The 69,786-nt window shown below is 50.7% G+C and overlaps 5 protein-coding genes and 1 pseudogene across 5 annotated transcripts; 2 read left to right on the top strand and 4 right to left on the bottom strand.

The window, feature by feature from the left end:
• The first annotated feature begins 14,106 nt into the window (after positions 1-14,106).
• LOC137847077 (olfactory receptor 14C36-like) lies at positions 14,107-15,462 on the top strand. The gene has a single exon (XM_068665332.1). The coding sequence runs from the start codon at positions 14,187-14,189 to the stop codon at positions 15,120-15,122; it is 936 nt and encodes a 311-aa protein (XP_068521433.1). The 5' UTR covers positions 14,107-14,186; the 3' UTR covers positions 15,123-15,462.
• Positions 15,463-18,734: 3,272 nt separating this feature from the next.
• On the bottom strand, positions 18,735-19,781 carry LOC137847450 (olfactory receptor 14J1-like). The gene has a single exon (XM_068665720.1). It carries the CDS (start codon positions 19,689-19,691, stop codon positions 18,735-18,737), a length of 957 nt encoding a protein of 318 aa, XP_068521821.1. The 5' UTR covers positions 19,692-19,781.
• A 15,029-nt stretch (positions 19,782-34,810) lies between these two features.
• LOC137847400 (olfactory receptor 14C36-like) lies at positions 34,811-35,862 on the top strand. The gene has a single exon (XM_068665676.1). It carries the CDS (start codon positions 34,811-34,813, stop codon positions 35,792-35,794), a length of 984 nt encoding a protein of 327 aa, XP_068521777.1. The 3' UTR covers positions 35,795-35,862.
• A 4,345-nt stretch (positions 35,863-40,207) lies between these two features.
• LOC137847073 (olfactory receptor 14A16-like) lies at positions 40,208-41,170 on the bottom strand. The gene has a single exon (XM_068665330.1). It carries the CDS (start codon positions 41,168-41,170, stop codon positions 40,208-40,210), a length of 963 nt encoding a protein of 320 aa, XP_068521431.1.
• A 6,239-nt stretch (positions 41,171-47,409) lies between these two features.
• LOC137847380 (olfactory receptor 14J1-like) lies at positions 47,410-48,411 on the bottom strand. The gene has a single exon (XM_068665660.1). The coding sequence runs from the start codon at positions 48,409-48,411 to the stop codon at positions 47,410-47,412; it is 1,002 nt and encodes a 333-aa protein (XP_068521761.1).
• A 13,795-nt stretch (positions 48,412-62,206) lies between these two features.
• Positions 62,207-63,137, bottom strand: LOC137847381 (olfactory receptor 14C36-like; annotated as a pseudogene).
• Positions 63,138-69,786: the final 6,649 nt, after the last annotated feature.

Consider the following 69,786-nt stretch of genomic DNA (forward strand, 5'->3'; position numbering starts at 1 on the left):
AACTCTACACAATTTCCTGACAGCCTTAAACAAAACCCTAAACCAAAATACTTGCCCATACCCAATAAAACACAGACCTGACACCACAAGCAGAACAACAAACCCTCCCACTAAACCTTTGCTTAATCTTTAACCCAGAAAGGTGAGCTCTAGTCCCTAATCCCATACATGAACACCTAGCACCCAAAGCCATCATTCCTGTGATTAACTTCCTCACCTTCAACCCCTCTCCCAATCCTTAACTTGAGGTGCCTGGCCCCTTGGGTCAGGGCAGGAACCGTGAGGTTGCTGTGCAGTCACATGGCATTCAAAGGTGAATGCCAGGGGCCATGGATCTGATCAGCTTGTGGGCCACAAGGAGGAGATGGGTGGGAATGCTCTGATCAGCTCAGCTCTGCCTCAGGATCTCCTGCCCCAGCAGGAGGAATGTGACTGTGGCAGTGACTGTGAGGTCACTTCTGTCCCTGCAGATGATAGGGCAGCAGCAGGAATGTGTCATGGAAAGAGACTCTGAGGTCACTTCTGCCTGAAGTAGCTGACATTTCACCCTTGACTTAGATCTGGGATTTGTACTTTTGGGCTGACATCTGCCAGTGCCCCTTCTAGGCCAGCAGAAGGCACCTGGTGGGCATGCTGACTGTGGGATCCCCTCTGCCTACATACCCAGGAGGACCCAGACAGAAAGAAGGCCCCAATATGGGTTGTCCTGTCCCTTCTGCTTGAGTCCATGACTGGACAGCAGGAGGCATAAGGCTTGGTTGTGTCTACACAAGAAGCTGCAAGGCCAGCAGCAGCTTCATTTCTTGGAAAATGCTTGGTGAGGTGACTTCTGTCTGGTTGGCTGACATGCTGAAAGGAGGTTGGTGGGTTGGGATACCTACTTTAGGAGGGGATTCCACCCTGATGAGGCTTCCTTTGGTAGTAGGAAAGAGCAGGAGAGAAAAAACTGCCACAAAGTGCACCTTGGAAGGTTGGCACTGGCTACGAGGAGGAAGAAATGTCCCGTAAAATGTCATGCTGTGGTGCCAGATGTCACCCAAAGAGTATCCATGATCAGATCATAGCTTTGTGTTTCAGGGAACAGCTGGTGAGGGTTGACGAGACATTGGTGAAATGATGTAAATGCCGCGATGAAATCAAGGTGGTGAACAGAGATGGGTATCTGCAGACTTCAAGGAAATATGACAAAGTGTGGAACAGCACAGAAAGGCCTGCACAGGAGAAGGTGGATGGTGGTGGCAAGAACTGAAGGCCCCGACATCCCTGACATTTTTGTCCTTTTGGCTAGAGCTTATGAGGTGTTATGTTATACTTGTTGTGATGGGGGCCCATTGCTTCCTTTCAACCCTGTGCAAAGGCTGGGAGGTGTCTTACCATTGTTCTTCTCATGGCATCACAGTACCCACCACATCCCACAGATCCCCAGGAAAAGCTCTGAGCCAGACATGGGGTACAGGATCTCCCCTTCAGTAGCTGGTGGCAGGCCTTGGCCCTTTTGCTTCATCAAAGCAAACCAAGACTTTTCTCAGCACAGTGCCTTTGCCTATCGGTAATCATGGCCTCCAGTTATCTGCTCTAACAAGTCCCTGGGGAGGCTGTCTTAGTAACAGCCCTCAATGGGGCCCATTAATACTCCAAATCACATCAACTTTTTCTTCTGACTATACTTTCTCAAGCAATTGCATCATTCTCTTCTGAGTACCTGAGCTTCATAGACTCAGCACCAAAATACACCAAGGAACTCATTAAAATGAAGAAACTCCTACCATGTTCTCTACAGTTTTGTTGAAGACTTCAAGACTTGTACAGCTAATTGGAGAGCTTTCCTGTTGTAGTAAGGAGGAAGATTTCAAAAAGCACCTAATAAATATTTCTCATCTTAAAGGATGTGTTTAGTTGAATTTTGCTGTGGAGCTTTATTCTCTAATTGATATTGATCCAGGGTGTCTCCTTCGGAGACTTGCATGGGGAGGAAAAGCAGACACTTGAGGTCTGACACAGCATAGACAACCTTGCTCCTCACCACCACAGTCTTGCCATTTCTCCCATTGGCCACTTCTCTTTTCCTTACATTAGTCTTTTGTACCAAAGTCTGCAGCTGGATGTTACGGCTCCTTTGCAACAGCTCCTACCTGCTTTACTAAGAGACTTGACTGCACACAGGTGCAGAAGGGTTTTCCTATATCCAGCCAAAGAACATGAAATCATGCATCAATTTTCCAAAAAAAAAAAATAAGCAGAGCAAGCTCCTCATCTTGTATGCCTCCTGTGAGGTTTACCTTCCCAAAAGAGTGACTGTACAAGAAGTATTTTACACTGATAGATAGTAAATTATAAATAATAGTGTTAGTATTAGCCCATATCATATGAATTCAATGAGAAATGATGAGATTCTTCCTAAGGAAACAATTAGACAAACTGCTGATACATGGGTGAGCTTGAACTCACTGAAACTCAAAGCAGCAACTATGTCTGTGAGAGCAGTCTGAAAGATCAAAGAGTAAAGGGAGGGCAAACCAGCAGAACCAAGGGAAGTGCATAGGTCCAGACAGGTAGCTTGAATGGGGACATTAAACAGCGTCTGTTTAATCAAGACATGGATGTACCTGAAAGATGAGAGAGCGTACTATAACAGACAAAGCGATGGCAAAGCAAGTACAGGTGACCTTCAGAATTTCTTCTCCTGCAATGAATATACGTCCTGAAAATTACATTTCTTCATAATAGTAATTGCACTTTGCGTGTGATGTTTTATGGAAAGGATTGAACCATTCGAAGTCATGAGTAGTTACTCTATTACTTAAGTATTAAAAAAAAATACTGGGTATTCAGGCAGAGCTTTGCATTCTGAACATAAGCAACCAGGACGTGCAAGACACCAGAGCCTTATGGAGGATTCAGATGGAGCCAGGTGCAGATACCAAGTCACCTCCACTGCCAGCAGTGGTCTTTGTCCCTGTAACTGCAGCCCAAGCCAGCACAGGAAACTCCTTCAGAAAGAACACCCCAGTCCACTGGGTTCTTGGGATTAACCCAAAGTGGAAATGGCCATTGGGAACTCAAGATACTCTCTTTTGTTCCTAGTAGACAGCTGAACATCCATTTACCATCCTGGGTCACCTGTGGCAAATTCAGGCTGCAAGACTCAAGAATAGGACACTTCAAATGGCTGAGACAGAATCCATCAGCTTGCCCCACTTTGGGTAATTGTCCCCTTCAAATTATGGGTATGAAAGAAAAAAATGTGAAATGACCCATCAGGTCAATGAACAGAGTATTGTGCATACGTATTGTGCTGTAGTGGCAGAAGGCAAAAAGCATTGCATTTTGCCTCACACTAATCAAGGACACCTAATCCATTTCAACTGTGAGATAAAGAAAACACTCTAAAAATAGCGAAGGACATTCAGTTGTGGCCTAACATGAAGAAGGATGTAGACCACTGGTGAAGGAACTGTCTTTTTGTGCCATCACCAATGTGGGTTTACAAACACTACAACACCTAAAGGCAGTATGTCCTATGGCTCAGTCATCACACAGGACAGGGGGAGGGAGCTGCCAGCCAAGGGACACATTTGGGTGTGGACGGTGGGGCCCAGCAGAGACAAGGAGGCAAGGCAGTGGGGTGGGGGAGGCCAGGAGAAGCAGCCCAAGGGGTGGTGCTGCTTGTGAGGACACGGTTGTGCCAGTAGGCTGAGTGTGCAGCAGCTGTGCGCAGGGGAGGAGGGGAGGCCAGGAAGCGCATGCCAAGAGCGCTCCTGCCAGCAGAGCCAAGGCCGGGGCCGAGGCCAAGGGCAGAAGCAGGCCCAGGGCAGGGGGCTGCAAGGGCCATGCTGAGCTCCCTGCCCCTGCAGCAAGCCGCACTGGCCCTCAGCAGATGTGCTGGCTGGCATGCACTGGGAGGTCCTGGACTGCATCAAAGAGCAGCAAGGAAGGCACTGGAGAGGGCCGGGGTGAGGTGGGTGGCAGAGCCCCATGCAGGGGCTGGCTGGGGGTCCCCTCTGCTGCAGTCAGTGCACGGAGCATGGCAGGAAGAGGGCAGGCAGGGCTCCTGGCCACAGTGCAGAGCCAGGCGCTGGATGCTCCATGACCGCCTTGCAGGTCCTGGTAGTCTGCGGTGAGGGACGAATGCCCTGGGCCCCCTTCCTGCTTTGCCCAGGCCAGCAAGGGCCCAGAGCAGCCTCCTCTCCCCTGCCCCTGCAGCTCTGGGCTCCAGTCGTGCAGCCCTGGCTCTGCAGCACCAAGCCCTGCTGGGAGCCCTCCCATGCATGCTCGCACCGCTCCCTGATGCTGCTGTTGCCCTCTGCCAAGCACTACCCAGTCCAGACCAGCCCCAGCACACCCCTCCCCAGCTCCCTGACCTCTCCCCAGCCCAGCCTGGCCCAGCAGCCCAGGGCAGTGCCCTCCGCAGGCTGCTGCAGGGCTCTGGGCACAGCCACTACAGCCGCAGCCCCTCGCAAGGCACCACAGCTGTTGGGACAAAGGTGGCTCTGGGCCTCCCCAGCAGCCCCCGGGCTGGGGCCAGCCAAGGCTCAGGAGATGGAGGTCCGTGAAGCTGCAGGAGCCCTGCTCTCTTGCCTGGGAGATCCCCAGCACAGAGTGCCTGTGCCCTGCAGGGTCAGCCACGCTCCCCAGGCCAGCACAAGAGGCCTGGCCCAGGCATAGTTCAGCCTGCCCCAAACAGGGCCTGCAGAAAAAGCTTTCTCCTTTATGCCTCTGGTTATGCCCAGAAATGTTGCGCTGCTCTTCCCCAGGGCTATCCCTGCTCCCTGAGAGCCTTGCCCAGGGCACTGTGTCCATGCTGACCTGGCCAGTCATGTCTGCTTCCCTCCCTGTGCACCCCACAGGGTCCCCAGCTGGCAGTGCTGCTCTGCAGAGTCGGGGGTGTGCTACCATGGAATACCCTGGTGGACTCCCCCCTGCCCTTGCTGCTCAGGGTGGGCAGCAGACCCAACTCCATGGGGATCTCTGCTGAGCCCCTTTCCATCTGCCCTGGTATCTCAGCAGCACAGGGCAGTACTTGCAGCATCATGGGTTTTCTCTAAGGTCACAAAGGGCAGGCAAGTGCTGCACCATACCTCACCCACAAAGCTTCAAAGGGACTATTCTCAATTACTCTGCAGTCTTATGGGACTTTACCTACTGACTCCTCACCACCTGTCCTGGCATTGCAGAACCCTCCTTAGCCCTTGGACTCCTCAGATTCAACTTTACCGGACTCTTCCTTCAGTGGTCATTCATTAGATGTAGTTCTAATCACTACCCGCAGAGCACGTTGTCCTTGGGTTCCCCTGAAATCTCCTGGAAGCTCCAGATTCCTCTCCAGGCAGGCATCATCCATCAGCCCCACTGCAGGGAGCACAGTGCCATGCAGGTGAGCTCAAGACCATTTGTTGTCTAATTGGGAAGTGCCACCATAAGGGGTCCAGCCATTGGTCCCTGCCAGACTTTCCTGGGACTGTAAGCCTGTGTCCTTCATTCCATGAACAAGCCCAGAAAACAAAGAACAGGGAGCAACCCCCTGGCTCTATTCCTGACAGTAGCGCAGGAAGAATTGTGCAGGCTTCTGGGTTTGCCCTCTGAAGCCCATTTTTTTACTGTCACGCTAGTAAGGAGGCCGGCTCTGACACAGGGCTGCACATTCCCTGCTGCAGCCTACGGCCACACGGGTGCCAATGTAGAGACAACAGGACTGTCACCAAGGTGCATGAGAACCAAGGGCTAACAGAAATGGCAAGGAACAAGTGAAGACTGCGGAAGTGAAATGAGAGCAGCAGTGAAAAGACCACATCCTGCTGCAGCCGTGGCTCTAGGGAAGCAGCAGACCCAACCTGAAGGCAGCAGAGAGGCAGAGCCCAGCGGACAGTGAGGGGCAGCCCCAAGGGAGGCTTCTCCTCCCTGTGGCAACTGGTCTCTTGGCTCTGAGTCCATCCTACATGCTGGGGCTGCTCCCCCAGCTCAAGAAGAGAGGGGTAAAGATGGCAGAGGAGACCAATGAAGTTCTCATGGCTTCTTTATTATCTATATCTGTACAAGAGACCCAGTCATAGGTCCCTAAAGTGATTGGCTCAAAGTAAAGAAAAAAAATAACACATAGGAGGCTAAGAATAAGATTACTTAAATTAAAAATAAATAAATAAATAAATAAAAATTAAGAAAATAGCAATAAGAAATAACAAAGGAGTAATAGAGAAAACAAAAGATTTTCCTCACAGTTTCTCATACAATGTAGGAAATTTAAGGTACATTATTGATTCTGAAGAAGCATGTATTCAAAGAATTTCCAGACTGCATCCTTGAGCACCTTGTTCCTCATGCTGTAGATGAGGGGGTTCACTGCTGGAGGCACCACTGAGTACAGAAAAGACACTACAAGATTTAGAGTTGGGGAGGAGAGTGAGAGAGGTTTCAGGTAGGCAAACGTGATGGTACTAAGAAACAGGGAGACCACAGTTAAGTGAGGGAGGCACATGGAAAAGGCTTTCTGCCGGCCGTGCTCAGAGGGCATCCTCAGCACAGCTCTGAAGATCTGCACATAGGAAAGCACAATGAAAACAAAACAAACAAATGCTAAAGAAATACTGAAGAGAAGTGCCCAGACTTCCCTGAGGTAGGCATCTGAGCAGGAAAGCTTGAGGATCTGGGGGATTTCACAGAAGAACTGGTCCATGGCATTGCCATGGCAGAGGGGCAGGGAAAATGTATTGGCAGTGTGCAGGACAGCATTGAGAACCCCACTGCCCCAGGCAGCTGCTGCCATCTGGGCACAAGCTCTGCTGCCCAGGAGGGTCCCGTAGTGCAGGGGCTTGCAGATGGCAACATAGCGGTCATAGGCCATGATGGTGAGAAGGGAATACTCTGCATCAAAAAAGAATAAGTAAAAGGAGACTTGAGCTGCACATCCTTCATAGGAGATGGATCTGAAGTCCCAGAGGGAATTGGCCATGGCTTTCGGGACAGTGGTGGAGATGGATCCAAGGTCGAGGAGGGCGAGGTTGAGGAGGAAGAAGTACATGGGGGTGTGGAGGCGGTGGTCGCAGGCTACAGCAGTGAGGATGAGGCCATTGCCCAAGAGGGCAGCCAGGTAGATGCCCAGGAAGAGCGCGAAGTGCAGGAGCTGCATCTCCCGCGTGTCTGCGAATGGCAGGAGGAGGAACTCGCTCACAGAGCTTATGTTGGGCATTCTCTGACCTGGGACATGGCTGTCTGTTGGAGAGGAGAAGGTAAAACAGTTAGAACAGATTTATCCTTGGAAAACATTTTGCAAGTCGTAGAGCACCCTCAAACAGTGTGTTTCTCTTGGAAGCTCTCTTGCTTGAGCTGCGGCAGGTGGTGGCTGAGAGTGGCACTGGGAGGAGGGGCTGCTGTGGGCTCCAGAGGAGTCCTTCGTGCTGTTTCAGGAGAGAAGCAAAAACATGGGGGAAACTCAAGTTCAGTCCACTTGTCAGATCCATGAGCTCTGCAGTGTTGTTGCAGACAACACATCTGAATAAGAGCAGAGCTGAAGGGATTTTGTTTGCTTGATTTTATCCCAGTTGCCTCTGTAACACTTAGCAGAGGTATTGGATGCTTGAACTCCCTGACTGTTCCTGTGCACTCTTGGTGAAATCCTGTGGGTACCGGGAGGCAAAGGGACTGTCCCTTGCTGAAGACTGAGCACAGAAGCTCTGCCTAGCAGTCCTGTTCTCAAATGACTTGTGTCACCCCTCTGAGCTGCAGGACCATCCCACTCAGGTCCTTCCCTTAGAATAAAAATGGAGCCATCTGAGGGTGGAGAAGCCCCAGTCCATGTGCAGCTGGAAAGCATCCTCACCTTGTCTCTGTGAAACTCCAAGACAGAAGGAGCTTGGGAGCTTCTCCTCACATGGGCTCTGCCTGCTGTGCTGGCCATGCCTGCCGCACAGCCCATGGGCTGCAGGGGGAGAGAAGGCCACGGAGGGGCTGCTCCAGGGGAAGACGTCTGCACTGCAGGGCATGGCCATGAGGTGCCTGAATCCCCCCTGCCATGGTGTTTCTGGCAACAGCTCCTTCTGGCCGCCTGCCCCTCTCTCTGCTGCCTGCAGCTGTCCCTGCTGGGAGCTGCTGCTCTGCACCCACCTCTTCTTTCCCCCTGCCTGTGCTCACAGACCCCATCCCATACGGCTGTGCTCAGCACTGCCCTGCAGCACCCTGCCACCAGCAGGGCACGGCCAAAGGGCACCTCCATGGCTGCAGGAGCTACAGGGCAGCTGACAGAGTGCCCGGCATGGCCAGACAGGGCAGGGTGTTCTGGGCTGACAGGGGGCACCTGGCTTAGGGCACTCCAACGGGCTCCTGCCAGACTTCCTCACCTCGCAGTGTAATCCAGCAGGACTCTCAAAGCCTACTGCATTGCCCACTGCCCTCCCAGAAATAAGACCCAGCAGGAGACCCTTCCAGGAGCTGCAGCTGCATGGCCCTGCAGCCAGAGACTTACCTTGTCAAGGGCTGTGCAGATTTCTCCTCCAGTCAGCTCTCAGCATCCTGCCACTCTCAACTGCCTCCAACCCCTCTCTCCTTCTCTCCTCTCTGCATGCCACCTGTGATTGGAGCCCCCAGCCCTGCTGCGCTGTGCAGAGGAGCTGTTCCTGGGCAGAGCTGTCTCTCTGCACCAGGGCCCTCTTGCCAGGAACTCCCATTGGGCCCAGGAGCCCGGCCCAGCTCAGCAGCAGAGGCCCAGCCCAAGCACTGTAATCACCCCTCTGGTGGCTTTGGTGATGAGCCCTCAAAATGCAGGCACTGAGAGCAAATTGAAGAAATCTCTCAAGAAGTCCAAATCAGATACAAGTTTCCTGGAGTGTCCCCCGAGGGCCAGCACTGACACAGCCTCTCTTGGAGCTCACTAGATCAGAACATTGGAGGCAGTGAGGACAAGGAGACAAAGGCAATGTGAAGGTGACACTGACGTGTAGACAAAGTGTATGTGTTTCACCAAGCACAAGGGCTGAGCCTTGAGATCCGGACCCTGGAATGGGCAATTCTTTCCCTTCACACATGGCTCAGGGCTCTTCCTGGGGTAGTAGGAGATGGGGATGTGCATTGCCAAGTGCAGGAGAATGGTATGACCTCTACCTGGTTCATGGGAGGGGCTGAGTAGACAATGAGGCCCTGGTGCTTTAACGATAAGCTGTCTCCTCATAGGCATCAGTGGCAGAGACAACAGCCAGAGCCATGGACATGAAGACCCCAGTCCTGCTGGGACTTTCAGCCTTGCCACAGCCCTTGCTCGTCTCCACACCTAGCTGTCCTAAGGACTCCCAGACCTGCACCTCTTTCCTTGCTGGCTGCAGACCCGTGTGCATGAGGTGTCACTCCGGATCTGAGCTGAGTGTGATAACTCAGACCACCCAGCCAGGATGATGACACCAATGAATTATTCTTTGAAGAGCTAAGAAATACCTCAAGATCAGTTGCCCTTGTCCTGATGGGGAATTCAACTTGCCAGCCGTCAACTGTGATTACCACACGGCCAACACAAGCAGGTCCAGGAGGTTCCTAAAGCACCTTGAAGATCACTTTTTGGTTCAGGTGCTAAGGGAGCCAACTAGGAAAGGTGCCCTCCTAGATCTGTTGCTGGAGAACAGAGTGGGTCTTGTGGGAGATGTGGCAATTGGCAGCCATCTTGGTCATAATGACCATGAAGTTGTTGAGTTTGAAATTTTTGGTGACAGGAGGAAAACTGCCACCAAAACTTCAGTCCTGGATATGGGGAGAGCAGACTTCAGGCTGCCTGGGGAACTAGTTAGCAAGGTCCCCTGGGAAACTGCTTTTGAAGGCATTGGCGTCCATCAGTGCTGGTCAGTCTTAAGCGCTGCCTCCTAAAAGCACAGGATCAGGCAATTCCAAAATATCAGCAATGAGACTGTGGTGCTCTAATGATGAGCTGTCTCCTCATAGGCCTCAGTGGCAGAGACAACAGCCATAGCCATAGGGATAAATATCTTAGTCTTGTTGGGACTTTCAGCCTTGCTAAGTCCTTGTTCCTTTCCAGACCAGGATATCCTAGGGACTCCCAGACATACACCTCTTTCCCTGCTGGCTGTAGACCCTTGTCCATGTCATGTCACACCGGATCTGAGCTGAGAAAGACGACTCAGATTTTCTTGGTGGCCGTGTTCCTTGTAAGGCAGTTCTGTAGGAAGCTGGCCTGGTTCCTGGTGAGCAGACACCACTGCTCGTATGGCATCCCTCACGGTGCCCAGGCCCTCTTCCTCCTGGGCACAGCTCACTCAGCAGGGTCCCATTCTGCCCCGATGTGTGGGGTTCTTCTGTTGCAGGACTAGGCTTTTCTCCTTCAAAATGTCAAGAGGTTTCTGTAGGCAAAATCCTGCTGTTTCTCAAGGTTCCCCTGGATAGATGCTCCACTGTGTCAGCTGTTAATGTCTATAGGCAGATGGCTCACCCTGATTGTGCTGTCTCTCACAAGATAGCAGCATTGGCAGTTGCAGGAGAGTTTGGACAATACAGGAGTAACTAGTTGAATGGAGTTGCAGCACAGACTCACAGAGGGCTCGAGCATGGAAGGCTGCCAGAGTCCACCTTTTCTGTGCTTCCTTCTCATGCCTTCTGTCATTTTGTTTGGAGCTTTGTCTTAAATCTTGGAAGGCTTTGCAAGGACAAAAATAGAAACTTCTTCACTCCTCTTTCTCCTTCTCCTCCCCTTTCTCTTCCAGGCTAGTTACAATAGCTTCAAAGCTTTCAGTATCCTGGGGATGGTCAAACTAGCCTGTTCCTATTGTGATTTCTCCTGAATGTGCTTCATCTTTTGTTTAAGGTTAAACAAGTACTTGAGAGTGCCATCCAGAAGTCTGCCCCAAGGCAGGAGATTTAGTAGAGGCTAGGTGTATGGGAGGATACTAGCAGGCACCTAGAGCAGTGGACACATCCAATGCTTTGGAACTTCACCCCTGAGCAAGTGCAGAATCCTAAAAAAAATGGTGAAATGCATGAAAAAGGGTTGTGAAAAGATACAAATTGCTGCAAAGAGCTGGGGTTTTTCCTATGTTTAGAAGACACAGTCAATGCTACTCCAAGTCCAGTGACAGGCCCTCCCACAAGTCCAGCCTGTGTGACAGCTCCTGCTGCCACTCCAATTCCTCTGAAAGGCCCTGCAGCCACAGCAAATCCTGCGATGGGCCATGCAGACACTCCAACCCCTGTGACAGGCCCTGCAGCCGCTCCAGCCCCTCTGATCCTCTGATGGGCCCCATAGCTGGGCCAGAGAACCAACCTGTGCCACTATTGGTTACACCTATATGCAAGAGAAAAAAATGGATGAAAAAAAAACTTTTTTTTTTTTTTTTTTTTTAGAAAGGAAACTCCTATGCAGACAAGAAAGGAGGAAGAAGACAAGGAATGCTTCGACAAAGTTGGGCCATCAAGGAAGAAGGAGGGCAAAGAGGAAGAGATCAGAACAGCATCAGTAACCTATCCCAGATTTGTGAAAAAATGTCAGTCATCATCTAGATGAGCACATTGTCACTTGGCTGCTCCAGTGCTGGGACAACAGGGCCAATAGCCTGGAATTAGAGGGCAGAGAAGCCAAGCAGCTGGGATCCCCCTCTAGGGAAGGGGTGATTAACAAAGCAATTGGCCCTACCATTTTCCATGGACTGACCCAGACAGCCCTGCAATGGGGGAAGCTCCTGAACACCTGCAATACCTTGGTGACATCATCATGTGGGGCAACAGAGCAGAAGTATTTGAGAAAGGGAAGGAAAGAATCCAAATCCTTCTGAAAGCTGGTTTTACCCTAAAACAAATGTCAAAGGACCACAACACTTGATCCCCATGCAAGCTGGCCAGGGTCAAGGGGACCACAGCTCAGGGATGGGATGATGGGCATCAGTCATTAGGTGGTGAGCAATTGCATTGTGCATCACTTGCTTTGTATACCTAACTATTATTGTTGTTATTGTTGCTGTTAATATTATTATTAATCTCTTCCTTTTCTGTCCTTTTAAACTGTCTTCATCTCAACCCATGAGCTTCATAGGTGTGGAGCTGCAGGGGCAGTGAGATAACAGCTGTGTGGTGCTGAGCTGCCGGCTGGGTTAAACCACAACGTCATGTTTGACAACTGCACATCAATAGCAAAAATCACACTTCTAAAATCAGTCTCTCCCATGTTCAGAGAGGAGCAGTTGCTGATGACTTCAGTCTGCTTCAAACACCACACCCCAGGAGAGACCCCGATGACTTCAGGAGCTGTCAGTCCTGAGGCCTTGGGGACACCTCGAGGGAGCCCAATGGCACAGAGCAAGTGATGCCATGGTCGTGTGTTGTGCTGCTGAGCTGGGCTGGGCTCCTGGGCCCAAGGGGAGCTCCTGGCAAGCGGGCAGCACTGCAGAGAGACAGCTCTGCCCAGGAGCAGCTCCTCTGCACAGCGCAGCAGGCCTGGGGGCACTGCCTGCAGAGACACAGTGCTTAAAGGCAGGCAGAAGTGGCAGCATGCCCAGAGCTCACTGGGGGAGAAGACTTCGCAGCCCTGCACCCGGTAAGTCTCTGGCTGGAGGACAATGCAGCCGCAGTTCGTGGAGGCAGGAGAAGCCGGGGGTGCAGGCAGGGGTGTCCAGGGCTGTGGTGCAGAGCAGGGTCCCTGCTGTGGCCCAGGGGCTGTGTGGCGGGGCAGGGCCTCTGCCGCCTGCCAGGCTCAGCACTCAGCCTGCCCGGGGAGCTGCCCAGGGCGCTGCGGGGAGAAGCTGCGGGTGGAAGGAGCCCCCCCGGCAGGGCAGAGTCCTGCTGCTGGTGGGAGGCTGCTGCCTGGGGCAGCCTGCTCACAGATCCACAGCACAACCAGGGTGTATCCAAGGGGGCTTTGCAACAGCCAGGATAAGGTAGGGGATTTCAGCTTCAGTCATGGCTTTCCTGAGCCTCCTGAAGTTTCAGTCTTCTCTACTTGCCTCAGTTGTAATAGAAATATTTGCCATTAATTTCAAATGCCTGAGACTCCATGATGGCTGAGAGGTTACAAGGATCTTTTCATTCCCCTCAGCCCATAGAAAGCTCCACCACCACTCGTGCAGTGTCAGCAGGGTCTGTGTGACCTGGGCTCTAGGACGTGCCCCCAGCGAGCTGCCCCTGGGCAGAGCCCTGCTGCCAGAAGGTGTCTGCAAGGCAGAGCAGAGCACCCAGCGGGTGGGATGGGGGCTGTGAGCTGCAGGCAGGAGGTGTGGGGACAGAGACCCAGCTGCAGGCAGGGGCAGCTGCAGGCAGCAGAGCCATGGGCAGGGAATGGCAGGACAGTGCTAACAGACTAGTCTGGCACCTCTCTGTCTGCCCTCTAGGCCAGAGGATTCAGGACATGACTCATAACCTCAGTAGCAGGACCTCACTCACAGCAGGCCCTTCTGAGTTCCTGTTGGTCCCTGGCCTTGCCTCCCCTGGCAGGAGCCCTGTGCTATTCCTCTCTCTTCTTAGACCTGCAGCTGCTGTTCTTGCTTTATGGCTCCCTGCAGATGGGGAGATGGGGCTTTCAGCTGCAGCCCATGCACTGACCCTCTGTATCCCACCACACAGATGTGTGCATAGAAGGAAGGTGCCCAGAGTTCACCTTCTAACCTGTGGGGCTCTCAGCATTGCAGTCTGTGGGGCAGGGACAAAGCTGTATCTCCTTCCAGGGACTTTCTGAGGCCACAATCATTGAGTAGCTCAATGTGGGTAACTCGACTGAGCCCTAGAGATCAGGGTCGATGGACAGACAGGCTATCCTCACTGCACTAAGGACAGTCACTTTGCCTTCCGGGACTCACAAGAGCTCACCTGGTATTTCTTACAACTGCCAGGGTTTCTACCCTCAAAAAATGCTCCTGAGTGTGATGCAGATAGAACAAAGTAAATCACAAGTACATCAGTAAAGAGTGTTGAGAGTGGTAAAGCTGTGAAGTCCAATGCATTAGAGGTAGATTTAATCAGCGATCACTCCTGGTTTCTTTTTATGTAGAGCTGTAGGACAGGTCTGAATCCTCCAGCACACACAGCAGAGACCGCTGCTCCCAGGGGCACATTCCTCCAGCACCAACCAGATCTCAGGCAAGGGAGCAACAGAAACGCCTCAGAAAGGGGAAAGTCACTGTAGGGGTGTTTGGACGGGAACAGCATTAGGTTTTATCTCTTAATAATCACTGTCTTTTCTTCCTTGGGTAGTCCCCCTGGTCCAGGAAGATCAGATGTCCAACAGCAGCTCCATCACAGAGTTCCTCCTCCTGGCATTCACAGACACACGGGAGCTGCAGCTCCTGCACTTCGCGCTCTTCCTGGGCATCTACCTGGCTGCCCTCCTGGGCAACAGCCTAATCCTCACCGCCGTAGCCTGCGACCACCGCCTCCACACCCCCATGTACTTCTTCCTCCTCAACCTCTCCGTGATTGACCTGGGCTCCATTTCTACCACTGTCCCCAAAGCCATGGCCAATTCCCTCTGGGATACCAGGGCCATTTCCTATGCAGGGTGTGCTGCTCAGGTCTTCTTTTTTGTTTTCTTGATTGGAGCAGAGTATTTCCTTCTCACCATCATGGCCTATGACCGCTACGTTGCCATCTGCAAGCCCCTGCACTACGGGAGCCTCCTGGGCAACAGAGCTTGTGCCCAGATGGCAGCAGCTGCCTGGGGCAGTGGGGTTCTCTATGCTCTGCTGCACACTGCCAATACATTTTCCCTGCCCCTCTGCCAAGGCAATGCTGTGAAACAGTTCTTCTGTGAAATCCCCCAGATCCTCAAGCTCTCCTGCTCACACTCCTACCTCAGGGAAATTGGGCTTCTCACAGTTAGTTGTTTTCTGTTCTGGGGGTGTTTTGCTTTCATTCTTTTCTCCTATGTACAGATTTTCATGGCTGTGCTGAGGATGCCCTCTGAGCAGGGACGGCACAAACTCTTCTCCACATGCCTCCCTCACCTGGCTGTGGTCTTTCTGTTTCTCAGCACTGGCATGTTTGCCTATCTGAAGCCCCCTTCCATCTCCTCCCCATCCCTGAACCTGGTGATGGCTTTCCTGTACTCGGTGATGCCCCCAGCAATGAACCCCCTCATCTACAGCATGAGGAACCAGGAGCTCAAGAATGTCATTAGGAAAGTGATGTCATGGATGTTTTTCAGGATATGCTGAGGAAACTCATTGTGCCTTTCCGCAGCTATAAACTGCTTCTTTCCTTCTTCAGATGAATTACTGTTTATGTAAAGACATGGAAAGCCTTTCTTAACTTCTGGAGGGATTTGTTTAGTTTTGTTTTTCTATTTCCCTGTGTTATAATGTTTTCCTCAAAGAAATGCTGTTTTTCATCCTGTTGTACTCAATTACCAACATATAAGAGACTCATGAAAAGGACCCTAAAGGTCATGTAATTTCAGCCCCTCTGTTCTGGGCAGGGTTGCCAAGCACTAAAGCAGGCTGCACGGAGCCGCATCCAGCCTGATGGATATCTTGTGTGACCCTGAGGCTTTGCATAAATAAGGAGCCAGAGTCTTTGTGTATTTAAACAAAATAAATGAAACCAAAACAACTTCTTTGTCTGAGACCCACTCTCAGCTGATCAGGAAGTAATGGGAATAGCAAACACCCTTCTGACTGCAGCAGCTCGGGTCAGGCTGCCCTGGCCCTGGGGCAGTAGGAGATGCTTGAGGACCTCCAGGGATGGCACGGAGGGGCGGCAAGCCTCTGAGGATCTTCTGCAGAAGAGAGCAGGGGGCACAGCAGGGGACACTGACCTCTGTATGCTTGTGCCATGGATGTCCGCATCTGTGGGGCTGAGCCCTCTGTGCCCCTAGGAGCTGCTGTGGCCTTCAGAGGGGCTGCGGTTGTGGTGGCAGTGCCAGAGCCGTGCAGCAACTTACAGTGGGCACTGCCATGGGGCTAGTGCCACTGGGCTGGGCAAAAGGCAGGGAGGTGAGCAGAGGGCAGGGAGGTGGGCAGGGGGCAGGGAGGTCAAGAGCTGGAACTCAGGACCCGTGTCAGGGGAATGGCCAATTGTGCCGGTCTTGGTCCTGGCCCAGAGCCCTGCAGACCTGGAGCTGGGCTGTCTGCAGATGCCCCCATGGGACGTGGCTGGGTCAGGGCAGAGCCGTGGGCTGGAGGAGGCTGCAAAGGAAGGAGGGCCATGGCAGGAGGGGACCCTGAGGATGCTATTAGGATTGTAATGCGGGGAGCTCGACCAAGCCCTGAATGTGCACTGCCACTGAATGTGGCTGTAGCAGAGGGGACCCCCAGCCAGCCCCTCGATGGGGCTCTGCCAGCCCCTCGCCCTCCCCTCTGCAGTGACGTCATTGCTGCCCAGGGGGCTCTCTGATGCGCGGGATGATGTCACAGTGCCTGCCGGCCAGCCCTTCTGAGGGCCAATCAGGCTGCTGCAGTGGCAGTGACCTCACTCCAGCCCCCTCCCCACGGCCTGCCTCTCCCCTTCCCTCTCCCCTGTCTGGACCCCACGGACAAAAGTCGGTGTTATGCAGCAGCTTTGCAGTGGTGGCCTCCGTGGTGGTTTTGCCAGGGAGGACATCTGCCCATGTGCCAAAAGGACCTACTACCACCAAGATGCATTTGGTGCTTTGAGCTGTCACTGGCAGAGGTCTTGCAAAGTCTTTCTGCAGTTGTGCCCAGGGACCTTCACTCCATTGTCCTGGGTTGGGGCTTTCACTTCAGCTGAACCTGTGTTGGTTGTGTTCATATTAATGCCTTCTAATTTCCCTAGTTGGAAGGGGACATATTCCCAGACTGGAGCAAGATGCTGGGATCTGCCACAGCCACTCAAAGTCACCTGCTCTAGAATCTTTCAGTCTGAGTTTGTCACACATGACCCAGCATGAGTTTCTCAGGGTCCCAACAGTCATTTTAATTGCGGGTGTTGTGGTTTGACCCGTCTGGCAGCTAAGCTCCACAGAACCATTCGCTCACTCACCCCCCGCTGTCTCTGGGATGGGGGAGAGAAGCAGAAAGAAATGAAAGCATGTGGGTTGAGATAAAGACAGTTTATTAGGACAGAAAATGGACCTATTCTAACAGATCCAAACCCTTCTTGTGCTGGGAGCTGCAGTCCTGGAAACAGCACACCAAGTTGGGCCTCACCTGGGCAGAGCAGAGCGGGGACCATCACTTCCCTTGACCTGCTGGCCACTCATCTGTTGATGCAGCCCAGGATGCAGTTGGCCTTCTGGGCTGCAAGAGCTCACTGCTAGCTCATGTTGGGCCTTGCATACACCCGAACCCCCAAGTCCCTCTCTGCAGGCCTGCTCTCAGTGAGTTCTTCTCCTAGTCTGTACTCACATCCAGGATTTCCTGGGCCCAGTTGCAGCACCTTGTTCTTGGACTCGTTGAACCTCATTAAGTTCATGTGGGCCTACTTCTCAAGCCTGTCCAGGTCCCTTTGGATGGTGTCTCTTCCTGCTATTGTATCAACCACACCACTCAGCTTAGTGTCATCAGCAAACTTGCTGAGGGTGCACTCAATCCCACTGTCTATGTTATTGATAAAGGTATTAAACAATATCAGTCCCAGGACAGACCCCTAAGGAATAACACTCATCACCAGCCTCTACTTGGACATACAGCCTTCAAGCACTACTCTCCCAGTGCGACCTCCAAGCCAACACCTTATCCACTGAATGGTCCAGCCATCAAATCCATACCTCTCCGACTTGGAGATCAGGATGTCATGTAGAACTGTTTTAAGAGCCTTAAAGAGGTCCAGGTAGATGACATTGGTCAGTCTTCCCTTGTCAACTGATACTGTCACTCCATTGTAGGCCACCAGATTGCTCAGGCACCATTTGCCCTTGGTGAAGCCATGCTGGCTGTCCCAGATCACCTCCTTGTCCTGCATGTGCCTTAACATTGCCTCCAAGAGGACCCATTGCATGATCTTGCCAGGCACAGAGGTGAGGCTTACCCTTCTGTAGTTCCCCCAGTCTTCCTTTCTAGCCTAATTAAGAGTGATGTTTCCCTCTTTCCTTTTCCCAGTCACCAGGGACTTTGCCTTACTGCCACGACTTTTCAAATATGATGGAGAGTGGCTTGGCAACTACATCAGCCAATTCCCTCAGGACCCTCAGATGCATGTCAGCAGGCCCTGTAGATTTGTACTTGTTTAGTTACATCAGGTGGTCTCAAACCTCCTCTTCACTTACAGTGTGTGCAACTTTGCTCCCCCGGCCTCCATCTAGAGGTTAAGAGAACAAAAGACTTTGAAAGCCTGACTGGCAGTGAAGACTGAGGCAAAGAAATTGTTGAGTACCTTAGCCTTCTCCATGTTTGTTATTAGCAGTTCACCATTCTCATCCATCAGAGGAGATACTCTCTCCTTGTCCTTTCTTTCCAGAGCAAAGTACCTATAGAAGCCCTTCTTGTTATTCTTTGCATCCCTCACCAAGCTCGGTTCCATCCGTGCTTTGGCTTTCCTTATGCCATCCCTGCACATCTGGACTGCATCCCTGTACTCTTCCCAGGCACTGGAATAGGCTGTCCAGGGAAATGGTTGAGTCACCATCCCTGGATGTATTTAAAAGATGTTTAGATGTAGAGCTTAGTGATATGGTTTAGTGGAAGATTTGTTAGTGTTAGGTCAGAGGTTGGACTCGATGATCTTGAGGTCTCTTCGAACCTAGAAATTCTGTGATTCTGTGATTCTGTGAAGTGAGAGAAATCCCAAAGTGTGCAGGAACAGAAAAACCATACTTACCTATAAAAATGAAAACAAGCAAAACACAGGTCTGACATCAGATATGCTGGGAGTCATTTATGGAAAGAGGCCATAATTTTATAACTATTGAAAAAACTCCAGGAAATCACTTTCTTCACAGAATTCAAGAGCTCCTCGTTCCTCAAGCTGTAGATGAGGGGGTTCAGCACTGGAGGTACCACCGAGTACAGAACAGCCACCACCAGGTCCAGGGATGGGAAGGAGATGGAGGGGAGCTTCAGGTAAGAAAAAGCTCCAGTGCTGACAAACAGGCAGACCACGGCCAGGTGAGGAAGGCATGTAGAAAAGGCTTTGTGCTGTCCCTGCTCAGAGGGCATCCTCAGCACGGCCCTGATGATCTGTACATAGGAGAGCACAATGAATACAAAACATCCAGAAGCAAAGCATGCACTAACCATGACAAGCCCAGCTTCCCTGAGGTAGGAGTGTGAGCAGGAGAGCTTAAGGATCTGGGGAATTTCACAGAAGAACTGGTCCACGGCATTGCCTTGGCAGAGGGGCAGGGAAAATGTGTTACCAGTTTGCAGCAGAGCATTGAGAATCCCACTGCCCCAGGCAGCTGCTGCCATCTGGGCACAAGCTCTGCTGCCTAGGAGGCTCCCGTAGTGCAAGGGCTTGCAGATGGCAACATAGCGGTCATAGGCCATGACAGTAAGAAGAGAATATTCTGCTGAAAACAAGAAGACAAACAGGAAGACCTGTGCAGCACATCCTGCATAGGAGATGGCCCTGGATCCCCAGAGGGCATTGGCCATGGCTTTGGGGACAGTGGTGGAGATGCAGCCCAGGTCGAGGAGGGCAAAGTTGAGGAGGAAGAAGTACATGGGAGTGTGGAGGCGTTGGTTGCAGGCTATGGCTGTAAGGATGAGGCCGTTGCCCAGGAGGGCAGCCAGGTAGATGCCCAGGAAGAGCGCGAAGTGCAGGAGCTGCAGCTCCCGTGTGTCTGTGAATGCCAGGAGGAACTCGGTGATGGAGCTACTGTTGGACATTTGATTCCCCTGGGAATGGGGACCTGTTGAAGAAGGAAAATGCAGTGACAGTTTTGGACAGACGTCTTTGAGTGAAACCTACTCAGTTTGTTGCAGAAACCTCTGAAACTTAGTGATACACTGTCTGCATTCCTTGTCACATCAGATGCACATTCATTAAAAGAGGGTGTTGTGGTTTAACCCTGCTGGCCACACAGCCATTTGCTCACCCTCCCCCTTCCCTCTCTGGGATGGGGTAGAGAATTAGAAAGAAATGAAAGCCTGTGAGTTGAGATAAAGGCAGTTTATTAGGACAGAAAAGAAAAGAAAATAATAATTATAGTGATTCTAGTACTACTACTGTTAATGTTTAGAAAACAAGTGATGCACAATGCAATTACTCACCACCTGCTGACTGATGCCCAGCCTATCCCCCAGCAGCCAGTCCCCCTACCCAGCCAGCCCCCCTATATTAATTGTTCAGCATGATGGTATGGAATACCCCTGTGGCCGGTTTGGGTCAGCTGTCCTGATTTTGTCCCCTCCCTGCTCCCGCTGCACTCCCAGACTGCCTGCTTGCAGGACAGCATGAGAAGCTGAAAAGTCCTTGGCTTAGTGGAAGAACTGCTCTGCAACAATTAAAAATTCAGTGTGATATCAACATTATTCTCATCCTAAATCCCAAACACAGCACCCTACCAGCTACTAGGAGGAAAATTAACTCTATCCTAGCTGAAACCACGACAGAGGGGAAATCCAAAGCACTTGGATTTCTTTCAACCTGAACACTAGCGAGTCCTGAGAGTCAGAAGTGTACCCTGGGCCTTAGTGCAGCATCAGAAGGTCTGGTCTCTCCATTGGTCTTCTTCCTACCTTTGCCCCATCCTTCCTCTCTAAGTGCTAGGATGACCACACTCAGAAGTTTCTCTGAAAAGGAACAGAACATAGCAGGGGGGGTCCAGATCCAAAGTGCAGCTCTCCAATCTCCTCTCTCTCTCCTTCTCAGCCCAGATGTGCAGAGACTAATGGGAGATGGCTCCTCACTCAGACAGCCAGACCAAGTTGCGCCCTTGTGGAGAATAGCTTGACTTGACACGATAAGGAGGCTGATGAGTTTCCTAAGGTGGAGAGCCTGCTTATTTCCCATGCCCTGTCAACTGCACTGCCCAGGTGACACAGATTAGAAAACAGGGAAATGGCAGAAGATGAGGTCTTCTGAAGAGATCGTTGGCATATTACCCACCGTCTTGCACTGCATTGTCTGTGGTCCCAGAAGTCAGATGGGTGATGGAACACCTCATTGCTATGCAGACACATCTGTGGCAGGATGTTCAGGGTCATTTTTGGAACTGCACCTGAAACCCCATCCCTAGAGAGCCTGAACACAATAGCAGGAGCAGCATGAACAGGTGGAGAAAATGTGGGGAAATATCACAGTGCTCACTCAGTGGAAGACAAAGAGGCAGAGAACCCCCCCAGAAAGCCTCACCCAGTTGTGAACAGACCCCAGGGATGCTGAGCAGTCACTGGCAACTCCTCTGTCATGCAATAGGAAAGGGGAGCATGCCCACCGAGAGGCACCTCTCCTCTTCTGGGGCTCTGGTTGCAGACATGGCAGCTCATGCCCTGGACACCATGATCAGCCCCACATGATCCAGCAGTGATTGCCTGCAGCCCAGAAGGCTAACTCCATCCTGGGCTGCATCAACAGAGGAGTGGCCAACAGGTCGAGGGAGGTGATGGTCCCCCTCTGCTCTGCCCAGGTGAGGCCCAACTTGGAGTACTGTCTCCAGGTCTGCAGTTCCCAGCACAAGAAGAATGTGGAGCTGTTAGAGTGGGTCCAGAGGAGGGCCACAAAGATGATCAAGGGGCTGGAGCACCTCTCCTATGAAGAAAGGCTGAGAGTGCTGGGGATGTTTGGCCTGAAGAAGAGAAGGCTTCGGAGTGACCTCATTGCCACCTTTCAGTATTTGAAGGGGACGTATAAAAAAGATGGAGAAGGACTCTTTACTTGGGTAGATAATGATAGGACGAGGGGGAGTGGTTTTAAACTAAAAGAGGGCAGATTCAGATTAGAGATTAGGAGGCAATTCTTCACTCAGAGTGTGGTGAGGCACTGGAACAGGTTGCCAGGAGAAGTTGTGGGTGCCCCAACCCTGGAAGTTTACAAGGCCAGGTTTTGAGCAGCCTGGTCTAGTGGAAAGTGCCCTTGCCTATGGCAGGGGATTGGGAACTCAATGATCTTTAAAGTAACTTCCTACACAAACCGTTCTATGATAGGATTCATTCTATGATCTTCATGGCAGAAGTAGTTTTGGCTGGGAGAGGGGACGAGGGAACTTACATAGAAGAAGGTATCTGCATTGCAGCAACTGAGAGAAGGATGCCCAAATCTACCCTGTACAGCACCTCCCTCCTTCCCTGACATATCTTCAGTGCCTGGAGCTGTTTAATCCTGCAGCTGTTTCTCAGACTTCTCCCATCTGTGTATCTCTGAGCACTCAGATCTGCCCTGCAGAAACCTCTGAGCAGCATGGCACGTGATGGGACAATAAACAGTTGATAGTCCAGAAAAGCAGATCAGAAGAAAAGATTCAGTGGCCAGAAACATGATGGTGGTGCAGACTTAGCCTACAGAGATGATGACAAGCCATTATCAGGTTTCTGTCTGAACTGGGAAAGAGCTGTCAGCCTCTTGCCCAAACTGAACTTTTTCTCTTCCCTTAATGTATCCTCCCAGCTTCCTCAGCAAATGGAAACAGAAAAGAGAGAGTCAAGAAAGCTCTATGTCTTTAAAATATTTGTTGCCTTGACAATGCTAATGAAAAACCTGTGGGAAATACCCTGTAGATGTGCTGTGTTGCTGTGAGCAGGCTGCCCCAGGCAGCAGCCTCTCGCCAGCAGCAGGACCCTGCCCTGCCAGGGGGGCTCCTTCAACCCACAGCTTCACCCCGCAGCGCCCTGGGCAGCTCCCCGGGCAGGCTGAGTGCTGAGCCTGGCAGGCGGCAGAGGCCCTGCCCCGGCACACAGCCCCTGGGGCACAGCAGGGACCCTGCTCTGCACCACAGCCCTGGACACCCCTGCCTGCAGCCCTGGCTTCACAGCCTGCAGCCATCCTGAGACAAGGGAACCCTCCGGACCTGGACACTGACCCTGCAGTAGGGAACCCCTGGGCTGGAGCCTGTGCTTATCCACACTAAAGAAATACCAAGTGCATCTGGTCTGATCTTCTAAGGGAAGTTCTCAGTCTTGAAACCTTCCCCGACATTCCTGTGCAATACACTGCAGAAAGACACTTACCGTGTTATATGCTAGGAAGATTTCTCCTCCACTGAGCTCTTAGTATTCTCATATTCCAAACAGCCCGTAACCTCTCTTTCCCTTCTCCCCCCTCCCAGTGCCAGCTGCAGGCAGTGCCCCAGCCCTGCTGCGCTGTGCAGAGGAGCTGCTCCTGGGCAGAGCTGTCTCTGTGCAGCGCTGCCTGCTTGCCAGGAGCTCCCCTTGGGCCCAGGAGCCCGGCCCAGCTCAGCAGCAGAGGCCCAGCCCAAGGCCTCCCTTGCTCTGCCCCCCACCAGGCTCCCTGCACATGGCCCTGGGGCTGCAGGGGAACCTGCTGGGAAACAGCCTGAAGGAATCCCTGCGCTTCCCTTCCTCCCCTGGGCAGACACACTTCTTGACAGCAGGATCATTTCTCCTAGCAGAAAACCAATTAAGTGTAACAATCACATCTTCTTGTCCCAGTATCAGTGTGGACATGATAGCATGGTGTCCTGGTTTCAGTTAGCACAGAATTAATTTTCTTCCTAGTAGCTGGTGGAATGCTGTGTTTTGGCTTAGGATGAGAAGAGTGCTGATAACACCCCGATGCTTTAATTGTTGCAGAGCAGTGCTTATACTAAGCCAAGGACATCTCAGCCTTTTGCTCTGTCCTGCCAACGGGCAGGCTGGGGGTGCAGTAAGAGCTGGGAGGGGACAGACCCAGGACAGGTGACCCAAACTAGCCAAAGGGGTATTCCATACCATCTGACGTCATGCTAAACAATATATAGGGGTGGCTAGCCGGGGGGAGGGGGCCGGACTGCTCGGGGTTAGGCTGGGCATTGGTCAGCGGGTGGTGAGCAATTGCATTGTGCATCACTTGTTTGTACATACTATTATTACTTTCGTATTATCACCATTGTATCATTATTATTATTATTGTTATTATTATTTTTGTTATTATTATTTTCCTGTCTTATTAAACTGTCTTTATCTCAACTCACGGGCTTCACTTTCCATTTCTCTCCCCTGTCCCAGAGAGGGAGGGGGGAGGGTGAGCGAACGGCTGCGTGGTGTTTAGCTGCCGGCCGGGTTAAACCACGACAGTCTTTTTGGCGCCCAACGTGGGGCCCGAAAGGTTGAGATAACGGCAGATCTGATCAGAGTGTGTTAAACTAAAATTGGTGTAAGGATTAGACCTGCTTAATAGTCACTTGTCATGATGCTGATTGCTTTAATCTCAACTCTGCTGCGCCTGTTTTCCAAATTGAGTATTATAGTACATTATTTTCCGTATTTGCTCTCTGTCGTGTTGTTTATCCTCTCCGGGCCCTGGTTTCAGATCATTATGGTACTGAGTGTTGTAGCAATGGCTTATGAGACGATGAAATATGTGGTCATGACTCTAACTTGTTATTTGTATTCAGTAACATCGTCGACTCTGTACTTTGGAAACTGTATCTTGGAAACTATTAGCAATTATACCTATTGTTTTTTTCCATTAGGGAGTCAATCTGTGGAGGGGAAAGGGGAGGATATTTTTCCTTACTTGCTTACTCTCCCTTTCTCCTTCACCACCCCTGTATCCTCCTGGGTCACTCTGCCTTCCTCCTTCACCACCCTCTTATCCCCTGAGCTTGTCACAATAGCTCTCCAAGATATTGAATATTTCTGGAATACTCAGAATACCATAGTCTTGTTGTTCTGCCTCATGAATGCACTTCAGATTCTGCTTATAGTTAAACAACTACTTATGAAGCTCATCCGGAGATCTGCCCGGAGGCAGGATAGTTGTGGGTGGCAGGGAGTATGGGTGGATATGGGCAGGCATCTAGAGCAGTTGGCACCCCCAGTGTGTTGGAAATTCACCCCTGAGCAATGGCAAAATCCTCAAAAACTGGCAGAATGCTTGAAAAAAAGGTGTCATGATTCTGGCAGTTCTAAAGTAACACAAATCATTGTAACGTGCTGGGGCCTGGCTCATGCCTATCGAGCTGCCATTGATACTGCTATCAACTTAGTGACAGACCCTGAGGCCACTCCAAGCCCTGTGACAGATCCAACGGCCACTGTGACCCCTACGGTGGACTCGGCAGCCGCTCCAGATCCGGTTCCTGCAGCCGCTCCAGATCCGGTTCCTGCAGCCGCTCCAGTCCCAGCTCCTGCAGCCGCTCCAGTCCCAGCTCCTGCAGCCGCTCCAGTCCCAGCTCCTGCAGCCGCTCCAGCTCCAGCTCCTGCAGCCGCTCCAGTCCCAGCTCCTGCAGCCGCTCCAGTCCCAGCTCCTGCAGCCGCTCCAGTTACAGCTCCTGCAGCCGCTCCAGCTCCAGCTCCTGCAGCCGCTCCAGTCCCAGCTCCTGCAGCCTCTCCAGTTACAGCTCCTGCAGCCGCTCCAGCTCCAGCTCCTGCAGCCGCTCCAGTCCCAGTTCCTGCAGTCGCTCCAGTTCCAGCTCCGGCCGCTACTTCAGTCCCAGTTCCTGCAACTGCTCCAGTCCCAGCTCCTGAAGCTGCTCCAGCTCCAGCTCCTGAAGCCGCTCCAGCTCCAGCTCCTACTGCTGCTCCAGTCCCAGCTCCTGCAACTGCTCCAGCTCCTGCAGCCGCTCCAGCTCCTGTGGCCGTGTCAGAGAAACGAGCTGTAGCAGTGCAAGTTGACCCTGCAGAGGGTATTCCAATCCCTGTAACGGGGTCAGAGAAACGAGCTGTAGCAGTGCAAGTTGACCCTGCAGAGGGCATTCCAACCCCTGTGGCAGACCCTGTAACAAAGTCAGAGAAACGAGCAGTAGCAGTGCAAGCTGCCCCTGTAGAGAAGGTGAAAATATGGTATAGAAATTCAAGTCGTTTAGAACGCAGAGAGTCTTCTGCCAATCCAGGTAAGGCTTCTGCCAAAACTAAGTATAGAGATGACGAAGATGATGACGACGCTGGGCCATCAAGGATTCAGGAGGAGGAAGATGAGGATGCCGAAAAAGCAACAGTAACTACCCGAAGCCTAAACGAGCGCGAGCTACGAGATGTGCGAAAAGATTTTGGTCGCTGTATAGGTGAGCAGCTTGTCACCTGGCTGCTCCGGTGCTGGGACTCTGGAGCCAATTGTGTGGAATTAGACGGCAGGGAAGCCAGACGGTTGGGATCCCTTGCTCGAGACGCCGGCATTGACAAAGCAATTGCAGATGGAGCACAATCTAACAGCCTCTGGAGGCGTCTCCTCTCAGCTGTGAGGGAAAGGTATCCCTTCAAGGAAGATATTTTATGTCTACCAGGCAAGTGGACCACTATGGAGAAGGGAATCCAGTACCTGAGGGAATTAGCCGTACGGGAAGTGATTTATGAGGATCCAGACCTCAGACAAACATCCAAAGATCCAGATGAAGTCAAGTGTACACGACCCATGTGGCGGAAGTTTGTACGGAGTGCACCATCATCATATGCCAGCTCATTGGCAATAATGGCCTGGAAAGAGGATGAGGAACCCACAGTGGATGAAGCGGCTAAACAACTCCGGCAGTACGAAGAAAGTCTCTCCTCTTCCTTACAGGCCTGCGTCTCAGCTGTGGAGAAACTTTCTGAAAAGGTTCACCAACTTGAAGAGAATCTATTGTCCTCCCCACCTGAACCAACCAGTGCCCACCGACCAAAAGAGTACACTTGGGAGAAACTTTCTGAAAAGGTTCACCAACTTGAAGAGAGATTATTCTCCTCCGCACCTGTACAAAGCAGTGTCTCAGCTGTCAGGGGTAGGCGTTCACCCACACAAGGAAGACGATATGGTGGGTACTCACCCCGTGCCACCCTGTGGTTTTACTTACGAGACCATGGAGAGGACATGAGAAAATGGGATGGAAAATCTACCGCGACCCTAGAGGCACGGGTACGTGAGTTGCAAAAGAAAACAATCAGGAAAAAAGGATTCTCCGAAAAGTTTGCTGCTCCAACTTCCAGCAGACAATCCTTCAAACACAGAAACGAAGAAGATTCTGACCAGGATTAGGGGGGCCCTGCCTCCAGCCAGGGGGAGGAAAGGGACAATCGAGTTTATTGGACTGTGTGGATTCGATCGCCTGGCACATCACGCGCACAGAAGTATAAGGCTTTAGTAGACACCGGTGCACAATGTACTATAATGCCATCGAGCTATAAAGGACCAGAGCCCATCTATATTTGTGGAGTGACAGGAGGATCTCAGCAGTTGACTGTATTGGAGGCTGAAGTGAGTCTGACTGGGAATGAGTGGGAAAAGCACCGTATTGTGACTGGCCCGGATGCTCCATGTATCCTTGGCATAGACTATCTTAGAAGAGGATATTGCAAGGACCCAAAAGGGTTCCGGTGGGCTTTTGGTATAGCTGCCTTAGAGACAGAGGGCATTAAACAATTATCTACCTTGCCTGGTCTCTCAGAGGACCCCTCTGTTGTGGGGTTGCTGAGGGTCGAAGAACAGCAAGTGCCAATCGCCACCACAACTGTGCACCGGCGGCAATATCGCACTAACCGAGACTCCCTGATTCCCATCCATAAGCTAATTCGTCAATTGGAGAGCCAAGGAGTGATCAGCAAGACCCATTCACCTTTCAATAGCCCCATATGGCCAGTGCGAAAGTCTAATGGCGAGTGGAGACTAACAGTGGACTATCGTGGCCTGAACGAAGTCACGCCACCACTGAGTGCTGCAGTGCCGGACATGCTGGAACTTCAGTATGAACTTGAATCGAGGGCAGCCAAGTGATACGCCACAATTGATATCGCTAATGCATTTTTCTCCATCCCTCTAGCAGCAGCATGCAGGCCGCAGTTTGCTTTCACTTGGAGGGGCATCCAATACACCTGGAATCGGCTGCCCCAGGGGTGGAAACACAGCCCTACCATTTGCCATGGGCTGATCCAGTCTGCGCTAGAGCAGGGGGAAGCTCCTGAACACCTGCAGTACATCGATGACATTATTGTGTGGGGTGACACAGCAGAGGAAGTTTTCGAGAAAGGGAAGAAAATAGTCCAAATCCTTCTGAAAGCCGGTTTTGCCATAAAACAGAATAAAGTCAAAGGACCTGCACGAGAGATCCAGTTTTTAGGAATAAAATGGCAAGATGGACGTCGTCAAATCCCAATGGATGTGATCAACAAAATAACAGCTATGTCTCCACCAACTAACAAAAAAGAAACACAGACTTTCCTAGGTGTTGTGGGGTTTTGGAGAATGCACATCCCAAATTACAGTCTGATTGTAAACCCGCTCTACCAAGTAACCCATAAGAAGAATGAGTTTGAATGGGGCTCTGAACAACGACAAGCCTTTGAACAAATCAAGCAGGAAATAGTCCATGCAGTAGCCCTTGGGCCAGTTCGAACAGGACCAGATGTAAAGAATGTGCTCTACACTGCAGCCGGGGAGAACGGCCCCACCTGGAGCCTCTGGCAGAAAGAACCTGGGGAAACTCGAGGTCGGCCCCTGGGGTTTTGGAGTCGGGGATACAGAGGATCTGAGGCCCGCTATACTCCAACTGAAAAGGAGATATTGGCAGCATATGAAGGAGTTCGATCTGCTTCGGAGGTGGTCGGTACTGAAACGCAGCTCCTCCTAGCACCCCGATTGCCAGTACTAGGCTGGATGTTCAAGGGAAGGGTCCCCTCTACGCATCATGCAACTAATGCTACATGGAGCAAGTGGGTTGCACTGATTACTCAGCGGGCTCGAATAGGAAACCCCAGTCGCCCAGGAATATTGGAAGTGATCATGGACTGGCCAGAAGGCAAATACTTTGGGATATCATCAGAGGAGGAGGTGGGTCGTGCTGAAGAAGCCCCACTGTACAACCAGTTGCCAGAGAATGAAAAGAAATATGCCCTGTTCACTGATGGGTCCTGTCGTATTGTGGGGAAGCATCGGAGATGGAAGGCTGCTGTCTGGAGTCCTACGTGACGAGTTGCAGAAGCTGCTGAGGGAGAAGGTGAATCGAGTCAGTTTGCAGAAGTGAAAGCCATTCAGCTGGCTTTAGACATTGCTGAACGAGAAAAATGGCCAGTTCTCTATCTCTACACCGATTCATGGATGGTAGCAAATGCTCTGTGGGGATGGTTACAGCAATGGAAGCAAAACAACTGGCAGCGTAGGGGCAAACCCATCTGGGCTGCTGCATTGTGGCAAGATATTGCTGCTCGGGTAGAGAACCTGGCTGTGAAAGTACTCCACGTAGATGCTCATGTGCCCAAGAATCGGGCTACTGAAGAACATCAAAACAACCAGCAGGTGGATCAGGCTGCTAAGATTGAAGTAGCTCAGGTGGACTTGGATTGGCAGCATAAAGGTGAATTATTTATAGCCCGATGGGCCCATGACACCTCAGGCCATCAAGGTAGAGACGCAACATACAGATGGGCTCGTGATCGAGGGGTGGACTTGACCATGGACGCTATAGCACAGGTTATTCATGACTGTGAAACATGTGCTGCAATCAAGCAAGCCAAACGGTCAAAGCCTCTTTGGTATGGAGGACGATGGCTGAAATATAAATATGGAGAGGCCTGGCAGATTGATTACATCACACTCCCTCAAACTCGCAATGGCAAGCGCCACGTACTTACAATGGTGGAAGCAACCACCGGATGGCTGGAAACATATCCTGTGCCTCATGCCACCGCCCGGAACACCATCCTGGGCCTTGAAAAGCAAGTCCTATGGCGACATGGCACCCCAGAAAGAATAGAATCAGACAATGGGACTCACTTCCGAAACAACCTTATAGACACTTGGGCCAAAGAACATGGTATTGAATGGGTGTATCACATCCCCTATCATGCACCAGCCTCCGGGAAAGTTGAACGATACAATGGCCTGTTAAAGACTACCTTGAAAGCAATGGGCGCTGGGACGTTCAAAAACTGGGATACGCATTTGGCAAAGGCCACCTGGTTAGTCAATACTAGGGGATCTACCAACCGAGCTGGACCTGCCCAATCAAACCTGTTACGTACTGTAGATGGGGATAAAGTTCCTGTAGTGCATGTAAAAAATATGCTGGGTAAAACAGTCTGGGCTACTCCTGCCTCAGGAAAAGGCAAACCTATTCGTGGAATTGTTTTCGCTCAGGGACCTGGATACACTTGGTGGGTGATGCAAAAGAACGGAGAGGTCCGGTGTGTACCTCAAGGAGATTTAATACTGGGTGAGAATAGCCCATGAACTGAATTGTACCATATTAAATAGTATATTATACTGTATGTTATCACTACCATGATTACGATAGGTGACTAATTAGAATGTATGGAAAAGAGTGTAACCTGAGCATGACATAAATGGTATGGAATAAGGGGTGGATAGATGTCCTGGTTTCAGTTAGCACAGAATTAATTTTCTTCCTAGTAGCTGGTGGAATGCTGTGTTTTGGCTTAGGATGAGAAGAGTGCTGATAACACCCCGATGCTTTAATTGTTGCAGAGCAGTGCTTATGCTAAGCCAAGGACATCTCAGCCTTTTGCTCTGTCCTGCCAACGGGCAGGCTGGGGGTGCAGTAAGAGCTGGGAGGGGACAGACCCAGGACAGGTGACCCAAACTAGCCAAAGGGGTATTCCATACCATCTGACGTCATGCTAAATAATATATAGGGGTGGCTAGCCGGGGGGAGGGGGCCGGACTGCTCGGGGTTAGGCTGGGCATCGGTGAGCGAGTGGTGAGCAATTGCATTGTGCATCACTTGTTTGTACATACTATTATTACTTTCCTATTATCATCATTGTATTATTATTGTTATTGTTTTATTATTATTTTGTTATTATTATTTTCCTGTCTTATTAAACTGTCTTTATCTCAACTCACGGGCTTCACTTTCCATTTCTCTCCCCCGTCCCAGAGAGGGAGGGGGGAGAGTGAGCGAACGGCTGCGTGGTGTTTAGCTGCCAGCCGGGTTAAACCACGACACTCCTACTCCTAGAGGGAAGGAGGAAGAAGATGAGGCAGGCTCCTCCCAAGTAAAGCCATGAGAGAAATGTGTGGACGAAGACAGAGATAACATAAAAGCAGCAGTAAGCATCTGATCACTATTCCTTGGGGAGCTGTGAGATGTGTGATTAGATTTCAGCCATCATCTAGGCCAGCACATTGTCACCTGGCTGCTCTGATACGTGGATAACAGGGCCGGTAGCCTGGACTTAGAGGGCAGGGAAGCCAAGCAGCTGGGATCCCTCTCCAGGGAAGGGGGCATTGACAAACAAATTGCAAAGGGGGCATAAATCCTCCCTCTCTTGAGGTAACTCCTGTCAGGTGTAAAGGAAAGGTATCCCTTCAAGGAAGATGTTGTATGTCACCCAGGCAAATGGACAACCAGGGAGAGAGGCAGCCCGTATCTGATGGAATTGGCCATGCTGGAGGTGATTTATGGTGATTTATGCACATTCAACAGTTTTCTACCTTGCCCGGTGCCTCACAGGATCCTTCAGTTGTGGGGTTGCTGAGGGTCGACGTGCCAGTAGCTACCCAAATGATGCACCAGTGGCATTATGGCACCACCCAAGATTCCCTGATTCCCATATATATGCAGATTCATCAATAGCAGAGCCAAGGACTGATCAGCAAAATTTGTTCACCTTTAATAATCCCATAGCATCAGTGCAAACATGTGATGGAGATCTGAGACTAACGGTGGAGTATTGTGTCTAGAATGAAGTCACACCAAATTCAACAGATCATCTATAGTCTTCTCTCCTTATAGTCTTAGCTCTAAGAGCATTTAAATGATCTCTTACAGCACCTGGATGCTGCTGTCTGATCCCTTCCTGGGATCATGAGCTAGTACCTCCAGGCCAGAACACTCTCCCTGTACCCTTGGATGCAGGCCCCTAGGTCCCATGGACTGTTAAGGGTGTAGTTTGCAAAGTAACCACGGATTTTATCCCCACCCACCACCTGTTGTACCCCTGCAGAGTCCTGCCTCCAGGCACGAAGGGCAGGGAGACCTGGCTGGTGAGAGCTGAGGCCCTGTGGAGATGACCGAGACACAACAGCCATTACAGCCAAGGGTCACGTAGAAGAGAAAGGAAAAAAGAGAACATTTAAAAGAGAACAGAATAGGTTTAGCTCTGCCTGTGACACATGACTCCTTTTGCTCTGCTGACAGCCTCTGCATGCTGCCCTGAACATAAGGAGTAGGGACAGGTTCAGTTGTCCTACATGTGGCATCTTCTGCCATTTCAGCTGGCCCAAGGAATGTCCCATCAGACCAAAGGATCAACCTCAAATTTCAGCAGGTATTTCCATCTGAACAGCTCCTGCCTGTCCTCCATCTCCACTAAGGAGCAATTGTGGCCCAGTAATTCACATTAAGTTGCCTATGTTGTGGATACCTGAACTGAGGCCTGAGGAATCCCAGCTCCTGTGGGTCTGTGGCAGGCATGGGAGGGAGCTGAGATCCCTTTCCAGCCCCAGGAATAGCAACCAGCATGAGATGCCTTGACTGACTGCTGAATTATTTCCTGAAGTGGGGATGAAGGAGATCAGTCCCTGACCATGACTTCATGTCCACACTGATACTGGGACAAGAAGATGTGATTGTCACACTTAATTGGTGTTCTCTAAGGAGAAATGACACTGGTGTGAAGAAGTGTATGTGCCATGTGAGGAAGGGAACCCAAGGGATCCCTTCAGGCTGTTTCCCAGCAGGTTTCCCTGCAGCCCCAGGGCCATGTGCAGGGCGCCTGGTGGGGGGCAGAGCAAGGGAGGCCTTGGGCTGGGCCTCTGCTGCTGAGCTGGGCCGGGCTCCTGGGCCCAAGGGGAGCTCCTGGCAAGCGGGCAGCGCTGCAGAGAGACAGCTCTGCCCAGGAGCAGCTCCTCTGCACAGCGCAGCAGGGCTGGGGGCACTGCCTGCAGAGACACAGTGCTTAAAGGCAGGCAGAAGTGGCAGCATGCCCAGAGCTCCCTGCGGGAGAAGACTTCCCAGCCCTGCACCCGGTAAGTCTCTGGCTGGAGGGCAATGCAGCCGCAGTTCGTGGAGGCAGGAGAAGCCGGGGGTGCAGGCAGGGGTGTCCAGGGCTGTGGTGCAGAGCAGGGTCCCTGCTGTGCCCCAGGGGCTGTGTGCCGGGGCAGGGCCTCTGCCGCCTGCCAGGCTCAGCACTCAGCCTGCCCGGGGAGCTGCCCAGGGCGCTGTGGGGAGAAGCTGCAGGTGGAAGGAGCCCTTCCACTAGGGCAGGGTCCTGCTGCTGGTGGGAGGCTGCTGCCTGGGGTGGACTACTCTCAGACACACAGCACACCCAAAGGGTATTTCCCCTTTTATTTATTTATTTATTCCATGAGGACAGTCAAGTCAGGAATTTTCTGCTTCTTTTTCCCTTTCCAGCACTTGCAGGATTGGGTGAGGTTGCAGAAAGAAATGGAAAAGGAACTGTCAAGTTCCAACACATCTCTAAGATTCCTGAACTGTTCCTTTGATGATCAGTGGGCTTGTAGAAGGCTTATAAATTGCCTACAGCCTCTCCTTTGTTTATGGCCAGCTTCATTGGCAACTTTGCTGTACCTGTCAGGGCTTTCTGACAGGCTGTTTTCTATCTGCAAAGATGGATATGCACCTAGGCAGTGCTCTGGGAACTGCTGGTTTCTGAAGGGCAAAGAGGTTGGCAGGAGGGCTCTGAACACAGATGGGAAAAGACCATGGGACATGGAAACATCCCCCAGTTATAAAATCTTCAGGCAGAAGAAATATGATTAGGGAATGAGAAGAAAGAAAAACCGGATTTGTAGTCAGAGGGAGAACTTCTCAGAAAAGTCTGTATTATTCCCTACATTGCAGCCCCCTTCCTCTGAGCAAGCCCTCTTGCCTCCTGTCCCACACTGGAAAGCCCCTGCAGTCACTGCTGTGTGTCCAGGGCATGAAGCACGTCCTCTGCAGCCACAGTTCCAGCAGAGCAGAGGTGCATCTCTCCAGCCACGTGCCCATTTCCCTCTGTGGTGCAGGGGGGCTGAGAACAGCAGCCTTGGGCTGTGGGCAGTGCATTCTGTGAGGCTGGGGAATGAGCTGACTTTCCCTTAATGAGACACCATCATTAGGACACTTGTCTGTCTCCCTGGGATGTCCTTCCAAGGTGTGTGCTGCCCTGCAGGATAGAAATCTTTTCTGTAGTATCTCTGTTATGTGAATGCACCAGGAAGAAGCAAAGAGATACTGCATGCAAGGACGTGCTGCTGGACTGGTGAAATGACTGATAGGTGTCCTTGGCAAGATGTGTGGTGCCAAGACCTTGCTTAGGTACCTTGAGAAAGGCTGCACATGGAGGGATTGGCAGTGAGCGCCTCTACTCTCAGCAGTCTGCCCTCTTTTCAGGGTGCCATAACTGTGATTGCCCTCCATTAACAAAAGCTGGAAGATCAGGGCCGTTGGGCACAAGCCCAGCCATCTCCCCTCACCCTGCTTTCAGCCAGAGTGAATCCCTTTAGCTCTCAGCTCTCGTAGCTATTCACTGTGAGTGCAGCAGAAATCCTCAGGACTTCTGACTTCAGAGGACATTCCTTGGGCATGATGAGGTTGTGTAGGAAAAAACAAAAAATCCTAGAAGTCCTTTCATCCCTCCACATTCTTTAGGCCTGTTAGGACACCAGCCCATATGCCCTTCTGCATTGATTTCATCTGACAAATTCTAAAAATATAACTTGGAGCCCCTGCCATGTTCTGATGTACCCACTGCAGAAGGACAAGGCTGCTTCTTCCTGAGCCAATAGGCGGAGGTCCCTGATCCTTAAGTATCATATTGAACATCATTAAATATCACTCATGTAGCTGAATGAAAAGTGAGGGAGTGTGGCAGGGAGAGGGTCAAGGAGAAATGAAGTAGATTTCAGACTGGGGAGCCAGTATTAACATGTCATTGTTTTTTCCATCTTGAAAGCTCCCCAGGCTCAGAGGCCTGAGATGTCCAACAGCAGCTCCATCACCAAGTTCCTCCTCCTGGCATTCGCAGACACACGGGAGCTGCAGCTCCTGCACTTCGTGCTCTTCCTGGGCATCTACCTGGCTGCCCTCCTGGGCAACGGCCTCATCCTCACCGCCATAGCCTGTGACCACCGCCTCCACACCCCCATGTACTTCTTCCTCCTCAACCTCGCCCTCGTTGACCTGGGCTGCATATCCACCACTGTCCCCAAAGCCATGGCCAATTCCCTTCATGATACCAGGGCAATTTCCTATGCAGGATGCGCTGCCCAAGTCTTCCTTTTCCCCTTTCTTATGTCAGCAGAGTATTTTCTTCTCACTGTCATGGCCTATGACCGCTACATTGCCATCTGCAAGCCCCTGCACTACGGAAGCCTCCTGGGCAGCAGAGCTTGTGCCCAGATGGCAGCAGCTGCCTGGGGCAGTGGCTTTCTCAATGCTGTCCTGCAAACTTCCAATACATTTTCATTGCCACTCTGCCAAGGCAATGCTGTGGACCAGTTCTTCTGTGAAATCCCCTCGATTCTCAAGCTCTCCTGCACAGAATCCTACATCAGGGAAATTGTACTTGTCATTGTTAGTGCCTTTTTTGGGTTTGGGTGTTTTGTTTTTATTGTACTGTCCTATGTGCAGATCTTCAGGGTCGTGCTGAGGATCCCCTCTGTGCAGGGACGGCACAAATCCTTTTCCACGTGCCTCCCTCACTTGGCCGTGGTCTCTCTTTTTCTCAGCACAGCCATGTTTTCCTACCTGAAGCCCCCCTCCATCTCCTCCCCATTCTTGAATGTGGTAGTGGCAGTTCTGTACTCAGTGATGCCCCCTGCACTGAACCCCCTCATCTACAGCATGAGGAACAAGGAGCTCAAGGGAGCTGTTATAAAAGTGATTTCATATATTGTTCATATCTGTACATGTTCCCAATTATGCTATCAGGAAAGTGTTATTCTGGATTGTTTTCAATAGTCGTAACGTTCCTCCTTCTCTCCCCAGTATTTGCCATTTGGTCCTTGAGTTTTTGTTGTTGTGTTTTTTTTTTTTTTTTTTCTCCCCTCATTATTAGTATATTTCTATTAATTGATTATTAATTAATAATTATCAATTATTAGTAGTATTTTTTTTCTTTATGCTTCTTCTGCTCCTACACCAGTATCTGTATTCCTTCCACTGCTACCAAGGAATGAACCTGTATTTTCTCACTTGAAGCCTATCAGTGTGTACTCTCCCATTGCATTTCTGTAAAAAAACAGATTTCCCCAGTTCACTGCCTGAAGGTTTGCCTCTTATTCGAAAGTGAGAGCAAGGAATTGCTCCCCAGAAGGGACTGTTTCTCTTTGCATTCATAAGCAAATAGTTCATGGTCATGTTTAATGGTCACAGTATTACATACTGAGGATTGTCATACATATGACATGCAGATGAGGAGAAGAACCTGTATCTGCCAGGAGAGCCCAGGAAAACCTCCACGGACAGTGTGAGCCTGTGGTGACCAGATTCCAGCAAAGTGAGAGATCAGACAAGGTAGTGGCAAAAAAGAAAGCACTGAATCCATGCATCTGTGTGGATAAAGTGAGTTCTAACCTGAAGTATTCCCAGGTAAACAAGGACTATGCAGCCCTAGAGGAGAGGGTGGGAGCACAGCAGGCACAGGGAAGGGAAACTGGCAGTGACTCATGTCATTGTTAGTGAAGTACCACCAGCGGTCACATCTAGAGTCACTGGCATTGCACCATCATCCCTTCAGTCTCCTGCCATATCCATAGGCCTTGGGGAGAGGGATTAACAGGTGGAACCTCCACTTGGCTGGCTTTGCTTCCCACCCAGACCAGCACTGCCATGCGGGATCACCCCATGGGCACCACAGCCCACTTTCAGGCTTTCCTGTTCAGGTGAAATTACCGATGTTTCATTTGGTACCCATTGCCTCATGTCCTGTCACTGAGCACCACAAAAAAGACTCGGGCTGCCTTATCTGATATCCTTTCATCAGGTCTTCACATAACATGGACAAGAACCCCCCAGACATTCTCCAGGCTGAACACTCCCAGCTCTCCCAGCCTCTCCTCATCTGACGATGCTTCAGTCTCTCAAGCATCTTTTTGGCATTTACTGGAAACATTGCACTACATCCAGGTCTTTCTTGCACAGGGCAGACCAGATCTGCACACTGCACCCTGGGTGTGGCCTCAGCAGGGCTGAGTAGAGAGGTAGGACCAATTCCCTCAATGTGCTGGCAAGGCTCATAATAATGAAGCCCAGGGTGCTGGAGGCCTTCTTTGATGTAATGACACATGGCTGGCTCCTGTTTATGTTGTTGACCACCAGAAAACCCAGGTCCTTCACTACCAAGCTGATTTCTAGCTGGTTGGCCCCAAGAATTGTCTTGGTGCTGGGTGTCCTTCCTGCTGGAACATTTCACTTCCTGCTGGAACATTTCACTGAATTTCACGTGGTTCCTCTCTGCCAGGTTCTCCAGCCTGCCACGGTTCCTCTAAAGAACAGCACAACCATCTTGTGTGTCAGCCGCTGCTCTCAGATCCATATTATTTGCAAATTTCCTGAGGGTGCACACTGTCCCATTGTACAGATGGTTAATGAAGGCACTAAACAAAGTTGGCCAAGTATTGCATCCTTGTAGGCTGCAGTCATGAGTGACCTCCAGCTGAATTGTTTCTATCTGGTCACAACCCTCTGAAACCAGACATTGAGCAAAGGTCCAGTCCACCTCATTTTCCATTTGTCCAGTCCATACCTCATCATCTTCTCTAGGAGGGTGTTAGGGGAGAGTGTCAGAAGCCTTACACAAGTTTAGACAACTTCTACTGCTTCCACAACTTCTACTGTGCCCTTAAACCACAAAATTCCATGATCTGAGGACATCTTTTAGTGGAAGTCTGCAGGTGGGTTAAACATGGTTTCCACTTCATAAATTCTCACTGACTCCACCCAGTCACATTCTTTGGAATTTGCCCAAGGATTCCCTAACAAGATCCTCCACAACTCAAAGTCAGGCTTCCTTGCTGCAGTCTTTTTTTGTTCTGATCTCAACGACTTGACATTCTAGAAGGAAGGGTTGGAAAAAGTGTGGCAAAAGGGGCACTGTGTGCCTCATCCGTCTAGATGTCCTCTGCTTCCAGGGCCCTACCTTCATTTAGCAGTGTGCCTGCATTTTCTCCAGCCTTCCTTTCACTGCTGATCTCCTTGTAGATGTCTTTCTTGTTGTTCTTCATGTCCTTAGCCAGATTCAATTCCTGGAGGGCTTTGGCTGTCCTAACATTATCTCTGTATGCTCATAAATTCAGCATTGATGCTCTCCAGAAACACATTTGTTGTGGTTTAACGTTGCCAGCAGCTAAACACCACACAGCCGTTCGCTCACCCTCCCCCCTCCCGCTCTGGGATGGGAGAGAGAAATGGGAAAGTGAAGCCTGTGAGTTGAGATAAAGACAGTTTATTAAGACAGGAAAATAATAATTACAATTGTAATAATAACAATAATAATAATAACAATAATGATGATTATACTAATAATAATAATAATGTGTACCAAACAAGTGATGCACAATGCAATTGCTCACCACTCGCTCACCGATGCCCAGCCTAACCCCGAGCAGTCCCGGCCTCCCCACCCCGGCTGGACACCCCTACATATTGTTTAGCATGATGTCAGATGGTATGGAATACTGGAATACCCCTTTGGCCAGTTTGGGTCACCTGTCCTGGGTCTGTCCCCTCCCAGCTGCACCCACAGCCTGCCCGCTGGCAGGACAGAGCAAGAAGCTGAAAAGTCCTTGGCTTAGTATAAGCACTGATCTGCAACAATTAAAACATCGTGTTATCAGCACTCTTCTCATCCTAAGCCAAAACATAGCACCCTACCAGCTACTAGGAGGAAAATTAACTCTTTCCTAACTGAAACCAGGACACCATTAAATGGCTTGTGCTCTGTTGTGTGGGTATTCTAGCAGAATTGGTGTCTTTCAGTTTCCCTCGTGAGGACCTTTGCCTGTAAACATGAGGCATTTTCCAGTTGTCTGAGGAAGGTCATGCCTTCTGCTGCTTTTTTTATTAGAGGACGTCTCTAGGTGACACCAACTACAAGGTCATGTGTATTGGTCTGCCTGCTAAATCCACACCCCTGAGCTCTCATCACCAACACCAGGGCAGAGCTCCTTGCATTGCTGCTGCTCTCACACAGTAATGTCTGCTCCCCCTCCATGCCTTACAAGCTTGTCCAACCCTGGCTGCACTCCTGTTGCTGGCTGCCACTCTGCTATCCAAGATGAGATCTCTGTAACCACACACAGACCTCTGGTTCCTTCTTCTCTTCTACATCCTGTACACATCAGTGCGCTGGCACTTCAGAGAGATGCCCAGGAATTCTGATTTCCCAAAAAGGATCACAAAATTATAGAATAATTGAGGTCTGAAAGGACAGGTTTGGAGACAGTATTGATCCATACAGTGACAGACCTCCAAATAGACTGTGAACCACAAGACTGTGAGCCCAGCTGTCTGGGCATGTTCCATTCCACCTCACTGGCTCCTCATTCTGCCCAGGCTTCATCAGCATCTCTGTCAGAATCTTATGGGAGATAAGTGGAAAGTGGAGAGTAATTTCTTTCCTCTGCACTTCCACCCAGCCTTTACTTGTTTTGTTTTCTTTTCCCTTTTCCCTTTTCCCCTCCCTTTTCTCCTTCCCCTTTTTTCCCTTTAGTTAAATTGTTAAATTAATTATAATCTTTCCTTAATAATTACTTTTCCCTTTAATTAAATTATCCATATCTCAACCTGTGAGTTGTTCTTTGCTTTACTTCTTTCCCTCCTCTTCTAAGGAGGGGGAGTGAGAGAGCGGGTGTGGTGGAGTTCAGCCACCCAGCATGGTAAAACCACCACACCCAGATGGATGGGAATGAGTGCTGCCAAAACTCCTTCCCCAGGGGTCTTTAGATATGCAGGATGCTTGGAAGGATTATGGAGCATTTCCAAAGGCACTAGGTATGTTCAGATATGCATGAGGATGATCGGAATCCCCCGTCGGTCTCCCTTGCCTGTGCCTGCTGCATCCCCATTGCCTCCACAGAGACTGCAGACACCTCCTTTACCTCAGATGCAGAGATATCACAAAGAGGCTATGAGAGAGTCAGCTCACACCCAGATACATACTTTATGTGGGCTCCAGGAGACAGAGAGCAGGTTGATGCCTCAGCAGAAGTGGAAGGAAACCAAACAGTTGTGAAGGAACAGGGTAACCACTTAAAACAAAAGCAACAGAAAAGAATGTATTAATGTATATTAATAAATCATACATATTATATGCATAAAAAAACAGTAACAGCAACTACAAACAAACAGGTCTGTCATGGGACAGACTGTGAGTCATTTGTGGAGAGAGAGAAAAAGTTTATCACTTCTGAAAAATGTCCATGAAATCACTTTCCTCAGGGCATCCTTCAGCTCCTGGTTCCTCATGCTGTAGATGAGGGGGTTCACTGCTGGAGGCATCACCAAGTACAGAACTGCCACCACTACATTCAAGGATGGGGAGGACAGGGAGGGCGGCTTCAGGTACGAAAAAATTCCTGTGCTAATAAACAGGGAGACCACGGCCAGGTGAGGGAGACATGTGGAAAAGGCTTTGTGCCTTCCGAGCTGAGATGGGATTCTTAGCACAGCCCTGAAGATCTGCACATAGGACATAACAATGAAAACAAAACACCCCAAAAAGAGAAAACCACTCAATATGAGGAGTGCAACTTCCCTGAGGTAGGAATTTGAGCAGGAGAGCTTGGAAATCTGGGGGATTTCACAGAAGAACTGGTCCAAAGCATTGCCTTGGCAAAGGGGAAGTGAAAATGTATTGGTAGTGTGCAACAGAGCATTGAGAACCCCACTGCCCCAGGCAGCTGCTGCCATCTGGGCACAAGCTCTGCTACTCAGGAGGGTCCCGTAGTCCAGGGGCTTGCAGATGGCAACGTAGCGGTCATAGGACATGACAGTGAGAAGAAAATATTCTGCTGACATGAGAAAGGGGAAAAGAAAGACCTGGGCAGCACATCCCGAGTAGGAAATGGTCCTGGTGTCCCAGAGGGAATTGGCCATGGCTTTGGGGACAGTGGTGGAGATACAGCCCAGGTCGAGGAGGGCGAGGTTGAGGAGGAAGAAGTACATGGGGGTGTGGAGGCGGTGGTCGCAGGCTACGGTGGTGAGGATGAGGCCGTTGCCCAGGAGGGCAGCCAGGTAGATGCCCAGGAAGAGTGCGAAGTGCAGGAGCTGCAGCTCCCGCGTGTCTGCGAATGGCAGCAGGAGGAGGAACTCGGTGATGGAGCTGCTGTTGGACATCTGGTGGTTCAGGGAATGGTGACCTGTCCAAGAAGAAAACAGAAGGAGATATTAAGGCAGACTTCAGAGGACTCATTCATGTTCACACTGGACTCATGGGGCTTCCTATATGTGAAGGGAGACGTTTTCAGTGGTTGGGTCCCTGAATAGCATGAGTGGCATTTGGTCCAGTGAGGGTTTTCCCTATTTAGCACCATGAGAGATGATGGCATATTGGCCATCAGCCTGTATATGGGAAGAAAGACAGATTCATCTCATCCTAGTTTACCCTCCTTCACAGATGATATCAGAACCAAAAGCAGGCTCATGAAGGCACAACTGGCCTAGTCATTTGCATACCTCTTTGTTTTGATAAGTTAGACTGTCTTCACATCAATTTCCCTTTATCACACCTTTTACCCAGGTACTGTATGTGTAATGGTATTTTAAAAGCTTGGAAGTACCCTTTCTGCCTTAGATGAAAGTAAAACTTCACTCTCTGCTCTCCAGAAGAGAAAGTGCAACAAAAGTGTCTTCTTCTGTACCTCTTTAGGATTTAGATTCCCCCGTAACATCAGAGAAATGGTAGAAATGCTCGGAGGCAAAATGTTCTGGTGTGGGGTGACTGCCCCCAGAGGTTGCTCTGAAAAAGAGCCCGGACTGTGCTGAGTGTGAATGCACAACTCCTCTCTTTCCCTGCCCAGCTATGGGGAGAGGGACAGGATGAGGCTCCTAATTCATGTGGCTGAAATAAGGGCTCTGAGAAATGCAAAAGGGCACAAAGAAACAGTGTCTTTCTTGGGGCCTGTTGTAGCTTTCCAGGGATTACCTCAAGCTGACATCTCCTCAGGAGAGTGACCTCATTGCCCAAACTGAAAGGACTGCATTGCACAGAACTTGAAAATTTCAAAGGGGACTTGGGCACCTGTGTCCAAGTAAAACACTTCCGGGGCAGGGGCAGTGCCATAACAGGAGCTTAACATCCCCCATCAGCACTGTTATTGCCAGAAAGTGCCACAGCGAGAACAGGAGCAGTGCACACAAATGGAGAAAGAAGGAAATGTACCGTCTTCCTCCTGCTGAGAGGAGACAGCCAGACACTCAAGAAAGCCTTCTCTTTCTGCAGCTGTTCACGCCACCCCCAGATAGCAAAGTCACAGGGTTGTAACTCCCAGACTCCCCACGGCCTTGAAGGCAGAGGCTCTGCTGGGGGGAGAGGAGAACGAGGTGGCTTACTCAGAGGACAGCATCTGCATGGGAGGGACAGACAGGGAGCAGCCACAGCCCACCCACCAAAGCATTTCTGTCACAAGATCCCTCTCCTTCTCTGCCAGTGTCTTTGCTGCCCGCAGCTGTCCCTTCCAGTAGCTGCTTCCCGCATCTCCTTCTTGTCATCACTCACAGACCCCAGCCCAGCCCCTGTTCGCACAGTTTTGCCCTGCAGATACCCCCTGGCAGCAGGGGAGTGATCAAAAGCATCTCCCTGCTTGCAGGTGCACAAGAGCAGCTCAGACAAACCCAGATGTGTCCAGCAAAGGTGATGCTGGTGCGGTCTTTAGGCAGCACAGTGCGTAATAGACCATTATGAGGTACCTGGCAAATCTACTGATTTCTCCTGATGAGGATCTTAGTGCTGTATTTACACCTGACAGTGCCAGCAGGGACCCTGCTCTGCACCACAGCCCTGGACACCCCTGCCTGCACCCCCAGCTTCACAGCCTGCAGCCAGCCCATGACGAGGGACCCCTTATGGCCTTCACGCTGACCCTGCAGCTAAGAAACACCTGCTCTGGAGCTTGTGCTTCTCCACATTGAAGAACCACCAAGTGCATCCTGCCTGAACTTCTATCGGAAGTTCTGGGTCTGGGAAATCTCCATGATACCTCTGTGCATTGCACGGTAGAAAGAGACTTACCCTGCTATGTGCCAGGAAGATTTCTCCTCTGAGCTCTCAACATTCTCATATTCCACACAGCCAGTAACCTCTATCTCCCTTCTCTCCCCTCAAAGTGCCAGCTGCAGGCAGTGCCCCCAGCCCTGCTGCGCTGTGCAGAGGAGCTGCTCCTGGGCAGAGCTGTCTCTCTGCAGCGCTGCCCGCTTGCCAGGAGCTCCCCTTGGGCCCAGGAGCCCGGCCCAGCTCAGCAGCAGAGGCCCAGCCCAAGGCCTCCCTTGCTCTGCCCCCCACCAGGCTCCCTGCACATGGCCCTGGGGCTGCAGGGCTCATGGCTCCTGGAAGGCAGCAGGGTCTCTCCTGGGGAACACACTTGGAAGCAGACAAAGCAAACACTGACTGACCCTCTCTAAACACTGTGATGACTGATTCCTGCAGCAGGAATTGCCCTACCTCTGTGCAGGGCTACAGGACATGCCAAAGTTCCTCTCTGTTCAACTTATTCATCAGTGGACGATGTAACTGAGTGCACCTTCAGGAACTTTGCTGAAGACATAAAGCTGGGAGGAGTGGCTGATACCCCAGAGGGCTGTGCTGTCATTCAGAGGCACCGTGACAGGCTAGAAAGATAAGCTGAGAGAAACCCCATGAAGTTCAACAAGGGCAAGTGCAGGGTCCTGTCTCCTTCCTAGGGAGGAATAACCCCCAGCACCAGTACAGGCTGGGAACGACCTGCTGGAGAGCAGTTTTGCAGAGAAGGACCTGTGATTCCTGGGAGACAGCAGGCTGCGCACAAGTCAGCAGTGTGCCCTTGTGGCCAAAAAAGGCCAACGGGATCCAGGGTGCATTCAGAAGAGCATTGCCAGCAGGCCAAGGGAGGTGATCCTCCCCCTCTACTCAGCCTGTACTGGTACTTGGCATTATTCCTCGCTAGGAAGGAGACACCACCTTTTCTTTGTGGTGTCAAATGCATGAGAATCCTGACAGGGTCAGAAAAGTGGCCATATATTTGCAGAGTAAGTAATAGGGCTGAGTTCTCCTGAAATGCTGCTTCTTACTTGACAGAGTGGCACACTGCCATAGTAACGGTGACAGCCTGGCAGCTTTGTGCCTTGGTATTACTGTGAGATCAGCCAAATGGGATGAAGGTTTTCTTTCTTGTCCTTTCCGTTGAGAGAGGGGTTTTGCCTCTCAGCAGAAGCTATCACTGCCACATGTCACCTGGGCAACCTCTGTGAGTGGCATGCAGCCTTGGGGCCCAAACTTGTGCAAAGACTTGTAAACAGCAGCAATGCATTGATGACATCATCATGTGGGGCAACAGAGCAGAAGTTATTTTTGAGAAAGGGAAGAAAATAGTTCAAATCCTTCTGAAATATGGTTTTGCCATAAATGTTAATTTAATTTAGTCAAGGGACCTCCACAAGGGATCCCACAATCAACATGCCAACCGGGCAGCTTCCACTGGCCTGACAGGGACACTGGGCAGATGAGAGCCTAAAAGTACGGATCCCAGCCAGGAGTTGACCTGTCAGCTCCTTCACAACCATGTTCCTCCTGTGGGCCTATGGAAAACTTGAGACACAGCTGAGCTCCTCACAGCATTTCTACTCATCTCCTCCTTGTGGCCTGCAAGCTGATCAGACACAAGCCACCTCACTTCATCTTTGAATGATGTGTGAATGCTCAGCAACTTCACCATTCCTGACAATATGGCAAACAGTTTAAGTTAGAAGTAGCTGAGGAGATGAAGTTGAGGTTTTTAGATCCTGGGAACTGGAATATTGGTAGTTCAGTTTCCAGGTTAGGGTTTAGGACTCAGGGCTTAGGGTTTAGGGTGTAGGGTGTAGGGTTTAGGGCTTAGGGCTTGCCTGAGGGCTAGGGTTAAATAGAGCATTTCTATCCTAGTGATAAGGACAGAGATTAAGGTGAGCAAGAAGTTAATGTTATGGGCTTATGGGTTTGAGCTTTGGCTTCAAGGGAAGGTTTGAGGTTAAGCGGGAGAGTAGTGGATTACAGTCAAGGGGAGGAGTAGCAATTAGGGGTTAGAAACAGAGTAAGAGCCTAACAGGAATGTTTTCAGAATCAGTGTTGCAGTAGCATCAACATTCCCTGAACCCTCTTACCTCTTCAAAATTGGTAGTTTCTTCTGCTCAAGCCCCTCTTCCCTCCCCCAGATCACACACCTCTCCTGCCCAGGCTTCTCCTGACTTCCCCATATCAGCTATCATCTTAGGGGGAACTTTCTGATAGCTTTTATGATCTCAGAGTCTCTTTCTAACCTCTGCTGGCTACTCCATTCCTGATACAGAAGTGGCATTGTAGTCAGGAGGGTGAAGGGCACAAAGTTCTGTAGGAGCACCCTGCACAACGTATCTAGCAGCTCTGCACCACCCCAAAAGTGCCCTTCCTACCCACCAGCTTTGGATCTAAAATGGCTCCTACAGCTCCTAGGTAACTTTTCACAGGCTATCAAGCAGGCTTCAGCTCTCCCCAGGCACTTTGGAGGCAGTGGTCACCTTTGTGTGGAAATCTGAAAGAAGTCACATTTTTTAGGAAAAAGACGAACCCTCTGACATGTGACCTTTATCCAAGACCTCTTCCTTTATGGGGATTACCAGATATTTACGAGGAGAGGATTGCACAAACTACATTCATCCAGGTGCTTTTGCCAGCCTTTCAGATAGGTACACTGGCAGATATGAATGGCACAGATCCCAGCTGGCAGTCAGGAGGTGGCCTGTAGGCTACTTCAGAAAGAAGTCAACTCACAGTCCACTTCACAGACTTAGGACTGCATTAGGAATCTCTGAGGCACCACTGACGTCTTAATACGACACCTACAAAACAGACCCTTTTTGGCCCAGGACCTGCCCAGGTAGAAGTGAGCTGGCTGTGATCCTTCCAGCCCATAATCCTGCTGCTGGACTCCCAGCCTCTCTGACGCACAGGAGCCAGTTCCGTGCCAGTTCTGGGAGTTGCTAGGGCAGGAGGGACCTTGCAGGCAATGTCCGAGCCCCATGCCTGTTGGCAGTCTCTCTGCTCCTTGCACACAGTGAGGATCACACTCAAGTCCAGAAGCTGCGTGCCTGAAGCTGGCCTAGAAGACACTCAGAGGGAGCTCCGAGCCCCAGCTGCAGCTGGAGATGCTGCTCTGCAGACCGAGGGGGCTGTGGTGCCTGCTACCCCTACTCCCCTCTGCCTGTGCTGCTCAGGCTGGGCAGAAGACCCAACTCACTGGCGATTTCTTCTGTTGAGACCCTTTCAATCTACCCTGATGGCTCAGTAGCACAGGACAGTGCTTGGCAGGACCATAGGGTGTCTCTAAGGGCAAAAAAATGACATGGTTTAATGGATGATCCTGGCGGTAGGGAAATGGTTGGACCAGATGATCTTGGAGGTCTTTTCCAACCTTACTGATTCAATGAATCTGTGATAAGGGCACAAAGGGCAGGCAAGTGCTGCACTCAATCCTGATTGCGGGGTTTCAAAGAAGCTGTCCTGAACCACACTTGACTCTTGGATACCTTTGCCTGCTGGCTCCTCACAACCACTCGGGGCACTGCAGAGCCCTCCATAGCCCATGGGCTCCTCATGTTCTCCTTTTTCTTTGGGATACTCTACATTGGATGGTCACTCACTAGATGAAGAAACACTCAGTGCCCACACAATCTCACAAATTCTTCCTCTCCAGATTGCTCTCCAGGATGCCATTTACCATCAGTCCCAGCACCAGTTGGACAGTACCAGGCAGGAAAGTCAAAGGCCAGTTACAGTTTACTGGGCCATGTGCAACCAAGAAGGATACTCTCAGTTCAGCCCTCAGTCCTTCACTGATCACTCTGGGACTCTGATCCATGGTGAAGCCCAGAAGCAAGTGGCCTGTTCAGGGAGCAGCACCTTGGGTGTGTTCTTGACGCCAGCATTAGAAGAGATGCATAGAGATGCCACTGCAGAGACAATAAGACTGTTGCCAAAGCATATGAGATCTTAGGAATAACACATAGGCAGGGGCACAAAGGAAGAGCTTGGAAGTGAATGGGGAGCAGCATGGAGAAGGCCTCGTCCTGCTTCTGGCCACAGCTGCGTCTCCAGGGAAGCAGCAGCCCCAACCCAAAGGCAGCAGAGCCCAGCGGGCAGTGAGGGGAAGCCCTGAGGGACACTGGGGCTGCTCTTCCACGTGGCAGCCGGGCTCTTGGCCAGCTCCTCCAGCTGCAGGGAAGATTGGAAAAGATAGCAGCTGAGACCAGTGAATTTCTGATGGCTTATTTTATTTATTTACACTGAAAGATTGGTTCTTTAAGTATGATTGGGTCAAATAAACTATAATGAACAACAGGTAGGATGATAAAAATAAACTTAATCTTCTCTAAAAATGAAAAAGATGTTCATTTCTCTGAGAAATCCTGCCTGTCTTGTAAAGATGATGGTCACGTTTCTGATGCTTAAGAAGCAAGAATGTAAATAATTTCCTTAAGGTATCCTTCAGTTCCAGGTTCCTCTTGCTGTAGATGAGGGGGTTCACTACTGGAGGCACCACTGAGTATAGAAGAGACAAGACCAGGTCCAAGGATGGGGAGGAGGTGGAGGGGGACTTGAGGTAGGCAAACATGGCAGTGCTGACAAACAGGGAGATCACAGCCAGGTGAGGGAGACAAGTGGAAAAGGCTTTGTGTCGTCCCTGCTCAGAGGGCATCCTCAGCACAGCCCTGAAGATCTGCACATAGGAGAAAAGAATGAAAACAAAACAACCAAATAAAAAAGAAACACTAAACATAAGTGCCCCAACTTCCCTGAGGTAGGCATCTGAGCAGGAGAGCTTGAGGATCTGGGGGATTTCACAGAAGAACTGGTCCAAAGCATTGCCTTGGCAAAGGGGAAGTGAAAATGTAATGGCAGTGTGCAGCAGAACATAGAGAACCCCGCTGCCCCAGGCAGCTGCTGCCATCTGGGCACAAGCTCTGCTGCCCAGGAGCGTCCCATAGTGCAGGGGCTTGCAGATGGCAATGTAGCGATCATAGGCCATGAGAGTAAGGACTGAAAACTCTGCTCCAGTCAAGAAGGCAAAGGGAAAGACCTGTGCAGCACATCCTGCATAGGAGATGGCCCTGGTGTCCCAGAGGGAATTGGCCATGGCTTTGGGGACAGTGGTGGAGATGCAGCCCAGGTCAAGGAGGGCGAGGTTGAGGAGGAAGAAGTACATGGGGGTGTGGAGGCGGTGGTTGAAGGCTACGGCGGTGAGGATGAGGCCGTTGCCCAGGAGGGCAGCCAGGTAGATGCCCAGGAAGAGCGCAAAGTGCAGGAGCTGCAGCTCCGGCGTATCTGAGAATGCCAGCAGAAGGAACTCACTCACAAAGCTGATGTTGGGCATTTGCTGGTTCTGTCCATGGGGTCCTGCAGAAAGGAGCAGAAAGCTGGTGATAATTAACCATAGAGTTAATTCCTTAGAGAAAAGCAATTTCCATTCCTTATTTAAGCACCCCAACGTACTTCTACACTTCCAGGCAGATATTTGGCAGGTCTCTTTCATGTGGCCTGATTGATGCTACCTGAGGGTGTCTCTGGGAGCATGGGACTCTGCTGTGGGCAATGCAGGCGTCACCCCTGCTCTACAGAAATAAGTAAAGAGCAACATGGGGCAATCTCAAATTAAATTCACTTCTGATATATCAATATTTTCCAGTTTGTTGTTCCCAGTTTACCCATCTGTGGTGGAAGGTTGATGGGAAATCTTTATTGTGTTTTCATTCCTTTTCATTCATACTCAGAGGCAAAAGACTGTCCCTTAAGTGTGGACTGTCCTTCAGAGAGGACAGCCAGCCTGTCCATAAAGGCTGGTCTCTTCTGCTGGCATCTCCTTGAGCTTCACGACAATTACATTCACCTGAAAAAAAAATCATGACACTGCTGAAAGCAGAAGAATCTAGGCTCAAAGGGCACATCTCCAGACACCGTACCCTGTCCCCATACTCTACTTCCCCCAAGCACACCGAGGGCTCACTCCATGTGCATGTGAAACCCCCATCCCCAGCCAGCCTGCAGACAAGAACAGCAGCAGCACGGCCAGGTGGAGAAGCCAGGAGGAATGGCACCGTGCTGCTGCCAGGGGAGGCAATGCCAGGGAGGGACAGCTCACCAGGAGCTGTTTCTCTGTCCCCATGTCTCTTCCCTGTCCACACTCACAGACCCCATTCCACAAGCTGTATGCTCAGCTTTGCTCTACAGAGGACTCCTGGAGACAGGGCACTGTCCATGAGCATCACAGAGGATGCAGCTCCTAAAGATCAGCTCAGGTAAGCCCTGAAGACACCATAAACATGATATTGCTGTAGTCTGTATGCTGAGATGTGGGAAGAGAGTATATAGACTCATCACTTCCATATTGATCTCTCAATGTAATGCTCCAGGAGTCCCACTCTTCTGTACAATCCTGACAACCCATTACCATGAAACCTGCCTTCCCTCCACAGCAGGAATCTGAAAACAGACTACATAAAAAGCCCTCTGCTTCAGATAAACCAAGCCTTCATCTTCCTCTTGAGATTTCCCCTCATAAATGCCATTCTCTAAAGCATCTTCTACTCTTTGCTTAAGACAGAGGAAGAGCCACCCTAACAGATGCTATCAGGCATCGGTTGTGCCAGCTGTAGAAGACCCCTCTGGCAACTGCATCTGCATTGCCCTGCTTCCAGACTCACCGTGTCAAGCGCCTGCAGATCTGTCCTGCCACACGCTGCCCTCTGCTGTTGCGCTCCTTGCTGCCTCCAACCCCTCTCTCCTCTCCTCTCCTCTCCTCTCCTCTCCTCTCCTCTCCTCTCCTCTCCTCTCCTCTCCTCTCCTCTCCTCTCCTCTCCTCTCCTCTCCTCTCCTCTCCTCTCCTCTCCTCTCCTCTCCTCTCCTCTCCTCTCCTCTCCTCTCCTCTCCTCTCCTCTCCTCTCCTCTCCTCTCCTCTCCTCTCCTCTCCTCTCCTCTCCTCTCCTCTCCTCTCCTCTCCTCTCCTCTCCTCTCCTCTCCTCTCCTCTCCTCTCCTCTCCCAGTGCTACCTGCAGTCAGAGCCCCCAGCCCTGCTGTGCTGTGCAGAGGAGCTGCTCCTGGGCAGAGCTGTCTCTCTGCAGCGCCAGGAGTTCCCTGCAGCACAGGAGCCCGGCCCAGCTCAGCAGCACAGCAGCTGACCATGATATCAACTGGTCTGTCCCACTGGGCTCCCTCGAGATGTCCTTTGTCTCCCCACAAACCTCCTTGGAAATGCACCAAAGCAATCACTGATATTCCCTCCCTCAGCTGCTGGGAGACTTCTTTCAATCTGTGTCATTCCTCCCGCCAGGGACAGAGCTGGGTATGAGAAACCCCTCCCCTTGTCCCATCACAGGGAGGACAGCTGGGCAGTGGCAGGCAGGGATCTCTGTACCCCTGCTGAGGGACGGGATTCAGCTGAGGCCATTGAGGCATCTCATTTGGGGTCTGTGGTCCTGGGGCTGGAAAGGGGCTCATCTCCTTCCATCCACACTTCATCTGGGCATTCCCCCTGCTAGTTCTGCTGGGCACAAAATCCCCTTGTCCTGTGGTAAAGGATGGAGATGGAGAGCAGCAGGGAGTGGTTCGGATGGAAGCACCTGGCGACATCTCAGGTGCCACAGCTGCTCCAAGATATCTCCGGGTATCTGAAAGATCCAATGCAATAACTCTGGGAGTCAGGGCCACATCTGAGGATATCCTCTATGATCCTGCTGGGAAATCCCATTGGCCAAGGGAAATGAAAGCAAAAGGTTGCAATATGGATAATTTAATTAAAGGGAAAATGAAAAGGGAACACCAAACTAAACCAAACCAACCAACCAAAACCAACCAACCAAAGAAACAAACAAACAAACAAACAAACACCACCACCATCAACAAAAAAGCAAAGGCCATGTGGCAGCACAGAGATTGATGAAAGAAATAAAGAAATTATTCTCTAATTCCCATCAATGAATGATGTTAGGACACCTACCAGGAGGCAGGACTTCAATACACATAGCAGTTGTTTGAAAGGATGAACGTTTTTATAATGAGAGTCTTTTCCCTCCTATTAGTGCTGTTTTCATAACAAGAGCCCTTTCCCACATTTTATTGCTGTGTGACATTATATGGTATGGAATACCCCTTTGGCTGGTCTAGCTCAACTGCCCTGGTGATGTCCCCTCCTCACCTCTTGCCTACCCCCAGCCTGATGGCTCTTGGGAAGGGGTTAGAGTGAATCCTTATACTGTGCCAGCATTGCTCAGCAATAGACACAACACTGCTGTGATACCACTGCTGTTCTAGCTACAAGTGCAGAGCACAGCACTGTATGGGCTGCTGCAGGGAAAGTTAACATCCCAGCCAGACCCAGTACACGACATAAGGGTGAATTATGTATAGCTCAATAGGCCGATGACACCTGTGGTGGTTTTACCTTGCTAGACAGCTGAACTCCACCACAACCACTCTCTCACTTCCTCGCCTCATGAGAAGAGAGGAAGAAGAAAAGGAAAGAAACAACTAACAGTTGAGATAAGAATAATTAATAATTAATAATCAAAGGAAAAAATGTATTCTATTACTATTAAGGGAAAATTATTACTAATTAAACAATTTAACTAAAGGAAAAAAAAAAGAAAAAGGAAAAAGGAAAAAATAAAAAAGAAAACAAAAACAAAATCACTAGCAAAGCCTGTGCAGAAGTGCAGAGGAAAGAAATTACTCTCTACTTCCCACAAATAAGCGATGCTTGACCTCGTCCTTGAAGCTGGGCCTCAAAGCACATAGCTGTTGCTCAGGAGGACAGTTTTCACAAGAGCCTACCCTCTCCCATCTTCTTCATTTTTCCACCTTTTATTGCTGAGTAGTGATGTCATACAGTATGGAATATCCTTTTGCTTGGTTTAGGTCAGCTGCCCTGGTGATATTCTTTTCTCACTTTTTGACCATCCCCAGTCTGTTGACTCTCAGAGGGATAGTGAGAGTCCTGATGCTGTGCCAGCACTGCTCAGCAGTAGACACAACTCTGGTGTGATACCAGTGCTGTTCTAGCTACAAGTGCAGTGCACAGCACTGCATGGGCTGCTGCAGGGAAAGTTAATTCTGTCCCAGCCAGACTCAATACAACTCCTCTGGCCATCAAGGCAGAGATGAAATGTATAAATGGGCTCGTGATCGAGGGGTGGACCTGACCATGGACACTATTGCACAGGTTATTCATGATTGTGAAACCTGCTACAATCAAGCAAGACAAGCAGTTGAATCCTCTTTGGTTTGGAGGACAATGGCTAAACTATAAATACGGAGAGGCCTGGCAGATTGATTACATCACACCCCCTCAAACCCTTAACGGCAAATGCCATGTACTTACAATGGCGGAAGCAACCACCAGGTGGCTGGAAACATATCCTGTCCCCCATGCCACTGCACAGAACACTATCCTGGGCCTTGAAAAGCAAGTTCTATGGTGACATGGCACCTCATAAAGAATTGAGTTAAACAATGGCACTCATTTCTGAAACAACCTTATAGACACTTGGGTCAAAGAGCATGGTATTGAGTGGGTGTATCACATCCACTATCATGTACCGGCCTCTGGGAAAGTTGAACAATGCAATGGACTGTTAAAGACTACACTGAAAGCAATGGGTGCTGGGACATTCCAAAATTGGGATATGCATTTGTCAAAGGCCACCTGGTTAGTCAACACCAGGAGATCAGTCAACAGAGTTGGACTTGCCCAGTCAAACCTGTTAAGTGCTGCAGAAGGGGATAAAGTTCCTGTAGTGCACATAAGAAACATGCTGGGTAAGACAGTCTGGGCTACTCCTGCCTCAGGAAAGGCAAACCCATTTGTGGGATTGCTTTTGCTTAGGGGCCTGGATAACTTTGGTGGGTAATGCAAAAGAATGGGGAGGTCTGGTGTGTACCTCAAGGGGATTTAATACTGCATGAGAATAGCCCATGAGTTCACAGAATCACAGAATCACAGAATTTCTAGGTTGGAAGAGACCTCAAGATCATCGAGTCCAACCTCTGACCTAACACTAACAGTCCCCACTAAACCATATCCCTAAGCTCTACATTTAAACGTCTTTTAAAGACTTCCAGGGATGGTGACTCCACCACCTCCCTGGGCAGCCTGTTCCAGTGTCTAACAACCCTTTCAGTAAAGAAGTTCTTCCTAACATCTAACCTAAAACTCCCCTGGCGCAACTTAAGCCCATTCCCCCTCGTCCTGTCACCAGGCACGTGGGAGAACAGGCCAACCCCCACCTCACTACAGCCTCCTTTAAGGTATCTGTAGAGAGCGATAAGGTCGCCCCTGAGCCTCCTCTTCTCCAGGCTGAACAAGCCCAGCTCCCTCAGCCGCTCCTTGTAGGACTTGTTCTCCAGGCCCCTCACCAGCTTTGTCACCCTTCTCTGGACCCGCTCAAGCACCTCAATGTCCTTCTTGTAGCGAGGGGCCCAAAACTGAACACAGTACTCGAGGTGCGGCCTCACCAGAGCTGAGTACAGGGGGACGATCACCTCCCTAGTCCTGCTGGTCACACTGTTTCTGATACAAGCCAGGATGCTGTTGGCCTTCTTGGCCACCTGAGCACACTGCTGGCTCATATTCAGCCGACTATCAACTATCACTCCCAGGTCCTTCTCTGCCTGGCAGCTCTCCAAACACTCATCTCCCAGCCTGTAGCTCTGCTTGGGGTTATTGCGCCCCAGGTGGAGGACCCGGCACTTGGCCTTGTTGAACTTCATGCAGTTGACCTCAGCCCATCGGTGCAGCCTATCCAGATCCTCCTGCAGAGCCTTCCTACCCTCGAGCAGATCGACACATGCGCATAGATTGGTGTCATCTGCAAACTTACTGAGGGTGCACTCAATGCCCTCATCCAGATCATTGATGAAGATATTAAAGAGGACTGGCCCCAGCACCGAGCCCTGGGGAACGCCACTAGTGACCGGCCTCCAACTGGACTTGACTCCATTTACCACGACTCTTTGGGCCCGGCTATCCAGCCAGTTTCTAACCCAACGAAGCGTGCGCCAGTCCAAGCCAAGAGCAGCCAGTTTCTTGAGGAGAATGCTATGGGAGATGGTGTCAAATGCCTTGCTGAAGTCAAGGTAGACCACATCCACAGCCTTTCCCTCGTCCACCCAGTGCGTCACTTAGTCATAGAAGGAGATCAGGTTTGTCAATCAGGATCTGCCTTCCATAAACCCATGCTGTCTGGGCCTGATTGCCTGCTTGCCCTGCAAGTGCTGCATGATGGCTCTCAAGAGGATCTGCTCCATGAGCTTCCCTGGCACTGAGGTCAAACTGACAGGCCTGTAGTTTCCCGGGTCTGCCCTTCGGCCCTTCTTGTAGATGGGCGTCACGTTTGCTAGCCGCCAGTCAAGTGGGACCTCCCCCGATAGCCAGGACTGCTGATAAATGATGGATAGGGGCTTGGCCAGCTCCTCTGCCAGTTCTCTCAGTACCCTTGGGTGGATCCCATCCGGCCCCATCGATTTGTGCACATCCAAGTGCCGTAGCAGGTCACCAACCAGTTTTTCATGGATAGTGAGGGCCACATCCTGCTCCCCATCCCCTTCCACCAGCTCAGGGTACTGGGTATCCAGAGAACAACCGGTATTGCCGCTAAAGACTGAGGCAAAGAAGGCATTAAGCACCTCCGCCTTTTCCTCATCTCTTGTAACTTTCTCCTCGCATCCAGTAAAGGATGGAGATTCTCCTTAGTCCTCCTTTTTGTGTTGATGTATTTATAAAAGCGTTTTTTGTTATCTTTAATGGCAGTAGCCAGATTGAGCTCCAGATGAGCTTTGGCCTTCCTAATTTTGTCCCTGCACAGCCTCGCAACATCCTTATAGTCCTGCCTAGTGGCCTGCCCACTTTTCCAAAGATTATAAACCCTCTTTTTTCTCCTAAGCTCAAGCCACAATTCTCTGTTGAGCCAGGCTGGTCTTCTTCCCCGCTGGCTCGTCTTTGGGCGCATGGGAACAGACCGCTCCTGCGCCATTAGAATTTGCCTCTTGAAGAGCGCCCAGCCTTTCTGGACCCCTCTGCCCTTCAGAACTGCCTCCCAAGAAACTCCACCAACTAGTGTCCTGAGCAGCCCAAAGTCAGCCCTCTGAAAGTCCAATACAGCGGTTTTACTGGTCCCCTTCCTGGCCTCGCCAAAAATAGTGAACTCCACCATTTCGTGGTCACTCTGCCCAAGACAGCTCCCGACAGTCACATCCTCCACCAGTCCTTCTCTGTTTGTGAAGAGAAGGTCTAGCGGGGCACCACCCCTGGTAGGTTCACTAATCAGCTGCGTCAGAAAGCTATCTTCCACTCTCTCCAGAAACCTCCTAGACTGCTTTCTCTGGGCTGTGTTGTGCTTCCAGGATATGTCAGGGAAGTTGAAGTCCCCCACGAGTACAAGCGCTGAAGATTTTGCAACTTCTGTCAGCTACCTGTAGAACTCCTCATCCGTCTCCTCACCCTGGTTCGGCGGTCTATAGCAGACCCCGACCAGGACACTAGCCTTGTTGGCCCCGCCGATCCTAACCCAAAGGGATTCGACCTTGTCATTCCCAGCCTCGAGTTCTACATCGAAAGACTCTCTAATATAGAGAGCCACACCGCCACCCCTTCTGTGCTGCCTGTCCCTTCTGAAGAGCTTATAGCCAGGCATTGCAGCACTCCAGTCATGAGACTGGTCCCACCACGTCTCCGTGATGGCAACCAAGTCGTAGCCTGCCTGCTGCACGATGGATTCCAGCTCCTCCTGTCTGTTACCCATGCTGCGTGCATTGGTGTAAATGCACTTCAGCTGGGCCATTACCTTATCCTCCGGCCTTGCCCTTGTTCCCCCTGGCACAGCCCCAACAGTCCTTGCCTCAGCCCCGTCCCCCTTCTCACCTAGTTTAAAGCCCTCTCAATGAGCCCTGCCAGCTCCTGGGCCAGGATCCTTTTTCCCCTAAAAGATAGGGACCCATCTGCGGCCATCAGGCCAAGTACTGAGTAAATTACCCCTTTAATGCCTGACCTTAAAGCATCCATTGAAGACAAAAGTCAGCCCATAGTCCCTTTTTCTTACTCTGTTGCTCACCATAATCCTTGCCCTTAATACTAATATTAAAATGCTCTAATTAACCATAGAAAACTTCCAGACAGACCTAAGAAAACCAACCAACCAACCAAAAACAAACAAACAAACAAACAAAATAACCAACTAAACCACAGAACTTGCCCATACCCTAACCACAGACCTGACACCACAAGCAGAATGCCAAACACTCCCAATAAATATTTCCTTAATCTCTAAACCAGCAAGGTGAGCCCTCGTCCCTAATCCCATGCATGACCACCTGACATACAAAGTCCCTGTTCCTGTGAATTAACCTCCTCACCTTCAACCCCTCTCCTAAACCTTTACTTGAGGCACTTGGCCCTTTGGGGCAGGGCAGGCATTGTGAGGAGGCTGTGCAGTCACATGGCATTCAAAGATGAATGTGAAGAGCCATGGATCTGATCAGCTCATAGAATACAAGGAGGAGATGGGTGGAAATGCTCAGATCAGCTCGGCTTTGCCTCAGGATCTTCTGCCCCAGCAGGAGGAATGTGACTGTGGCAGTGACTGTGAGGTCACTTCTGTCCCTGCAGTTGATAGGGCAGCAGCAGGAACGTGTCACGGAAACGTACTGTGAGGTCACTTCTATCTGAAGTAGCTGACAGGTCACCCTTGACTTAGATCTGGGATTTGTACTTTTGAGCTGACATCTGGCAGTGGCCCTGCTAGGCCAGCTGAAGGCACCTGGTTGGCATGCTGACTGTGGCATCCCCTCATATATCCAGGAGGACCCAGACAAAAAGAAGGTCCAAATACAGGTTGTCCTATCCCTTCTGCTTGAGTCCATGACCTGGACAGCAGAAGGCATGAGGCTTGGTTGTGTCTACAGAAGCAGCTGCAACGCCAGCTGCAGGCCCATGGCTTGGAAGATGCTGGTGAAGTGACTTCTGCCTGGTTGGCTGACAGGCTGCATAAAGGTTGATGGGTTGGGATGCCTACTTCAGGAGTGTTTTCCACCCTGATGGAGTTTTCTTTGGTAGTAGGAAAGAGCAGGAGAGAAAAAACAGCCACAAAGTGCACCTTGGAAGGCTGGAACTGGACATGAGGAGGAAGAAATGTCCCTCAAAGGGTTGTGCTGTGGTGCCAAAGGTCATCTCAAGAGTGTTGTGATCAGACCCTGGCTTTGTGTTTCAAGGAACAGCTGATGAGGGTTGACGAGACATCAGTGAAATCATGGAAATGCCAGGACGAGAGCAAGGTGGTAAACAGAGATGGGTGTCTGCAGACTTCAAGGAAATAGGGCAAAGTGTGACACAGCATAGGAAAGCCTGCAGAGGAGAAGGCAGAGGGTGCTGGCTAGAAGGGAAGGCCCCAACAGCCCTGACATTTTTTTCCCCTTTGGCTAGAGCTTATGAGGAGACGTTATACTCATTGCAAGTGAACTTAATTGCTTCCTTGCAACCCTATGCAGAGGTGGAGAGGTGTCATACCACTGTTTTTCTTGTGGCATCACACTGCCCACCACATCCCACAGACCCTAGGAAGAGCCCTGAGCAAAACATGGGGGTGCAGGATCTCCCCTCCCAGTAGCTAGGCTCAGGCCCTGGCCCTTCTGCTTCACTAAAACAAACCAAGACTTCTCAGCACAGTGCCTTTGCCTGTCTATAATCATGGCTTCCAGTTATCTGCCCTAACAAGTCTCTGGGGAGGCTTGGTTGGTAACAGCCCTCAGTGGGGCCCATTAAGACTCCAAGTCACTTCAACTGTTCCTTCTGACTTTACTATTTTAAACAATTGCATCATTCTCCTCTCAATACCTGTGTTTCATAGACTCAGCACCAAAATACACCATGGAACTCATTAAAATGCAGAAACTCCTTGGAAGCCATATCTCTCCCACAGTTTTCTTTAAGATTTATACAGCTAATTGGAGAGCTTTCATGGTTTAGTTAAGGAGGAAGATTTCAAAGAGCATCTAATAAAAATCGTTTCTCATTTTAAACAATGGATTTTGCTGCATTTCAGTTTAGAGCATCATTCTCCTATTGATATTGATCCAGGATGGCTTTGGAGACATGCATAGGGAGGAAAAGCAGAGAGGTCTGACTGAATGGACAACCCTATTGCTCACCACCCCAGCCCTGCTATTTCTTTCACTGGTGCTTGCATCACTTTTCCTTACTCCAGATTTCTGCATCGTAGTCTGCACCTGGATGTTACTGTTCCTTTGCACCAGCTCCCTCCCATTTTCCTTAGAGATCTGGATGCACTCAGGCACAGAAGTGTTTTTCCTTTCTCCAAACAAACAACAGGAAAACATGCTGAAATTTTCTAAAAAGCAAAGCAAGCTCCTCATCTTGTATGCCTCCATTGAGGTATACCTTCCCAAAAGGATGACTGCGTAATAAGTGTTTTATACTGAGAGATAGGAAATTATAAGTAATAAGATAAGTATTTTTCCGTATCATATGAATTTGATGATAAATGATGAGGAGTTTCCTAAGGACACGATTAGACAGACTGCTGATAGATGAGCAAGCTTGAATTCCCTCAAGCTCAAAGCAGCACCTGGGTCAGGTGAGAGCGATCTGAATGATCAAAGAGTAAGGGGAGGGCAAAGCAGGAGAACCATGGGAAGTGCATAGGTCCAGACAGGCAGCTGGAAAGGGGACATGCAATATGGACTGTTTAATCAAGACAGATGCAAGTACCTGGAAGATGAAGGAGCACACCATGATAGACAAAGCGACGACAATGCAAGTACAGGGGAACATCAGTTCTTCTTTTCCTGTGACAAATACGGATCTTTAAAATTCACATTCCTTTGTGATGGAAACTACACTGTGTGACATTTTAGGGAAGGAGTTGAATCATTTAAGCCTATAAATAGTTGCTTTCTTAGTTAAGTACTGAACAAATTACTAGGTATTCAAGCAGAGCTTTGCTGTCTGACCATAAGCAACCAGTGCCAAGATCTTTAGAGTAGTTTATTCACATTTGAAATATTTCCTTGAAGTCGCATTTCACGGTTATGCTTTCAAGAAAATCATTAGGCCTCCAGAGGCTCTGGTGCATTTACAGTAATTCCCTGGAATGGAAGCTGTATGAAAGAACCTGCAGGAGACCAGAGCCCATTGGTGGATCAGGTGGAGTCAGACGGAGTTCCCGGGGCACATCCACTGCCAGCAGTGGGCTTTGACCCTGCAACTGCAGCGCAACCCAGCACATCAAACCCCTTTGAAAGACAAACCCCTTCTTCGGTGGGTTCTTGGGGTTGATCTGAAGTTGAAATGCCAGTTGGGATCCCAAGATACTCTCCCTTGTTCCTAGTAGACACCTAAACATCCATTTACCATCCTGGGTCAACTGTGGAAAACTCAGGCTGAAAGACTCAAGAGCAGGACATTTCAAATGGCTGAGGATGAGCCCATCAGGTTGCCCCACTTTGGGAAATCCTATTTTTCAATCTGGGAATACGAAAGTGAAAAATGCGAAATGATCTGTCAGGTCAATGCACAGAGTAAGGGAAAGTCATACATAGTATGCTGGAAAAGGCGAAAGGCATTGTATTGTGCCTAAAACTAATCTTGGAGACCTAATCCAGTTCATCTAAGAAAAAGCAGAGTGAAGGACATTATGTCCTAACATGAAGAAGGATGTAAATCACTGGTGAAGGAACTGTCTTTCTGTGCCAATATGGATTACCACTATGGATTACACTAGCACTAAAACACCTAATGGTAACACGTCCCACCCTGGCTCTGTCATCCTGTGGGACAGGGGAGACAGAGCTGCCAGCCAAGGGATGCATTTGGGTGTGGAAGGTGGGGCCCAACAGAGACAAGGCCAGGAAGTTTCCTGGCAATGTCCCTGACCTGGACCCCAGTAGGCAGCAGACTTCCCTACAGGTAGGGTCCAGCGTACATACGGGGCCCTCTGTTCCCCTTAGAAGGCTTTGCCCTCTCCCTGCACACCACAGTGCAGAGCCTGCCCCTGGACACTCCATGACCGCCTTGCAGGTCCTGGCAGGCTGCGGTGAGGGGACGAATGTCCTGGGCCCCCTTCCTGCTCTGCCCAGGCCAGAAAGGGCCCAGAGCGGCCTCCTCTGCCCTGTCCCTGCAGCTCTGGGTTCCATTTGCACAGCCCTGGCTCTGCAGCACCAAGCCCTGCTGGGAGCCCTCCCCTGCATGCTGCCACCGCTCCCTGGCACTGCTGTTGCCCTCTGCCAGGCACTGCCCAGTCCAGCCCAGCTCCTGCCCACCTCTCCCCACCTCCCTGTTCTCTCCCCAGCCCAGCCCAGCCCAGCACAGCAGCCCAGGCTGGGCTGGCCCCAGGGCAGTGCCCACCGCAGGCTGTTGTAGGGCTCTGGGCACAGCCACCACAGCCCCAGCCCCTCGCAAGGCACTGCAGCTGCTGAGACAAAGGCAGCTCTGGGCCTCTCCCGCAGCCCCCGGGCTGGGGCCAGTCATGGCTCAGGAAATGGAGATCCATGAAGCTGCAGGAGCCCTGCTCTCTTGCCTGGGAGATCCCCAGCACAGAGTGCCTGTGCCCCACGAAACCAGCCCCACTCCCCAGGCCAGCACAAGAGGCCTGGCCCAGCCACAGAGAGGGCTGCCCTGAGCAGGGACCTGTACAGAGCGCTTTCTATTTCTCCTTTACACCTCACTGCAGGCCCAGAAATGCTGCCCTGCTCTTCCCCAGGGCCATCCCTGCTCCCAGAGAGCCTTGCCCAAGTGGTGTGCCCATGATGGACTGGCTGGTCATTGCTAGCAGCAAAGGTGCTCACCCTTCCTGTGCTCACCACAGGGCCCTGAGCTGGTGGTGCTGCTCTGCAGACCCAGGGGCTGTGGTGTCCTGGGACCCCCTGGCAGCTCCCCACTGCTCCTGCTACTCCAATTGGGCAGCAGACCCAACTCTGTGGGGATCTGTGCTGCTGAGCCCCTTTCCATCTGCCCTGATGGCTCAGCAGCACAGGGCATTGCTTGGCAGGACCATCAGTGTTCCCTGAGGGCACAAAAGGGAGGTGAGTGCTGAACTAGATCCACATCATGTTTTTTCATAGAAGCTTTCCAGTACCACACTGAACTCTTGGGTACCTTTGCCTGCTGGCTCTTCACAGCCATTCTGGACATTGCAGAGCCCTCCTTAACCCATGGGCTTCTCAGGTTCTCCTTTCTCTTTGGGACACTCTACCTTAGATGGTCACTCATTAGACAAGGAACCACTCACTGCCCACCCAGACTCACACACTGTCCCTAGAGTTCCCCTGACATCTCCTGGCAGTTTCAGATTCCTCTACAGGATGCCATTTTCAATCAGCTTCAGGTCTAGTGGGACAGTTCCTGGCAGGTAAATCAAAGGCCAGTTACTGTTTGCTGAGCCATGTGCAAGCAGGACGTACTCCCAGTCTAGCCCTAGGTCCTGCAGTGATGACTCTGGGGCTCTGAACCATGGTGAAGCCCAGAAAAGCAAGAGGCCTGTCAATGGAGAAGCTCCTTGGGTGTATTCCTGACATCAGCTTTGGAAGAGGTGTGAAGAGATGTGGTGGAGATGTCACTGCAGAGAAAATTGGACAGTCACCAAGGTGCACAAGATCTCAGGGCTTACCCAAGCAAGCACACAAGAAGCACACTGTGGAAACCAAAAGAGAGCAGCAGTGAAAAGGCCACATCCTGCTGCTAGCCATGGCCATGGCTCCAGGGAAGCAGCAGCCCCAACCCGAAGGCAGCAGAGAGGCAGAGCCCAGTGGGCAGTGAGGGGCAGCCCAAAGGGCCACTGGGGCTACTCCTCCATGTGGAAGCTGGGCTCTTGGCCCTGAGCTCCTCCAGCATGCTGGGGCTGCTCCCCCAGCTTCAGAGTAGATGGGAAGAGATGGCAACTGAGAATAAATGAAGTTCTGCTGGATTATTTATTGTCTTTATCTACACAGGAGGTTTGGTTCTATATGATATGAATGGACTAGACACAAACAAACAAAAAATGCATTTCATTATCAAATATAATTATTAAATCAAAATCAAAACTTTCAGAAAATTGTATGAAAGAAACTATTATGGTCCTAATAGGTTTCCAAAAGCTCTGAGTCGTGTTAGGATTGTGAATCCATTATTAATGATGAAGAAGCATGTATCCAATTAGTTTTCTCACTGCATCCTTGAGCTCCTGGTTCCTCGTGCTGTAGATGACTGGGTTCACTGCTGGAGGCAACACCGAGTACAAAACTGCCATCATCAGGTCCAGGGATGGCGAAGAAAGGGAGGGGGGCTTCAGGTAGGCAAACATGCCTGTGCTGACAAACGGAAACGATGGCCAGGTGAGGAAGGCATGTGGAAAAGGCTTTGTGCCGGCCCTGCTGAGAGGGTATCCTCAGTACAGCCCTGAAGATCTGCACATAGGAAACAACAATGAAAATGAAACACCCAAATGATAAACAGACACTGACTACGATGAGCCCAACAACCCTGAGAAATGACTCTGAGCAGGAGAGCTTGAGGATCTGGGGAATTTCACAAAAGAACTGGTCCACAGCATTGCCTTGGCAGAGGGGCAGGGAGAATGTATTGGCCATGTGCAGGACAGCATGGAGAAAGCCACTGCCCCAGGCAGCTGCTGCCATCTGGGCACAAGCTCTGCTGTCTAGGAGGGTACCGTAGTGCAGGGGCTTGCAGACTGCAATGTAGCGGTGGTAGGCCATGATAGTAAGGACAGAAATTTCTGATGACATGAAGAAGAGAAAGGAAAAGACCTGTAGAGCGCATCCTGTGTAGGAGATGGCCCGGGAGTCCCAGAGGGAATTGGCCATGGCTTTGGGGACAGTGGTGGAAATGCAGCCCAGGTCAATGAGGGCAAGGTTGAGGAGGAGGAAGTACATGGGGATGTGCAGGCAGTGGTTGCAGGCTACAGCGGTGAGGATGAGGCCGTTGCCCAGGAGGGCAGCCAGGTAGATGCCCAGGAAGAGCGCGAAGTGCAGGAGCTGCAGCTCCCGTGTGTCTGTGAAAGCCAGCAGGAGGAATTCCGTCACAGAGCTGCTATTGGGCATTTTCTGATAATTGACATCGTTGCATGTTAAAGAGGAGAAGCCAGAACAAAGTCAGACCAGACGTCTCTGAGCAAAACCTATTGCAAGTCTTAGAGCACTCTTAGCCTGAGTCTCTTTTTGCAGGAGAACCTTTCTTCAGCTCTACTCTTTGCACTCAAGATGGTGCTTGCTGAGTGTGGCACTGAGAGTAGAGGCAACTGTGGAGTACTTCCTGCTGTGCATCAGGATGGAAAAAGGAACACAGAGAAAACTCAGGTTCAGTCCACTAGTCAGATCCATGATCTTTGCAGTGCTGTTAGAAGAAGCTCATGTGAATGCAGAGGCAAAGCTTCAGGGGGTTTGTTTGCTGTGTTTTTTTCCCTTAGTCCCTATAACGCTTAGGAGAGGTATTGGGTGGTTGAACTCCCTTACTGTTCCTGTGCACTCCTGGTGAAAGCCTGTTGGTACGAGGAGGCAAAGGGACTGTCACTTGGTGAAGACAGCAGAGCAGCTCTGCCAACCAGTCCTGTTTGCAGCTGCCCTTTGTCACCCCTCTGTGAGCTGCAGAAGCATCCTCCTCAGGTGTTTCCCTCAGAAGAAACTGGAGACAGCTGAGAACAGAGAAGCACCAGTGTCCTGGTTTCAGTTAGAACAGAATTAATTTTCTTCCTACTAGCTGGTGGAATGCTGTGTTTTGGCTTAGGATGAGAAGAGTGCTGATAACACCCCAATGCTTTAATTGTTGCAGAGCAGTGCTTATACTAAGCCAAGGACATCTCAGCCTTTTGCTCTGTCCTGCCAACGGGCAGGCTGGGGGTGCAGTAAGAGCTGGGAGGGGACAGACCCAGGACAGGTGACCCAAACTAGCCAAAGGGGTATTCCATACCATCTGACGTCATGCTAAACAATATATAGGGGTGGCTAGCCGGGGGGAGGGGGCCGGAGTGCTTGGGGTTAGGCTGGGCATCGGTCAGCGGGTGGTGAGCAATTGCATTGTGCATCACTTGTTTGTACATATTATTATTACTTTCCTATTATCACCATTGTATTATTATTATTGTTATTATTGTTATTATTATTATTGTTATTATTATTTTGTTATTATTATTTTCCTGTCTTATTAAACTGTCTTTATCTCAACTCACGGGCTTCACTTTCCATTTCTCTCCCCCGTCCCAGAGAGGGAGGGGGGAGGGTGAGCAAACAGCTGCGTGGTGTTTAGCTGCCGGCCGGGCTAAACCACGACACCCAGTCCAAGTGCAGCTGGACAGCATCCTCACGTTGCCTCTGGGTGAAGCTCTGAGCCAGAAGGAGCTTCAGAGCTTCTCTTCACCTGGGCTCTGCCTGCTGTGCTGGCCATGCCTGCCGCACAGCCCATGGGCTGCAGGGAGAGAGAGGACCAGGGAGGGGCTGCTCCAAGGGAAGACGTCTGCACTGCAGGGCATGGCCATGAGGTGCCCAAATCCCCCCTGCCACGGCATTTCTGCCAACATCTCCTTCTGGCCGCCTGCCCCTCTCTCTGCTGCCTGCAGCTGTCCCTGCTGGGAGCTGCTGCTCTGTGCCTGCCTCTTCTTTCCCCCTGCCCGTGCTCACAGGCCCCATCCTACAAGGCTGTGCTCAGCGCTGCCCTGCAGCACCCTGCCACCAGCAGGGCACAGCCAAGGGGCACCTCCATGGCTGCAGGAGCTACGGGGCAGCTGACAGAGAGCCCGGCATGGCCAGACAGGGCAGGGTGTTCTGGGCTGACAGGGGGCACCTGGCTTAGGGCGCTGCAAGGGGCTCCTGCCAGACTTCCTCACCTCGCAGTGTAATCCAGCAGGGCTCTCAAAGCCTACTGCATTGCCCACTGCCCTCCCAGAAATAAGACCCAGCAGGAGACCCTTCCAGGAGCTGCATCTGCATGGCCCTGCAGCCAGAGACTTACCTTGTCAAGGGCTGTGCAGATTTCTCCTCCAGTCAGCTCTCAGCATCCTGCCACTCTCAACTGCCTCCAACCCCTCTCTCCTTCTCTCTTCCCCGTGTGCCACCTGTAATTAGAGTCCCCAGCCCTGCTGTGCTGTGCAGAGGAACTGCTCTTGGGCAGAGCTGTCTCTCTGCACAAGGGCCCTCTTGCCAGGAGCTCTCCCTGTCCCAGGAGCTCGGCCCTGCTCAGCAGCAGAGGCCCAGCCCAAGGCATTGGAATCATCCCTCTGGGGGCTTTGGTGATGAGCCCACAAACCTCAGGCACTGAGAGAAAAATGAGATCTCTCAAGAAGTCCAAATCAGATGCAAGTTTCCTGCAGTGTCCCCCGAGGGCCAGCACTGACATAGCCTCCCTTGGAGCTCATGAGAGCAGAACATTGGAGGCAGTGAGGACAAGGAGACAAAGGCAATATGAAGGTGATACTGACGTGTAGACAAATTGGATGTTTCACCAAGCACAAGGGCTGAGCCTTGACCTCTGGACCCTGGGATGGGAAATTCTTTCCCTTCACACATTGCTCAGGGCTCTTCCTAGGGTAGTAGGAGATGGGGATGAGCATTGCCAAGTGCATCAGAATGGTACGACCTCTGCCTGGGTCATGGGAAGGACTGAGTGCCCTGGTGCTTTAATGATAAGCTGTCTCCTCATAGGCCTCAGTGGCAGAGACAACAGACATGAAGACCCTGGTCCTGCTGGGACGTTCAGCCTTGCCACAGCAAGGCTTTCCCTGCTGGCTGCAGACCCTTGTGCCTATGGTGTCACTCCGGATCTGAGCTGAGTCTGATAACTCAGACCACCCAGCCAGGATGATGACACCAATGAATTATTCTTTGAGGAACTAAGAAATACCTCAAGATCAATTGCCCTTGTCCTTATGGGGAATTCAACTTGCCAGCCATCAACTGTGATTACGACATGGCCAACACAAGCAGGTCCAGGAGGTTTCTAAAGCACCTTGATGATAACTTTTCGGTTCAGGTGCTAAGGGAGCCAACTAGGAAAGGTTCTCTCCTAGATCTGTTGCTGGAGAACAGAGAGGGTCTCGTAGGGGATGTGGCAATTGCCAGCCATCTTGTTCCTAGTGACCATGAAGTGGTTGAGTTTATAATATTTGGTGACAGGAGGAAAACTGCCACCAAAACTTCAGTCCTGGATATGGGGAGAGCAGACTTCAGGCTGCCCAGGAAACTAGTCAGCAAGGTCCCCTGGGAAACTGCTTTTGAAGGCGTTGGCATCCATCAGTGCTGGTCAGTCTTTAAGCACTTCCTCCTAAAAGCACAGGATCAGGCAATTCCAAAATATCAGCAATGAGACCGTGGTGTTCTAATGATAAGCTGTCTCCTCATAGGCCTCAGTGGCAGAGACAACAGCCATAGCCATAGGGATAAGTATCTTGGTCTTGTTGGGACTTTCAGCCTTGCTAAGTCCTTGTTCCTCTCCAGACCAGGATACCCTAGGGACTCCCAGACGTACACCTCTTTCCCTGATGGCTGTAGACCCTTGTCCATGTCATGTCACACCAGATCTGAGCTTAGAAAGATGACTCAGATTTTTCTTGGTGGCAGTGTTCCTTGTAAGGCAGTTCTGTAGGAAGCTGGCCTGGTTCCTGGTGAGCAGGCACCACTGCTCGTATGGCATCTCTCATGGTGCCCAGGCCCTCTTCCTCCTGGGCACAGCTCACTCAGCAGGGTCCCATTCTGCCCCGATGTGTGGGGTTCTTCTGTTGCAGGACTAGGCTGTTCTCCTTCAAAATGTCAAGAGGTTTCTGTAAGCAAAATCCTGCTGTTTCTCAGTGTTCCCCTGGACAGATGCTCCACTGTGTCAGCTGTTAATGTCTATAGGCAGATGGCTCACCCTAATTGTGATGTCTCTCACAAGATAGTAGCATTGGCAGTTGCAGGAGAGTTTGGACAATACAGGGGTAACTAGTTGAATGGAGTTGCAGCACAGACTCACAGAGGGCTCGAGCATGGAAGGCTGCCAGAGTCCACCTTTTCTGTGCTTCCTTCTCATGCCTTCTGTCATTTCGTTTGGAGCTTTGTCTTAAATCTTGGAAGGCTTTGCAAGGACAAAAATAGAAGGGCCAAAGCCTAACTGGAGATCAGTCTGGCTGTTACCATTAAAGACAATAAAAATGTTTTTAGAAATACACAAGAAGGGGAGGATTAAGGAGAATCTTCATACTTTATTGGATGTGGAGGAAAACACTTTGACAATAGATGAGAAAAAGACTGAGGTATTTAATGCCTTCTTTGCCTCAGTCTTTAGCAGCAAGGCCAGTTGTTGCCCTGGTACTCAGCCCCTGAGCTGGTAGATAGGGACAGGGAGCTGACAAAGGGGTGACACTTTTCACAACTTCTTCACTCTCCCTTTCTCCTTCTCCTCCCCTTTCTCTTCCAGGCTAGTTACAAGAGCTTCAAAGCTTTCAGTATCCTAGGGATGGTCAAACCAGCCTGTTCCTATTGTGATATCTCCTGAATGTGCTTCATCTTTTGTTTAAGGTTAAACAAGCACTTGAGAGTGCCATCCAGAAGTCTGCCCCCAGGCAGTAGATTTAGTAGAGGCTAGGAGTATGGGAGGATACTAGCAGACACCTAGAGCAGTGGGCACATCCAATGCTTTGGAACTTCACCCCTGAGCAAGTGCAGAATCCTAAAAAAAATGGTGAAATACATGAAAAAGGGTTGTGAAAAGATACAAATCACTGCCAAGAGCTGGGGCTTTTCCTGTGTATAGAAGACACAGCCAATGCTACTCCAAGTCCAGTGACAGGCCCTCCCGCAACTCCACCCTGTGTGACGGTCCCTGCTGCCTCTCCAATTCCTCCGAAAGGCCCTGCAGCCACAGCAACTCCTGCGATGGACCCTGCAGACACTCCAACCCCTGTGACAAGCCCTGCAGCCACTCCAGCCCCTCTGATGGGCCCCATAGCTGGGCCAGAGAACCAACCTGTGCCACTATTGGTTACACCTATATGCAAGAGAAAAAAATGGATGAAAAAAAACTTTTTTTTTTTTTTTTAAGAAAGGAAACTCCTATGCAGACAATAAAGGAGGAAGAAACCAAGGGAAGACAAGGAATGCTCCGAGAAAGTTGGGCCATCAAGGAAGAAGGAGGGCAAAGAGGAAGAGATCAGAAAAGCATCAGTAAGCACAAGACCCCTATCCCAGATTTGTGAAAAAAATTCAGTCATCATTTAGGTGAGCACATTGTCACTTGGCTGCTGTAGTGCTGGGAGAACAGGGCCAATAGCCTGGAATTAGAGGGCAGAGAAGCCAAGCAGCTGGGATCCCCCTCTAGGGAAGGGGTGATTGACAAAGCAATTGGCCCTACCATTTACCATGGACTGACCCAGACTGTCCTGCAATGGGGGAAGCTCCTGAACACCTGCAATACCTTGGTGACATCATCATGTGGGGCAACAGAGCAGAAGTATTTGAGAAAGGGAAGGAAAGAATCCAAATCCTTCTGAAAGCTGGTTTTACCCTAAAACAAATATCAAGGGACCACAACACTTGGACCCATACAGGCTGGCCAGGGTCAAGGGGACCACTGATCAAGGACAGGCTGGGCATCGGTTATTGGGTGGTGAGCAATTGCATTGCGCATCACTTGCTTTGTACACTTAATTATTATTGTTGTTATTGTTGCTGTTATTATTATTATTAATCTATTCCTTTTCTGTCCTTTGAAACTGTCTTCATCTCAACCCATGAGCTTTACAGGTGTGGAGCTGTAGGGGCAGTGAGCTAACAGCTGTGTGGTGCTGAGCTGTCAGCTGGGTTAAACCACAACATATTGACAACTGTACATCAATAGAACAAATCACACTTCTAACATCAGTATCTCCCATGTTCAGAGAGGAGCAGTCGCTGATGACTTCAGTCTGCTACAAACGCCTCACCCTAGGAGAGTCCTCGATGACTTCAGGAGCTGTCAGCCCTGAGGCCTTGGGGACACCTCGAGGGAGCCCAATGGCACAGAGCAAGTGATGCCATGGTCGGGTGCTGTGCTGCTGAGCTGGGCTGGGCTCCTGGGCCCAAGGGGAGCTCCTGGCAAGCGGGCAGTGTGGCAAAGAGACAGCTCTGCCCAGGAGCAGCTCCTCTGCACAGCGCAGGCTCTGACCACAGGTGGCACGGGGAGAGAAGGAGAGAGGGCTTGGAGGCATCGAGGAGTGCAACAACAGAGGGCAGCGTGTGGCAGGACAGATCTGCAGGCTCTTGACACCGTGAGTCTCTGGCAACAGGGAAATGCAGATGGGGTTTCCAGAGGGATCTTCTACAGCTGGCACATCTGATGGCTGATAGCTTCTCTCAGGATGGCTCTTTCTGTTTCTCCTGATGCTGTAGATGCTGTAGAGAAGGGCATTTATGTTTGGATTTTTCAAGAGGGAGACAAAGGCAGGGGCTGGCCAAAGGGTAAGAATTTTTCTGCAATCTGTGCTTTCAGATTCCTGCAGTGGAGTGGAGGCATGTTTTATGGTAATGGGTTGTCAGGATTGTACAGGAGACGGAGACTCCTAGAGCATTGCACTGAGAGATCAATGTGTCAGCAATGAACTTCATAAAGTCCCTTTCCACACGTCAGCCCACAGATGGCACCAACACCATCTTTGTGGTCCTCTCAGGTTTTATCCCAGCTGATCTTTGGGAGCTGCAAACCCTCTGATGCCCAGTGCCCTGTCTTTGTGTCTTCATGCCAGAACAC

The sequence above is a fragment of the Anas acuta genome, chromosome W (genome assembly GCF_963932015.1).
Source record: "Anas acuta chromosome W, bAnaAcu1.1, whole genome shotgun sequence".
Classification (NCBI taxonomy): domain Eukaryota; kingdom Metazoa; phylum Chordata; class Aves; order Anseriformes; family Anatidae; genus Anas; species Anas acuta.

Coding starts and splice junctions, on each gene's coding strand:
- LOC137847077 (XM_068665332.1), top strand. CDS start 14,187: ATGTCCAACAGCAGCTCCATCACAGAGTTCCTCCTCCTGGCATTCACA.
- LOC137847450 (XM_068665720.1), bottom strand. CDS start 19,691: ATGTCCAACAGTAGCTCCATCACCGAGTTCCTCCTGGCATTCACAGAC.
- LOC137847400 (XM_068665676.1), top strand. CDS start 34,811: ATGTCCAACAGCAGCTCCATCACCAAGTTCCTCCTCCTGGCATTCGCA.
- LOC137847073 (XM_068665330.1), bottom strand. CDS start 41,170: ATGTCCAACAGCAGCTCCATCACCGAGTTCCTCCTCCTGCTGCCATTC.
- LOC137847380 (XM_068665660.1), bottom strand. CDS start 48,411: ATGCCCAACATCAGCTTTGTGAGTGAGTTCCTTCTGCTGGCATTCTCA.